This window comes from Sceloporus occidentalis, unplaced genomic scaffold (genome assembly GCF_023333645.1).
Source record: "Sceloporus occidentalis isolate IW3139 unplaced genomic scaffold, rSceOcc1.0.p SCAF_9, whole genome shotgun sequence".
NCBI lineage: Eukaryota > Metazoa > Chordata > Lepidosauria > Squamata > Phrynosomatidae > Sceloporus > Sceloporus occidentalis.
The window spans coordinates 30,139,926-30,199,471 of NW_028316989.1; the positions used below are offsets into that span (position 1 = coordinate 30,139,926).

General features: G+C 42.3%; 2 protein-coding genes and 2 pseudogenes across 5 annotated transcripts; 2 read left to right on the plus strand and 2 right to left on the minus strand.

Moving 5' to 3' along the window:
• The first annotated feature begins 5,563 nt into the window (after nt 1-5,563).
• On the plus strand, nt 5,564-7,636 carry LOC149307154 (uncharacterized; annotated as a pseudogene).
• A 1,110-nt stretch (nt 7,637-8,746) lies between these two features.
• Nucleotides 8,747-16,969, minus strand: LOC149307155 (uncharacterized). Of its 2 annotated transcripts, none has more exons than XM_089538522.1 (7): nt 16,904-16,969; nt 15,171-15,503; nt 13,067-13,168; nt 10,554-10,658; nt 10,424-10,448; nt 10,282-10,316; nt 8,747-9,137 (listed from the first exon to the last, which is right to left on the minus strand). In XM_089538522.1, exons 1-7 carry the CDS (start codon nt 16,944-16,946, stop codon nt 8,956-8,958), a joined length of 825 nt encoding a protein of 274 aa, XP_089394648.1. In that variant the 5' UTR covers nt 16,947-16,969; the 3' UTR covers nt 8,747-8,955. The 2 variants fall into 2 exon arrangements, with proteins under 2 accessions (XP_089394648.1, XP_089394647.1); XM_089538521.1 differs by having other exon boundaries at nt 12,746-13,168.
• A 10,399-nt stretch (nt 16,970-27,368) lies between these two features.
• LOC149307156 (uncharacterized) lies at nt 27,369-32,311 on the plus strand (annotated as a pseudogene).
• Nucleotides 32,312-34,368: 2,057 nt separating this feature from the next.
• Nucleotides 34,369-58,857, minus strand: LOC149307157 (calcium and integrin-binding family member 2-like). 3 transcript variants are annotated; one of them, XM_089537765.1, is made up of 6 exons: nt 58,316-58,857; nt 52,367-52,401; nt 44,904-45,015; nt 41,182-41,329; nt 38,612-38,807; nt 34,369-35,573 (listed from the first exon to the last, which is right to left on the minus strand). In XM_089537765.1, exons 1-6 carry the CDS (start codon nt 58,364-58,366, stop codon nt 35,552-35,554), a joined length of 564 nt encoding a protein of 187 aa, XP_089393891.1. In that variant the 5' UTR covers nt 58,367-58,857; the 3' UTR covers nt 34,369-35,551. The 3 variants fall into 3 exon arrangements, with proteins under 3 accessions (XP_089393891.1, XP_089393890.1, XP_089393892.1); XM_089537764.1 differs by lacking the exon at nt 58,316-58,857 and adding an exon at nt 54,093-54,196; XM_089537766.1 differs by lacking the exons at nt 52,367-52,401; nt 58,316-58,857 and adding an exon at nt 48,520-48,679.
• Nucleotides 58,858-59,546: the final 689 nt, after the last annotated feature.

Below are 59,546 nucleotides of genomic sequence, written 5' to 3' on the forward strand. Positions count from 1 at the left end.
TTCAGACTCAAAGACAGAGCGGATTCACCAACCCACTAACATGGAAATCACCATCTACCTCTGTCTATGGGATAAATCTGCACCATGGACTGTTCAGACTCAAAGACAGAGCGGATTCACCAACCCACTAACATGGAAATCACCATCTACTTCTGTCTATGGGATAAATCTGCACCATGGACTGTTCAGACTCAAAGACAGAGCGGATTCACCAACCCCCTAACATGGAAATCACCATCTACCTCTGTCTATGGGATAAATGGGCACCATTGACAGTTCAGACTCAAAGACAGAGCGGATTCACCAACCCACTAACATTGAAATCACCATCTACCTCTGTCTATGGCATAAATCTGCACCATAAACATTTCAGTCTCAAAGACAGAGTGGATTCACCAACACACTAGCATGGAGATCACCATCTACCTCTGTCTATGGGATAAATGTGCACCATTGACAGTTCAGACTCAAAGACAGTGCGGATTCACCAACCCCCTAACATGGAAATCACCATCTTCCTCTGTCTATGGGATAAATGTGCACCATTGATAGTTCAGGCTGAAAGACAGAACGGATTCACCAACCCACTAACATGGAAATCACCATCTACCTCTGTCTATGGGATACATCTGCACCATTGACATTTCATACTCAAAGACAGAGTGGATTCACCAACCCACTAACATGGAAATCACCATCTACCTCTGTCTATGGGATACATCTGCACCATTGACAGTTCAGACCAAAAGACAAAGCAGATTCACCAACCCCCTAACATGGAGATCACCATCTACCCATGTCTGTGGCATAAATTTGCACCATAAACTTTTCAGTCTCAAAACAAAGCGGATTCACCAAACCACTAACATCGAAATCACCGTCTACCTCTGTCTATGGGATAAATCTGCACCATAGACAGTTCAGACTGAAAGACAGAACGGATTCACCAACCCACTAACATGGAGATCACCATCTACCTCTGTCTATGGCATAAATCTGCACCATTTACAGTTCAGACTCAAAGACAGAGCTGATTCACCAACCCCCTAACATGGAAATCACCATCTACCTCTGTCTATGGCATAAATCTGCAGCATTGGCAATTCAGACTCAAAGACAGAGTGGATTCACCAACCTCCTAACATGGAAATCACCATCTACCTCTGTCTATGGCAGAAATCTGCACCATTGACAGTTCAAACTCAAAGACAGAGCGGATTCACCAGCCCACTAACATGGAAATCACCATCTACCTCTGTCTATGGGATAAATGTGCACCATGGACAGTTCAGACTCAAAGACAGAGCGGATTCACCAACCCACTAACATGGAGATTAGAATCTACCTCTGTCTATGGGATACATCTGCACCATTGACAGTTCAGACCAAAAGACAAAGCGGATTCACCAACCCACTAACATGGAGATCACCATCAACCTCTGTCTATGGCATAATTCTGCACCATTGACAGTTCAGACTCAAAGACAGAGCGGATTCACCAACCCACTAACATGGAGATCACCATCTACCTCTGTCTATGGCATAAATCTGCACCATTGACAGTTCAGACTCAAAGACAGAGCGGATTCACCAACCCACTAACATGGAGATCACCATCTACCTCTGTCTATGGCATAAATCTGCACCATTGACATTTCAGACGCAAAGACAGAGTGGATTCACCAACCCACTAACATGGAGATCACCATCTACCTCTGTCTATGGCATAAATCTGCACCATTGACATTTCAGACGCAAAGACAGAGCAGATTCACCAACCCACTAACATGGGGATGACCATCTACCTCTGTCTATGGGATAAATGTGCACCATGGACAGTTCAGACTCAAAGACAGAGCGGATTCACCAACCCACTAACATGGAGATTAGAATCTACCTCTGTCTATGGGATACATCTGCACCATTGACAGTTCAGACCAAAAGACAAAGCGGATTCACCAACCCACTAACATGGAGATCACCATCAACCTCTGTCTATGGCATAAATCTGCACCATTGACAGTTCAGACTCAAAGACAGAGCGGATTCACCAACCCACTAACATGGAGATCACCATCTACCTCTGTCTATGGCATAAATCTGCACCATTGACATTTCAGACGCAAAGACAGAGCGGATTCACCAACCCACTAACATGGAGATCACCATCTACCTCTGTCTATGGCATAAATCTGCACCATTGACATTTCAGACGCAAAGACAGAGCAGATTCACCAACCCACTAACATGGAGATAATCCTCTACCTCTGTCTATGGAATAAATCTGCACCATAGACAGTTCAGACTGAAAGACAGAACGGATTCACCAACCTCCTAACATGGAAATCACCATCTACCTCTGTCTATGGGATAAATGGGCACCATTGACAGTTCAGACTCAAAGACAGAACGGATTCACCAACCCACTAGCATGGAGATCACCATCTACCTCTGTCTATGGCATAAATCTGCACCATTGACAGTTCAGACTCAAAGACAAAGTGGATTCACCCCCCCCCCCAACATGAAAATCACCATCTACCTCTGTCTATGGGATAAATGTGCACCATTGACAGTTCAGACTCAAAGACAGAGTGGATTCACCAACCCACTAACATGGAGATCACCATCTACCTCTGTCTAGGGCATAAATCTGCACCATTGACAGTTCAGACTCTAAGACAGAGCGGATTCACCAACCCACTAACATGGAGATCATCATCTATCTCTGTCTATGGGGTAAATTGGAATCCATTGACAGTTCAGACTCAAAGACAGAGCGGATTCACCAGCCCCCTAACATGGAAATCACCATCTACCTCTGTCTATGGCATAAATCTGCACCATTGACAGTTCAGACTCAAAGACAGAGTGGATTCACCAACACACTAGCATGGAGATCACCATCTACCTCTGTCTATGGGATAAATGTGCACCATTGACAGTTCAGACTCAAAGACAGTGCGGATTCACCAACCCCCTAACATGGAAATCACCATCTTCCTCTGACTATGGGATAAATGTGCACCATTGATAGTTCAGACTGAAAGACAGAACGGATTCACCAACCCACTAACATGGAAATCACCATCTACCTCTGTCTATGGGATACATCTGCACCATTGACATTTCATACTCAAAGACAGAGTGGATTCACCAACCCACTAACATGGAAATCACCATCTACCTCTGTCTATGGGATACATCTGCACCATTGACAGTTCAGACCAAAAGACAAAGCAGATTCACCAACCCCCTAACATGGAGATCACCATCTACCTCTGTCTGTGGCATAAATTTGCACCATAAACATTTCAGTCTCAAAACAAAGCGGATTCACCAAACCACTAACATCGAAATCACCGTCTACCTCTGTCTATGGGATAAATCTGCACCATAGACAGTTCAGACTGAAAGACAGAACGGATTCACCAACCCACTAACATGGAGATCACCATCTACCTCTGTCTATCTGATAAATCTGCACCATAGACAGTTCAGACTCAAAGACAGAGCAAATTCACCTTACCACTAACATGGAGATCACCATCTACCTCTGTCTATGGCATAAATCTGCACCATTTACAGTTCAGACTCAAAGACAGAGCTGATTCACCAACCCCCTAACATGGAAATCACCATCTACCTCTGTCTATGGCATAAATCTGCAGCATTGGCAATTCAGACTCAAAGACAGAGTGGATTCACCAACCTCCTAACATGGAAATCACCATCTACCTCTGTCTATGGCAGAAATCTGCACCATTGACAGTTCAAACTCAAAGACAGAGCGGATTCACCAGCCCACTAACATGGAAATCACCATCTACCTCTGTCTATGGGATAAATGTGCACCATTGACAGTTCAGACTCAAAGACAGAGCGGATTGACCAACCCCCTAACATGGAAATCACCATCTACCTCTGTCTATGGGATAAATGGGCACCATTGACAGTTCAGACTCAAAGACAGAGCGGATTCACCAACCCACTAACATGGAAATCACCATCTACCTCTGTCTATGGGATAAATCTGCACCATGGACTGTTCAGACTCAAAGACAGAGCGGATTCACCAACCCACTAACATGGAAATCACCATCTACCTCTGTCTATGGGATAAATCTGCACCATGGACTGTTCAGACTCAAAGACAGAGCGGATTCACCAACCCACTAACATGGAAATCACCATCTACCTCTGTCTATGGGATAAATGGGCACCATTGACAGTTCAGACTCAAAGACAGAGCGGATTCACCAACCCACTAACATTGAAATCACCATCTACCTCTGTCTATGGCATAAATCTGCACCATAAACATTTCAGTCTCAAAGACAGAGCGGATTCACCAACCCACTAACATTGAAATCACCATCTACCTCTGTCTATGGCATAAATCTGCACCATTGACAGTTCAGACTCAAAGACAGAGCGGATTCACCAACCCACTAACATGGAGATCACCATCTACCTCTGTCTATGGCATAAATCTGCACCATTGACATTTCAGACGCAAAGACAGAGCAGATTCACCAACCCACTAACATGGAGATAATCCTCTACCTCTGTCTATGGAATAAATCTGCACCATAGACAGTTCAGACTGAAAGACAGAACGGATTCACCAACCTCCTAACATGGAAATCACCATCTACCTCTGTCTATGGGATAAATGGGCACCATTGACAGTTCAGACTCAAAGACAGAGTGGATTCACCAACCCACTAACATGGAGATCACCATCTACCTCTGTCTATCTGATAAATCTGCACCATAGACAGTTCAGACTCAAAGACAGAGCAAATTCACCTTACCACTAACATGGAGATCACCATCTACCTCTGTCTATGGCATAAATCTGCACCATTTACAGTTCAGACTCAAAGACAGAGCTGATTCACCAACCCCCTAACATGGAAATCACCATCTACCTCTGTCTATGGCATAAATCTGCAGCATTGGCAATTCAGACTCAAAGACAGAGTGGATTCACCAACCTCCTAACATGGAAATCACCATCTACCTCTGTCTATGGCAGAAATCTGCACCATTGACAGTTCAAACTCAAAGACAGAGCGGATTCACCAGCCCACTAACATGGAAATCACCATCTACCTCTGTCTATGGGATAAATGTGCACCATTGACAGTTCAGACTCAAAGACAGAGCGGATTGACCAACCCCCTAACATGGAAATCACCATCTACCTCTGTCTATGGGATAAATGGGCACCATTGACAGTTCAGACTCAAAGACAGAGCGGATTCACCAACCCACTAACATGGAAATCACCATCTACCTCTGTCTATGGGATAAATCTGCACCATGGACTGTTCAGACTCAAAGACAGAGCGGATTCACCAACCCACTAACATGGAAATCACCATCTACCTCTGTCTATGGGATAAATCTGCACCATGGACTGTTCAGACTCAAAGACAGAGCGGATTCACCAACCCACTAACATGGAAATCACCATCTACCTCTGTCTATGGGATAAATGGGCACCATTGACAGTTCAGACTCAAAGACAGAGCGGATTCACCAACCCACTAACATTGAAATCACCATCTACCTCTGTCTATGGCATAAATCTGCACCATAAACATTTCAGTCTCAAAGACAGAGCGGATTCACCAACCCACTAACATTGAAATCACCATCTACCTCTATCTATGGCATAAATCTGCACCATGGACAGTTCAGATTCAAAGACCGAGTGGATACTCACTCAAGAAAAAGAAATGATACCATTTGGTACTCAAGCGTTATATCTCCATTTGGTACCAAAAGAGACTGTACTCTGAGACCCAAGTGGAAGGGGTCATGTGTCATATTGAATTATATATGGCCTACCAGTTATTAATTTGAAAAGATGGAAAATTCAAATGGGTCCACCAAAACCAGATAAAAGTATATTGAGTTGAATAATAACAAGTTTGTTTGGTTGTATATTTTCTTTTGTAGGATTAGATCACAGGAATCAACAGATGGAAACACCTCCAAGGGGCAAGTCGGACTTAGTCCCTTCAAGATCCAGAACCTATGTACATATTTTATTTGTATGAAACGTTTAATCAGTTATATGTCAGAAGACGTATATCAAACTGAATGGAGTGAGATGTATCTAGAATGCTCAATGTTTCATGTAAACGGGAGTGTTATGATTGGGTTGGGAAAAGGAAGCATATGTTCTGATTGGCAACCTCAAGACCAAACATATTTTTCTTCTTCGACAAATGGACCACCAATTTTAATCCAGCAGCTATCAATGTGTGGGAGCGGAGTACTTGACTTTTCTAGTCCATGTATATAAGTCTCAGAATCTCCAACCCAGGCAAATGTGGGATACTTATGATGGGACTTTAGGGCCAGATTGTTCTGACACTGTGATCATAGATCACCAATTGTCAGATGGTACATCAATTGGGAGGGCTGTCAAAGGAGCTATCACAGGAATCCTCACTTTAGGGTCATATCCGGGAACAATAGCACAAGAAAATCGAAAAAGCATACTGGGACTTACTTGCAGGTTGGAAAAGTCAATCAATGATACTGGAAAAATAATATGCATGTTTCAGTCTGAAATAGAAGAAATGAATCAAATGATAATGCAGCAGAGATTAGCCTTAGATTGTTTGTTAGAAAGGAGGTTTTTGTAAAATGATAGGGAGCCAATGTGTTGTAAAATTCCATAATTTAAATCGATCAATAGAGGATGAGATGAAAAAGTGAAGGAGATGATCCAACATAATGTTAAAGACACAGGAGGGAATTGGTCCCTTTTTGGATGGTTGAGAGATTTGTGGCCATCTGCTGTTTGGATCAAAGAAGTCATTATGATAATAGCTATGGTTTAGTCATGATTTGTGTGATAACTTTTTTCCCAATTTTGATTCGCATGTGTCAACATAGTATCATTTCAATGATATCTAAGATCAAAGAAGCTGAATTTGAATTATGAACCATGATTGTGTGTTATTTTTTCCTTTCTTTTTTTCTTTTCCCTCTTTTATATTTTTATAATCTTTATGTCACCACTTTATAACACAAACCTTGTGATACTCAATTATGAATTAATTAAGTATCAAGAGGGAGCGTATGTGAGACGAATGAATGAGTTCTGACTTAAACACAGAACTGAAGAACCAAAGAACCAAGGAATATGGCCTTAAACAAGATGGTTCCGTGCAAAGCATCAATGTGAAGGAAGGATTTGTCAGCCGAGGCGGGGAAGCTGAATCAAAATGCTGTTCAGGTGTGATGAACTACAAAGGATGGCCAGGGGAGTGCTGTTCTCCTGAGCTGCGAACTGACCTGACAGGACAATGGACTGCTTTGAACAGCGTGTCTTCTCCAGAAAGAAGAAGTTGAGTAATGGGCTGCAATATTGCAAAACCTCAGCAACTAAAAAGCCAGAGACAAGAAAAGTATAAAGACCCTTGGCTTTCACCCTCAGTTTGTGGGCATCACCCACGGCACCAATGTCATCCCCAGCCTTTGCGGACAACTGATCACTGTTCAGTGGAAGGGAAGTGTGTGAGAGTATTGTATGAATGTGTGGATGAATGAAAGACCTCTTGATACTTAATGTTTGTATTACGTTTGTGATTCAATAAATGTTACATGCATAGTGGCTAAAACCAAATTTGGTGTCTCAGTTATCTGTGCCAGCCCTGCTTTGGTAAAGTCTACAGAAAGAGAAAATTTTCATTACACGATCTCAGGTTAAACAGGTTGCTCTTACCAACTTGGGTGTAACAAGGGTCACCATAAGTCGCAAACAGCTTGAATGCAGACAACAACTCTGACTGTGTGAAGGGCCCTTCTAAGTACCCATTTTGCTTGTAAGAATCTTAATATTTAATGAAATTTCACTGTCGATGAATGGTGAATGGGCCTTTGCCTGCAAGGAGCTACATGGAGACAAGGGCTGCATCTGCGCTGCAGAATTAATGCTGTTTGACTCCGCTTTAACTGCCATTGGTCAGTGTTATGGATTGCTGGGATTGGTAATGAAAATGAATCACAACTTGCTTTCCAGTGCTGAGCATCCCTTGTACCTTAAAAGCAATTGCAGTGGAAGTGGAAGGAGATAGAATTTTCGCCTTCTCTCTTTATTACTTGAGCTTGGGGTCAATAGGTGGAGCTGGGAAATTCGGGACAGACAAAAGCAAAACAAAAATTTAAGAAATAACACAGTCTTATGTTCTCAATGAACATAAGAAATGATTGAATGAATACGAAGGGTGCTATTAAGCAGCCCATCTTGTGATGCCTTCACAAAACAGTAGTAGGTTCTACTGAAAGAAAGGACTTAAAACACTAGACAAGAAGGAGACAAAATGGGAACCCCAAATGCTTGTTGTCTTGAGCTTCCCACCACTTGACCTCAAGAGACCCAGCTCCCACCTTGGCCAAGATTCTCAACTGTTTCCAAGAAAACCAACCAACCAACCACTTTCCATTGCACTTGGTCCCATCTGACCACTTCTGTGAGGTCCAGTTACATGGGTTACATTTCTCTTAACAGGTTGATTTCAACAGCTTTTTGAAATTTCATTCTTTTTACCTGACTCTCTTGGTGAGCTGCCTTGGATCCCACTCAGCATAGAAATGAAATGAAATCATATCAGAAACTGGAAAAGCTGGCTCCCACATCATGAGAGAGGCAGCCTATAAGTGAAATTACGGTTATGTTTATTATTATTTTTTATTATTATTATTATTAGTTGATTCTCCCTTCTCCAAAATGCTTAGGACTAGAATTGTTTGGAATTTCGGGGTCCTTCCGCTTTTGAAACGATTGCTCCAACATAATAAGATAACTTGGAAACGCGGCTTGGAGACCAGGATCGCCACTGGAGGTAGTGGTCACTCCGAGCTGAATAAAGTCCAGTCCTGGGATGTCCATCTCTGAGATTAATATTCTGTCCAGTGCTTTACAAATGCTCAGTTTTTCTTGACCACTGCATAGATTGCTTGCAAATCTTCTCCAGGTTGCCTTCCAGAAGCTGGTTTGTGCTCCAATAAAGATAGGTCTGTGTTTGGGTTTACTCCAGGACTCATTGCGAGCGAATAGATCACTTCATTTCCTCTGGGATCATTGCAGCTGGAGATGGCATATGGAGAACCTGTAAGACCAAGGAATGGGGAGAGAGACAAGCAGATCTTGAAACGTGCTCAAGGGGGGTGGGGGGAATCAACACTTGTCTTAAGCTTTCAAGGGAACGTTGTAATATTTGGTTCTTCATTGTTTTAGAGCTGATCTCAGCAATATCCAGTAAGCCGCCTTGGGAAGGCTATAAGGCAGGATATAAATGAAACAAATAAATTAAATTAAATTAATTGTGAAATGGTCAAAATTGTGTTTTTGAAGTGTAGTGCGAAACCATGAAGAGAAGAAATCTGGATAGATGCGAATATATTGAGTACAATATCTGCACATATGTGATTTTACACAGGAAACAGCATATTCTAAGCAGAAATATTATTTCTTATGAGGAAAATGCTGTTTCCTCTGCAGAAAATGCCATTTCCTCGCAATGAAAATGGTGCAGTGAGGGATTTATTCTTCACAAAAATTGTGTGTGGTTGATTTGCACTGAAAACAATATTTTGTGCACCGAAGAGAGCATTTTCTGTGGAGGGAATGTTGTTTTCTGAGCTGAAAGTGCTGTTTCCTGCACAGAAAAATGCTTTTTTAATGACGTGTGAATTTTGCACAGAAGAAGCCTCGAATTGTGAATAGATGTCCATAATGCAGTGGTTCTTGAACACTTTCTCACAGCAAGAAGGAAAGTGATAAAATTGCAGACTGGTTCCTTTTTTAGGACACTTGCACTTTGGGATTTTATCATGCTCCTCTGATAGACTTTGAGACCAGAGCAGAAACTGGTTAAGCTACAACATTATATGCAGAGATTTTAACAACGTCAGAACAGTCGGCCCTCTGTTACCCATGGATTCAATCATCCAGAGCTTGAAAATATCCCCCCCCCAAAAAAAAACCTACGAAAAGCAAACTTGATTTTTGCCATTTTATATAAGGGACACCATTGTACTGAGCCTTTGTTTATCATGGGACTTGAGCATCCATGGATTTTTGTATTCAAAAAACGCAGCGGGTATCAAGGCCCCACTGTCCACATTTAATGTTCCTTTGCCATTACTTGTGCACTCCATAGTATCTGCCAAGACATTTATGGCACACATTTTCTAAATGTGTTCCTTTATCCGCCACCTCAAATTAAATCAATGCAAAACAGTTATACTTACAATCCTCTCCGTCCATTTCTGTTGCACTCTGATCCCTAAATAAAAGAGATGATTTTTAGAGTCATTCCTTTGGGCTGTAATGGAACAAAACAAAACAAAACAAAAAAAACAGAGTGCTTTATGTTACATTATACATTTGTACCTTTCATGCAATTCCAGTGGTTTTCCTGTAATGAGATACAAATGCATTGTGAAGTTTCAATTATTTCAAATGCTTTTGCAAATCACGCCGTCACCTTTCTGCCCACTTTAAGCTGTTCTTCTTTCATTACCTCTCAATTTCTTCTTCCAGCAAAGAAATAAGATGATCATGCTGAGCAGAAAGAGGCCTCCTATCACTCCCAGGGAAAGCTCTAGCACATTTCTAAATACAGGTGCTGGAAAAAAAACAACACAAGAGATAATACCATATTAGCGATATGAAAAGTAATTTGCCAGCTTTGGGCACAACCGACAAAGCATTGGCCTAAGCCAGGGGTGGGCATCTTTCAGCCCTCCAGATGTTCAACTGTAACTCCCAGCAGTTTTAGTCAGAACAGCCAATGGCGATAAAAGCTGGGATTTCAGTAAAACACCATCTGGAATGACACACAATTCCCGCCTGCGACCAAATTTTGATCCTCAGTCCCAATTGGAATAGATCAGTTGAATCAATAAAACATACACCTATGTTAACTCACCAAGTTTCCATTGTTTCATTGGGTCTATATCGGTGGTTCCCAACCTTTGGGCCTCTGTTTGTTTTGGACTTCAGATCCCAGAAACCCCAACAAACTTGACCAACAGTCAGGAGTTATGGGACCTGAAATCCAAAACATCTGGAGACCCAAAGGTTGGCCCACAGGCAAGATCCTGAAATGTTAAGATAGATCGTGCATTGTGGGTTTTTCGGGGTCTGTGGCCATGTTCTAGAAGAGTTTATTCCTGACGTTTCGCCAACATCTGTGGCTGGCATCTTCAGAGAATGTAGAGAATGCATTCTCTGAAAATGGCAGCCACAGATGCTGGCGAAACACCAGGAATAAACTCTTAGAACATGGCCACACAGCCTGAAAAACCCACAAAACACTACGGATGCCAGCCATGAAAGCCTTTGACTTCACATTAAGATAGATCATTGAATACTAAAATTAGGATAGTCTATGGCAACCTATTTCCCATTTCTATGTATGGCTGTCAAAACTGGGCAGTGAAGTAAGCGGATAGGAAGAAAATGAACTCATTTGAAATACGGAGATGGAGAAAAGTGCTGAAGATACTGCACCTGTCTCCATATTTCAAGTGAGTTGATGCTCTTCCTATCTGCTTTCTTCACTGATATAACTTAACATTTCAGGATTTTGCCTAGTTCCTTCATATAGACTAACGTTTGGTCCTCCAGGTGTTTTCAGGTCCCATAATTCCTGACTGTTGGTCAAGATGAATGAAATGAGGGTGTCCTGCTTTGGCCGTATCATGAGAAGACTTACTAGAAAAGGCGATAATCCTTAGCAAAGTAGAAAGCAGTAGGAAAAGAGGAAGACTACATTGCAGATGGATAGACTTGATCAAGGAAGCCAATGCCCTGTGTCTGCAAGACCTGAGCTGGAGTGTTGAGGATACAGTTAACTTGGAGGTCCTTCATTCATAGGGTCTCCACAAGTCAAAGTCAATATTGGCAGTTAACAAATACTAGTTGGAACCAGCCATTGGGATTTGGACTATTGTTGCCAATTTATTTACACATTTTTAATGTTTCCCTTGTGTCCCACTTTTGGCAGGGCATGCATAAAGATAAGAACCAAGATCTTGCATCAACAGGCATAGAAAAGTAATATAGCTCCATTGTTGTAGCTATGTCTGACAATTCTGCCCCTGAAGAACCTGTTTTTCAAGCCAAGCAGTGCCCCGGCTAAAGGGTTTCTGACGTCTTCCAGATCAGGCCCTGGGAAAATAAGACAGCTCTTCCAGTCATGAGACTGTCATGGGGCCCTGCCACAACTCCTTATATTAGTGTGCCCCATGACAGGGAGAGCATTGCAGGCATCATTTCCCAATGCCCCAACCTTGGGTCTCAAGTTGCATTTCAGAAATAATACAGTCTGGCAACACTTTAGATGCCATGGCTCAGTGCTATGGAGTTCTGGGCTTTGTAGTTTGTTGTGGCACCAGAGCTCTCCGACAGAGAAGACTAAACATCTCACAAAACTACACATCCCAGCATTCCACAGCATGGAGCCATGGCAGTTAAAGTGGTGTCAAACTGCATTAATTCTGCAGCCTCAGGAACCCTTTGCTTGGGCACTGTTTGGGTTACAAGTCAGGTTTTGAGGTTCATGGTTGATCTCTGTAAACATGAATCCCCCAAAGCCACAAGATTGTAAGTTTGCTTACGAACTTGATACTACTGAACAGGACACCAATTCATAAATTATTATTATTAATTTTTTATTATTATACACCTTATAGCCAGTTCTAAACTTACGTGGCAAAGGCTCCTCCTCCACAGTTACAGAAACGTTGGTTACAATCCTCCATTCTTGCTTAGATGCAAAGGCAGTAACTATGCACAAATATTTTCCGCCATCAGAAAGAGTGGCATTGAGAATTGTAATCTCATGGCTTTGATTTTGTCCAACTCTATCCGAAGTTGTATGATGACAGCGCCTCCTATCTTTGATCCCAGCATCCACACAGCAGCTTGTATCATAAGATAAGTTATGATGGTTATAACCACCTTCATTGGAAGCAGAAAAAAGACATGTGCTTCTATCACCTTCCTTAATCCAGTACACAGAAAACGTACCGGTGTTTGGCGTCAGCTTGAATTGGCAGGTAAGACTGAAATTATTTTGTCCAAGAGACACAGCTTTTGCAAGTGGTGCATTTGTACTGGGTGTTTTCGTCTCTGCAGAGCAAAACCACACAAAGTTATAAGCCTGACATATCTGCCAAGACGCCATATCAGGACTGGGTGAGGTAACTCTCCGCATGCCTTGATGCAGTAACTTGCATCAAATGGCAGTGCTGAATGACAGTAAGTGGGCCAACCACGTTCGCTGGGTTTGGGGTGCAGGACCTACGTGAAAGTGGGAAAACTGCAAATAAAAACAGTATTTTTTTAACCTGAGAGAACACCTCTCTAGGAATCTCTGGTCCTCCAGCACAACTCTGTGGTCCACATCTGCCAGAGGTTGACTATAGAGTCATGCTGGAGGGCCTACAAATACCTAAAGAAGTATTTCTCTAGGAATCTCTAGGTCCTCCAGTGTAACTCTAGGGCAGGGGTAGGCAACCTTTTTGAGCCGGGGGCCGGGTTGCTGTCCCTCAGACAACTGGGGAGCCGAAGCCAAAAAATAAATAAGTAAATAATTTTTAAAAAATTTAAATAAATAAATAAACTGGGACAAATGTAGGACAACATTTTCAAATGGTGGACACTTTTTTAAAAAAAATGGAGGACACGTGAAAAAATTTGCTGATTTTTTTTTTAAAAATGTTAATATAAATGCATGTTTCTGAGGCTTCTATAGACAATTGCCCCTGCGCACGAGAGGCCAAAGGCTCCAGCGGCAATCGGCGGCAGGACCGGGCTGGGGCCGGTCCCAAGGCCTCGCCGGGCCACATCCAGCCTGCGGGCCGCAGGTTGCCTACCCCTGCTCTAGGGTCAACATCCAGCAGAGTCACACTGGAAGATCTAGAGATTCCTAGAGAGAACATATTAATCAAATCCATGAATAATCATATCCGCAAAAGCTGCAAATGTGGAGGGTCAGCTGTAGTGCATTCAACATATTCCACATTGCCATGTGTTGAATGGCAGTGTTGCACAATTGAGTGTACAATCAAATCTGCAACCGAATGCACAACCAAATGTGAACCTACACCTCGTGTACATCTCCACAGACATCCATACATGTGTGCACATCTTAAACACCTGCATGTGCATGATGTGCAATGCACTTCCACAGGCTTGAACTGAATATAAGGATTCCACATCAGCCACAAATTCCCCTCTGCTTCCATGGGGGTCTTAGGCATGCATAAGATGCCAACAGAGTTCCGGCCCCTAACTTCCCAGCTGCGTAGCATAAACTTATAGAAGTGGAGCTATGGTTGCAGTACTGGATCACACACAATGCCTCACACAACAGAGGTAGAGCCATATATTCTCTCATTGCACAACAGTCAACCTGGCTCTGTGCCCATCATTCTGTCTGCATCTACAGAAATGGTTCCCAAACTTTGGTCCTATAGATTTCTTCTTTTTTTTGGACTTCAACTCCCAGAAGCCCTAACCAGCTTGGCCAATGGTTAAGAATTATGGGAGCTGAAGTCCCAAAGAGTTAAAGGACCAAAGTTTGGGAACCACTGAGCTACAAAACCTCCTGAACAGTACTCTTAGGCTTATTCAATGGTTTAAATCCATCTCATGGGGCTCTCTGTCCTGAAAGCACCATCTCCACTAGACGGCTGAGATGTCTCCTAAACACATCTCAAAATGTGCTTTAATTTGGTGTCATTTTGGGGAGCCATTCTAGATTACTGGTTGTTAATCTGCTGCTTACTTTGTTTTTTATTGTATATGAATTATTATTATTATTATTATTATTATTATTATTATTATTCCGCTTTTTCACAAAGGAATCAAAGCAGATTCCAACAGTATAAATAAAACATCAAACAATTAAAAATTACAATTTTAAAAATATTTTAGAGACATTTTAACCATGTAATGATGTTGTTTTAGATCGTACGCTGCTTGGCAGGTTTTTATTCTTCTTTTTTTTACTCTTACTATATAAAGCACTGTGCAAATTTTTACAGCACTCTATAAATAAATGATAATAATAATAATAATAATAATAATAATAATAATAATAATATTTAAAAAAATAAAATAATCTCACCTGCTTTGTTTTGTGTTATTGCTACAATAAAGAAGTCAAAATTCTTGCAGTCCTTAGTAAATAGGGGGACTTGGTTAAACGTCTCATTATCTGCTAGGCTTTTGCACGCAACGCTTCCGCCATTTGGAGATTTGAAGACAAGCTCCTTTCCTTCTGTATAACATGGATCCATTTTGTCGTACGTTCCTCCACAAGAAGTATAAGCGTCCGTCGGTTGTCTAAACTGTTGCAAGGAAGTACCTCCAAACCACCAGCCAGTTTTGTTTTGATCGCTTGATGCACTGCAGAGCAGTTTCTGCTCTGAATTGTTGGAATGACGAAAGAAGGTCGCTCCTATAGTAGAAAAGCATACTGGTGAATAAAGGGATATGGCATTTTGGATTTCTCTAGCACAGCTGTTACTTGGCCCTCTAGATGTTGGTGGACTTGAGTTCCCATTATCCATGCCAGTTGGGTCTTTGGGGATGTAAAGGTCACATTAACACCTTGAACAGCTTTTTTAAAAAAGTTGTTAAGATGGATCTCTTCCAGCAGGCCTTTCCCAAATGGAATCATAGAATTATAGAATCATAGAGTTGGAAGAGACTGCAAGGACCATCCTGTCCAACCCCATTCTGCCATGCAGGAACTCTCAATCGAAGCATCCCCATTGACAGATAGCCATTCAGCCTCTATTTGAAGACCTCCAAGGAAGGAGTTTGTTCCACTGTCAAACAGCCCTTACTCTCAGGAAGGTCCTCCAAATGTTGGGCTGGAATCTCTTTTCCTGCAACTTGGATCCATTGCTCCATTGGGTCCTAGTCTCTGGAGCAGCAGAAAACAAGCTTGCTCCCTTCTTAATATGACATCCCTTCAAGTTTTTAAACAGGGCTATCATATCACCCTTAACCTTCTCTTCTCCAGGCTAAACATCCCCAGCTCCCTAAGTCGTTCCTCATAGGACATGGTTTCCAGACCCTTCACCATTTTAGTCGCACTCCTTTGGACACGCTCCAGTTTCTCAATATCCTTTTTGAATTGTGGCGCCCAGAACTGGACACAATATTCCAGGTGAGGCCTGACCAGAGCAGAATATAGTGGCACTATTACTTCCCTTGATCTAGACACTATACTTCTATTGATGCAGCCTAAAATCGCATTGGCCTTGTTAGCTGCCGCATCGCACTGTTGACTCATGTTTAAGTTGAGTCTACTTGGACTCCCAGACCCCTTTCACACATGGTTTCATTCAGCCAGGTGTCCCCCATCCTATATCTGTGCAGTTCATTTTTCCACCCTAAGTGCAGTACCTTACATTTCTCCCTGTTGAAGTTCATTTTGTTAGCTTTGGCCCAGCTTTCTAGTCTATTCAGATAGAATAGATAACTGGCCACCAAAAACAGCTGAATCTATTATTCCTTGTCTTCTGCTATAGCCATTTATCTGTTATTTTAAGGTATGTTTTAATCTATGAATGGTTTAATTTGTATTTTAGGGGGTGGGTTGTTGGGATTTGATTGTATTTTTAACATGTAAGCCACCCCAGAGAGGCAGGGTACAAATAAATATTATTATTATTATTATTATTATTATTATTATTATATTCCCCATGCTGAAAATCTGGAAAACCGCAAGGGTTGGGGTGTTAACCATAAAACAAACACAAAATCCCCAAGAGCTGTGGCAATGAAGGCTAAGAATCCAAAAGCCAAAGGTGGAAGAAAATGGAGAGTTTCCTTTGCAGGACAACCCACCTGTGATTCCTCTGAGAAAAGGCAGGATCAGTACGGCAAACATCCTCCTGAGATGGAAGGACAAAGAAAATGTCACCTTCGGTTCTCTTTACTTGGGGAGGAAGCAGAAGTTGAGTACTTAAGAATACTTAACAGGAAGCAGCTGTTAGGAAACCCAGTTGCTTATCATCAACACTCTTGGTTGCTATTCTGCTCACAAGCATGCGAAAAGTATACTACAGACGATCCTCCATGCACTCCAGTTTATATCCATTCTTTGCTCCTGCTGGAAGGCCCTGGTGTTAAAATGGGCTGATGGCATGATGGGATGACCTTTCTCTCCTAGGACATTCCAGTGCTGTCTTTCCAAAGGAACATACTCCAAAGATGCCAGCCGCAGATGCTGGTGAAACATCAGGAATAAACTCTTCTACATCATGGCCACAGAGCCCAAAAAACCCACAAAAAACTATACTAAGGTCTGCATTTGCGCTGCAGAAATAACCCAGCTTGACACCGCTTTAACTGCCATTGCTCAACGCTGTGGGTTTGTAGTTTTGTGGGACGTTTCCTTTCTCTGCCTGAGAGCTCCGATGCAAATGACAAACCCCAGGGTTCCATAGCATTGAGCCACGGCAGTTAAAGTGGTGTCAAATTGGATTGATTCTGCAGTGTAGATGCAGCTAGGACGCTAGCAGAGATTTTTACCCTTCTGCCTCCTGGTAATACTACAAATTCCAGGACTCCATAGAATGGAGCAATAGCATTGCAAGGGGTCTCAAACTGATGTACAAACCCATTCTTAGTTTGGAAAGTCGAAGGCTTTCATGGCCGGCATCCATAGATTTTTGTAGGTTTTTCGGGCTCTGGGGCCATGTGCTAGAAAAGTATATTCCTGATTTTTTGGCAGCATCTGTGGCTGGCATATTCAAATAATGCATTCTCTGAAGATGCCAGCCACAGATGCCGCCGAAATGTCAGGAATAAACTCTTCTAGAACATGGCCACAGAACCCAAAAATCCCACAAAGAACTGCATTCTTAGTTGTTGTCTGGTCAATTTGCACATCACTTTATGTTCACTGCAGTCCAGCCCAAGAAAGTTTAAGCCCAACAAAACATGTTAGTCTTCAAGATAGCATAGGACTCTGGGTGTGTCTGCACTGTAGAAAGAATGCAGTTTGACACCATTTTAAGAGCTCTAGCTCCATCCTATGGATTTCTTGGGGCTGGTAGTTTTACACGGTCTTTTGCTTTCTCTGCCAAAGAGGGCTGGTGCCCCACCAAACTACAAATCCCAGGATTCTGTAGGATGGGATCATGACAACATGGTGTCAAATTGCATTATTTCTACTATGTAGATGCACCTTAGGTCTTTTTCTTTACTGCAAACCTATACAGCTGCCTCTGCATTCCAGGAACGGTTACTTTCAGTCTCCCTTCACTGCTCCAGATGATTTTAAAAATCACAAATATTACTCTATTATTAATACTATTATCATCATCATTATTAATGTTTGTTTATTTATACAGCGCCATAAATTTGCATGCCACTTTACAGGCATCACCACCAAAACAGCACATAACCTGCCAACAGCATGCAATCCAAAAGTCCTAAAATACGTACTGTACAAAAGTAAGCAAGTTATGCAGTTAAAATAGAAAGTGTAAAAACAACATATCAACGAACATAAAATTATAAAATGATATTAAAACACGGTTCCACATGCTTGAGAGAACAAGAAATGTTTTAATTCAGGTTTAAAATTTACTCAAGAGAGGGACTGCATTATGTTCAGTGTCCGTATATATGACTGTGATAAGCCACTAGATGGTGCAGCAACACTTCCTACTAGTCTTATTATTACAGGCTGCAGAAATAGAACGTATAGCATATGGATAATAGAATTTATATGGAACATATACCAGGAGACAAGGAGAGATGGAAAGAGTCCTACAGATACCATGGAGTGCCAAAAGGACAAATACATTTATTTATTGTGAAGTCGAAGGCTTTCATGGCCGGCATCCAGAGCTTTTTGTTTTCTGAAGATGCCAGCCACAGATGCTGGAGAAACATCAGGCATAAACTCTTCTAGAACATGGCCACGTCGCCTGAAAAACCCACAAAAAGCTATACATTTATTTATTTATTATGTTTTGTGTGTGTTTTTTTAAAAATAGAGATTTGGATTAATTGTGTTTCAACTTTTGTACTAAGAGCTTTTGGGTTGCACGGTGCTTTTGGAAATTTCCACACCGCCTTGGATCCCATGCCGGGAAGAAGGCGGGATATAAATCAGTTAAATTAAATTATATTAATTGAATTAATTAAATGGAGGGTGGCAAAAAAAGCATATTACAGGTGGGTTGACTCTATCAAGGAAGCCACAGATGTCCTGAGTTGCAATGTTGATGTTGGAGGTCTCTGGGTTCATAAACTGGAGCTAACTTGCTGACATTTAACAACAATGACAACATGGGGTCTCCTGTCCATGCATGAACACATACACACTTTCACACACACCCTGCATCTTCCTTTCTTCCATGCTCTGCTCTGGAGGGTTGGAAGATGCCCTGAGAGTTGCCCTGGATTCTTCCTCATCTTCACAGTCTGTTGTGACTCCAGGCTACTGTCTACAAATGTGTTGCCCAGCATCACCACAACTTGCTATCTCCGAGGTCAGAAATGAGGCACACAGCATTGGCACGGGTATAACTACCATGTTTCCCCAAAAATAAGACCCTGTCTTATATTTATTTTTCCTCAAGATGACACACTATGGCTTATTTTCAGGGGGTGTCTTATTTTTAGTACGCATGGTACAACAATCTACATTTCTTCAAACACAGGGACTGAACAGACAAGCCAAAATAAAGCTGCTTCGGGTCACTGTGGAGGTATGCTGTTTAAATGACACAGGCATCTTAAGAGGCCAGAAGCTGCGCCAAAGCTGCCTTCCAGTGCTTAGGACTGGAGCATGTCTTTGGTGTGGCTTATGGCCTCTTGAGGTGCATGTGTCATTTAAACAGCATACCTCCAAAGTGACCTGAAGCAGCTTTATTTTGGCATGTCTGTTTGGGCCCTTAGTTAAGTCGTCTTCTTCTCGAACATCGTCATAACTCTCCAAACCCAGAATTCCAACCTGAATTTCTTGTGACTCCATTTCCTTTAGAACCATTGGCCCCAATCTTTCCGCTCCCTTCCTACTTCCTTGCGTTCCACGCCGGGCCTATTGCTATGTCTTATTTTGGGGATATGGCTTATATTGCGCAAATGCTTAGAAATCCTGCTACAGCTTATTTTATGGGTATGTCTTATTTTGCAGGAAACGGTAGGAGGGTGCAAAGGTGTGGACTGCACTAGGGGACATTTCAGAGGGGTGTCCTCCAGTGCGCTGGTGAGAAGGTGTGCCTTCCATCTATGGCAGCTCTAGTGGCTGGGCAGGAAAGTGAGTCACATCTTTCTCACCAGCAGCAGCTCCATCACACCCAGAAAAAGCTATTGAAGAGAGGAAAGTGGTATTAAACATAATCTGCACCAGGTGTCAAATATACTAACCATGTCACTGATGGCTTTTAACACATAGAAGCATAAGCCACCTGGCATCACTACAGAGTGCTCTGGGTTTTCCTGCAGAATCTGGAGCAAAAGGTGAGTTATTTTAAAGCCCTTTAAGACTGGTCTGATCCAAATTTGGTGCAGAACTGGCCTTCTCTCATGATGACAGTCCATGCTCGAATTGGGGGTTTGGCCTCGCGCTGTGAAAACAAGTCGACATTAAGACATGGGGGAAACCATTTCATTTGGCCTGTCCATGATGTCCATTGTCTGTCCATTTGGGCATATAACTCTTACTTTTAAAAAATGCCCTACGGACATAAGTCATTGCAAAGTCGGCAACATTGGCAGGTTCTTGAAGCAACATATAGGTTGGATCATCCTACTGAAAGAGCATCCAACTGTGAGACAATGAAGTGAGCTATACAGCAGACTTAGACCTGAGACTTTACATATTTTCCAGTGATCTTTGTAGTGTTGTGTATTTTTTTAAAATGTTGGTAACGATGTTGATGACATCTAACCTGGAACGATTTGCATTTTTCCTCTTTGCTGATGCAATTATTTGCGTAATGTTCCATGGTGATGATCTGCTCCAGCAAAACCACCATTCCAGCTCTATGCCCCATTCATTGAAACCTTACTGAATTCCTCATTCGGCTGCAAGGGTTACGTGGGTTTGATGAGTAAAGGCACACAGACTGCAGTACTTTGAAGCATGGACCAAAAACGGCTGGCAGAGAACCAAGTGAAAAGTGAGAAGAGTGAAGGATTTGCATAGCCATGGCACACCCACCGGCTTTCAGTTCCTATTTCTAACAGATTTGCAAACAAAGGAACACAGCGCTGCTGTTAACGCAATGCAAAAATGTAACAGCCTTTAACCAAAGGGTTTGTTTTGTTTTGTTTTCTGTTTCCTTTCAAAGCATGGCTGGGGAAATTGCTTCCCTAGGATCAGATGTGACCCGCCACCAAAGCCATGCTTCTGGCCTCCTGAACCTCCACCACCCCAGTTTCCTGAGACCACCATTTTCCACCAGAAAGAAAAAAGTGCATTGCTTGTGATGGATGCTTCAGGAGTGGTGATTTATTACTCTAACAGGTTACACCTCCTGCTATGCTGGTTACCATCCCAAAAGCCTAGGTTCATAAACCAAAAGTGGACTTTTAGCCACCTCCATTTTGGTTCTTATTTGCTTGTTTGTTTACCTGTTTGTTTCCATATTAGAACCTTCTCCTTCAGCATGATCTGGTGCCAAAACCAACTGCAAATCCCAGGATTTGATGGGATGGAGCAGTCACAGCTAAAGTAAAGGAGTGCCAAACTATTAATATTGCAGAGTGGCAGCAGCATTCAAGTCACTTACAGCTTATGGAGACACCAAGGTTGGCCATTCATAGGATTTTCTTAGCAAAGTTTCTTCTGAGAGGTTTTTTCCATTGTCTTCCTCAGAGGCTGAGAGAGTGTGACTTGCCGCAAGGTCACCCAATAGGGTTCTGTGGCTGTGAGCAGGGATTTGAACCTTGGTCTTCCAGAATCCAACACTCAAAGTACACCACTCTGGGCTCAGATTCCTTGTTTTAGTTCATCTTGTGAGCTTCTCTGGGCCCCCATTCAGGGAAAAGGAAGGAAGGAAGGAAGGAAGGAAGGAAGGAAGGAAGGAAGAAGCAACATTTCAATGAGGGAACTTCCATGTGTGTAAGACACCAACAGGAATGCAAAATGTAAATACCTACTAAGGCTATCTCCATAACATAATTATAGCAGTTTGATGCCACTTTAAATGCCATGGCTCTGTCCTATGGAATCCTGGGATGTGCAGCTTCCAAAAGTTATTATGATTATTAAGCTTTATTTATATAAACTTTATTTATAAAGTGCTGTAGGTTTACACAGCACTGTACATAAAATAAAATAAAATAAAATAAAATGGACCTGCCAGTGGCGTACTTTCTAGAAAATGGATTATGAAGTATTTAGAATCCTCTCAAGGAATTCTAATGCCTCACCAAACTACAAATCCCAGATTCTGTAGGATGAAGCCATGACAGTTAAAGTGATCTCAAACTGGTGCAACTGTGCAATGCAGATGCACCCCTAAGACTGGCTTGAGCAACTCCCGAGAAAAGTTGGCGATGAGAAAGCCTGATTGTCCGACGGATTATTTTAATTTCCCAACGAAGCCAGAGATAAACAAATGAGGCTAAAATACACACACTTCTTTCTCTCTCTCTTTTTGTCCTCACTTCCTTATCAGTTATTTCCATCCCTTCCAGCATGAAGGTAGGATGGAGAATCAACAGAAGCTGTCCTTTCCAGGGAAAGAGTCTATCTTGGATGCAGAAAAGCAGCCCTCGGAGATGCTCAAAGACCTGGTACTGCGGTGGTTTCTGACAACGCAAGTTCCACTTATAGTACAGGATGGAAGTTTGCCGGAGTGGTTCCATGGATTCGTTCCTCGGATGTAAGCTCAAATGCAATGAATGTTTGACCAAATTGTTCTCTGAAATGTTAGCTCCAGGACTGAGCAGGCATTTCTGGCCTGGCAGAAAATTGGCACCAGGTTTCTTAAAAAGGAAACCACTAAACTGTAGAGCCAATGACAGGCTTCATGTGATGTGGAGCGTTGTAAGGTTCCCCTAGTTGGACTACAGCTCCTAGTATCCCCTGGCTAGGAGGAGTCCTGGGCATTGTCATCAAAAAAAGATGAATATTTCCCCCCCAGACTTGGACATGGTGAGCACAGCCAGGAAGGGAAAACTGTGGCCTTCTGGGTGTTGGGGTACAACAACTCCCATCATTCACCAACACCAGATGAGAGTCCCAATAGCAGCTGAAGGGGAATAGGTTTCCTTGCTCCGGGGGGGGGGGGGGAATTTCAAAATAAACCCAAGCCCATGATGCTCACTAACTGACCTTAGATTGATTGATTGATTTCTATCCCATCTTCCTTCCAGTATGGTCTCTGTTTTTCAATCTCCTTCTCAGTCTGGAGTCCTGTTGGGACACTAATATGGTGTATCTCCTGGTTATATCAGCAGCTAAACTTGTTACAATTGCTCCACAATTGCCTATTTGTGGCCATAACACCAATGGCAACTGACCCCAGCCCTGGAAATACAAATAGTGTTATCCTTTTGGCTTCAACCGCTATCTAACCTACCTTACAAGCCTGTTGTGAAGACTGAATGAGGGAGAAGGAAGGAGGCAATTCCTCTGGGGAGAGAAAAGGTAGTACTAGTAATAGGAGAAGTCGTAGTGGTGCTGGTGGTGGTAAAGATGATGATCATGATCATGATGATTCCGCCTTATTTATAGTGGTTGTTTCAATGTTCTGGCTAGTAGTCTACATCAACTTTCCTCATTTGTTGTTGTGTGCCTTCAGTTCATTGCCAACTTGTAGCGGTGTGAGCGTTGGACTGTGAGATCAGGGTTCGATTCCGCTCTCAGCCAATGGAAACCCACTAGAATCATAGAGTTGGAAGAGACCACAAGGGCTATCCAGCCCAACCCCATTTTGTCATGCAGGAACTCTCAATCAAAGCATCCTTGGGTGAGTCACATACTCTCAGCCCCAGAAAACCCCATGATAGGATTGCCTTAGGTTTGCCATAAGTCGGGATCAACTTGAAGGCACACAACAATCCTCCTAGTACCACCAGGTACCTATGTTGATAGGCATTTATGCTCTACATATGTTAAACAGGGCCTCATCCTTGGACTACAACACCCAGAATCCCCCAGCTAGCATGATAATTTTCCCAAGGGTAGACAGAGAGTGGACAAGTGTGGCTAATGCAGCAGATCAAGTCATAACAATCTGGAAAACCCTCTCTTTTTAACAGGCAAGCTGAGGAGCTCCTGAAAGACCGAGATCTTGGCTGTTTTCTTATCAGATTGAACGAAAGATCCTTTGGCTACATTCTCTCCTATCGGTAAGTCTTTAGACTTGACTTCCCTCCCCTCTTGGAGTGCGTCACTGTCTGGGCACATGCCTACAACCATTACTGCACAAGCCATCATTGAGCTATGTTCGTACATCAGGGTTGCTTAACCTAAATATCTGCATGTGCATTTATGCATTGATTGTGCCATGCAGCCCTTACATTGCATGGCACTGTTGCAAGACTGAATGCCCAACTGTGCAAATGAATGCACAGTTGGGTGTGCAACCAAATGTGCAATTGAGTGCGCAACTGAATGTGCAGTTCAATGCCCAACTGTGCAAATGAATGCACAGTTGGGTGTGCAACCAAACATGCAATTGAATGTGCAGTTCAATGCACCATTTCATGCATGAGCAACCAAATATGCATCTGAATGCATATTCAGTTCCATCTGCATACCAGTGCGCCTCTACATGCACAGATGCCTGACCCAATTGACCGCCCTTTTTCTAGAGCTTGGAAAGCAGCCACATGTGCAATTGAGCGTGCAGTTCAATACACCATTTCATGCATGAGCAACCAGATATGCAGCTGAATGCATATTCCGATCTGCAACCCAATACACCTCTGCATGCAAAGATGCCTGACCCAATTGGCCACCCTTTTTCTAGAGCTTGGAAAGCAGTGAAAGGGGCCCTTGGCACTGTGGCAACAAAACATATCTGCTCCCTGGACTCTATGGGAAAAAAGAAGCTACTGGAGCTTGTCAATCAAAGGCCAAGGATGAAATACATGCAAAAACCCAGCTTGGTGATGCATAAAAAGTCCCGAGCGAGTCTCTTTGTGAGAGTCTTCTTGTCACCATGGCGCATTTGTGGTCAGATGCAAAAAAAGAGAGATAAGTGTTTATGATGTATCCACTTCCTTATGATGAGTCCAGTCTCTTCCTTTTTTCCACTTCCGCTGCCATTGCTCCGAACCCAACTCATCTCTGGGGACTGGACATGATTTTGGGTTGCTTCTCACCCAAAAGGTCAGTGGTCTAGATTTCTAGTGCTTCTTGGTTGGAAATAGTGAAATTAAAAGCATGGGGGGGGGGGGAATAGAGCCTGGGAAAGTTACTTTGTAAAACCATGACTATTGATTAGCCCCAATTGAAGTAGAGCCAGTGACTCAATTGTTGAGTGATAGTCATCGCATAGTTAAATGCACATGAATATATGCAAAACGGGCCTGAAAAACATGTTTTTTTCAAAGGTTGAGAAAGATTGAGAAGATGAATCTGGATGAGAACCTTCATAATTTGGAACTTATCCTTCGCAGAACGGTGTTTTGATTTTAATTTTAATGACCATCTTTTCTATTTGAATAAGGTTTTTTTATTATATAGTTTTTCGAATTTATTCGGCTTCTGAATTACTGAGAAAATGGATACAACTGGATGTACAATATTACTTATTACGGTACCTATCGACCCTTGTTCGATGCATCTCCAAGCTTTATTCCTTTTTGCATTTGTATTGTATGCTTGCGTTGTGTTTTTTTTTTCCTATTGGACATTGTATGATACTGTACTGTATTGTATTGTTTTGTGCGGGTCATTGACCGTCAGAAATCTTATTTCATTTCATATTTCATTATCATGTCTGAAATATGCACATGGTTTTTGGAACAGAAAATAGAATTTTCTGTGCGGGGCGCAGAACTCTTGCTACAAAAAGACATTATATATTTTATGCATGAACGTATCATTTCCTGCGCTGAAAATGCTTTAACTGGGGGTTATTCGTGTGCAAAATTTGCACCTGGTTTATTTGTACTAAAAACAGCATTTCCTGCATAGGAAACAGCATTTTATAATGTACTGTAGTTCTTGTCGTTCTGTTTTAATGGTCACACTTTGGGCATACCCTTTTGTCTCTGACTGGCTTGATGGTTTGATTATTTTAATTGTTTTAATTGTTTCTGATATTTTATTATAGTATCGTTGGGAAGGGAAGGGAAGTAATAGAAGGTATTTTTAATATGTTATGTTTTATATTGTATTTTATTTGATATTGTAAGCCGCCTCAATCCTGCAGGAGAGGCGGCATATAAATTATTATTATTATTATTATTATTATTATTATTATTAATGGTTCTAACTTTATTGGTTCTAATTTTAATTTAATTTTTTTATTAATGGTTCTAATTCTAATTTTATTATTATTATTAATGATTCTAATTTTATTGGTTCTAATTTTAACTTAAATTTTATTTCTTAATGGTTCTAATTCTATTATTATTATTATTATTATTATTATTATTATTAATGGTCCTAATTTTTATTCTATTTTAACTCTTGTGCCCTGTGTACTTTTAACTGTATCTGTATCATATTTAGATGATGGTGTGATGATGGCAGAAATTCTATATATGCTACTGAATTGTGCTACTGCCTTATTTGTGTAGCTAACTAGTGACTCCTTGCTCAAACCACTCAAACCTTTCTTACTGGATATCGGCCATCCAGAGAATAAGGAGCCCATTTTACAGGTGCGCACTTCATGCTCACCTCTTTTTCTTTACAAAAGGCCTCTCCTGTGGCCAAAATGGCCCAAGGGGGCAAAAGGTGGAGTGAAATGTTCTCCAATGCTACCTAGAGGTTGTTTGGAAACATATGGGGCAAAAAATTGAAAACAATTTTATTTTCCTCGAAGTTGTAAAAACAGACCTGTAACCCATGGATTGCATTTTGCCCACCTCTGCTTTTAACTTGCCCTGAAATCAGCAGCGATCTTTGGGTATAATACTCTGTCCAGAGATAACTTCAGAATCGTTGCCTCCCGACACATACTTACCATTGGTTGTTGCATTCAAAAGCAGCAGTAGACATTCTTCTCTAGAAAGTCATGAACGTTTCTTGTGGAATCACAGAGCTGGAAGGGCATAGTGTTGCAGGAACCTATTGCCCCAGTGCCCCTGAGAGGAGGCCTTCCAACCTTGGGATCAAGATCTCCAATGAAGGAGAATCTTCACCATCAGGAAGCTTTTCCTAATGTTGTTGGAACCTCCTTTTGTAACTTGTCTCCATTGGGGTGCGTGTGTCTTGACTGCAGGGGAAAAGACCGATGCCGACATTTTGTCATCAGCCACCAGCGGAATGGATACTATGCCATCTCAGGGGACACCCAGACCCATCCCAGCCTGGCTGAGCTGATCAGTTACTACCAAAGGACCGAAATCGAGCCTTTTAGTGAAAAACTTACTGTGGCCTGTTCAAAAGTAAGTCAAAACCCAATTCACCAATATGCTGCTTAAAGAGGTGGGATGTATCTACCCCACATGTCCTGCATGCATTCTGCAAATATATTCCCCAACCTCATGTGATCTGTAGCTGTCCCTAAATTCCCCAGCCCCTCTCCACTTGGCTAAAAAAATTCAGCTCCAAAATGGAGGACTCTGCTACAAGAAGGCTCAAGAGGATGGTATCATTTCATATAAAGGATAGTTCAGGTGGAACACACTTTTGGGGGAGGGCTGAAATTGCTCTCATTACTCCCAGACCCTTCACATTATATACATTATGGCTTGAACCTATTGCTTAGTCCCAGCTAGAGTAGACCCACTGAGTTGCTAACTGAATGGTAAGTCAACATCCCATTGGCTCAAGAGGTGTATCCTAGCAGGGACTGACAATTAGGATTCAAGCCAATATATACATACACACACATATATATATATATATATGAAAGATAGATAGATAGATAGATAGATGATAGATAGATAGATAGATAGATAGATAGATAGATAGATAGATAGGCAGGCCATGATTCCACATCATAGTCTACATTTTGTAACTAGATCAATCCCTAGCTACATCCCTTCTATAAGGTCCCCCCAGGCCCTTCACAATATATTAATTATGGCTTGAACCTGTAACTTAGTCCCAACTAGAGTAGACCCATTGAGTTGCTAACTGAATGGTAAGTCAACATCCCATTGGCTCAAGAGGTGTCAAATTTATACTATATATAGAAGATAGATAGATAGATAGATAGATAGATAGATAGATAGATAGATAGATAGATAGATAGATAGATAGATAGGCCATGATTCCACATCATGGCCTACATTTTATAACTATAGCAATACATAGCTACATCTTTTCTATAAGGGACACCCACCACCAGCCCTATAATGAACAATCTTTCTTACCCCAGAATAAGGGACATCCTTTACAATAAAGGACATCAGGCAAGCCTATGTGCTACTCATGTGAAGTGACTTTTTTGGGCAACGTGGAACAAAAATGTTCAGCCGATGGTGGTGGGAGCAGAGTTCCTTGCAAAGAACCATTGCAGATGTGCAGTGACGCAGCTATAGCTGTGCTCTGCCTCTGCACATTGTGCGTTTACCTTTTCTCATGCGTTGTGCAACGGTGGAATTCAATATAGAAACTGCATGGTGCTAGCACAGCATAACTCCACAAGCTTATATTTATGCTACTCTGAGATGATGTTGGATCTTTGCGTCTATGTGAAATTACTGTTGTTGGAGGTGGTGTTACTTCGTTTGACATTTATGTTTCTTTCCATGCCATTTCCCCCTACCCTTCTGCAGCAAGAGGAAACAAGTGTGTATGACAAAATCTCTTTGGAGCAGCAGACATCTTCCAAGCAGAGTTCCACAGGTGCCCCAATGCTGACCAGGCAGGTATCTGGCAGCTCACCCATTCCAGCAAAGGCGAATACCAGCAACCAGCCCAAAAAACAGGGGAAGAAGCTTCAGGAGCAACAGAAGTCTTTATCAAAAGAGAAGCCAGATCTGAGTCCAGAGGTAGGTTTGGTATGGTGAGAGGAAGAGCTAAGCCAAGGAGGAAGAATATACATCTCTCCAGATGTTAGTGAGCTGCCATCCTCTGTAGATCATTGCTTCTGTTGGCTAAGGGTGATGGGATTTAATGTCCATCAACCTCTAGAGCAACAGTTCTCAACCTGTCGGTCACGACCCCTTGACACTTTCAGAAGGGTTGCCTAAGACCATCAGAAAACACATACTTCTTGGGAACTGAGACGAAAATAATTTTATGGTTGGGGGTCACACAACATGAGGAACTGTATTAAAGGGTCGCAGCATTAGGAAGGTTGAGAACCACTGCTCCAGAGGTTGACCCCTTTCCTGCAAAGCAAATCCCCTTCAACCAATGCTGCAAAATCTATGTATAGTTATAGGGGGATGCCACTTTCAAACACACTGTTCAGAGGAAACAGACAGCTAGATACCACTGTGGCAAACAGGATACCGGACTAGGTGGGACCTTTAGTTAAATCCAGAAGGTTACTTAGAACTCTATTACCACACCCTGATACCTGTATTCAAGAACTAATCAATAAATATATCCTTCTTCCTCTCCTTCTTCCTTTCCTTCTCCTTTTCCCTCTCCTTCTCCTTCTTCCTCTCCTTCTCCATCTCTGTCTCCTTCTTCTTCCTTCCTCCTCTACATTCACTTTTTCCTCTGCCTGTTTCTCTTTATCTTCTTCCTCATCCCTCTCTTTCTTCCTTCCTCTCCTCCTCCTTTTTCCTATTTTTCTCCTCCTCATCTCTTCTCTCTCTTATTTTCCATTTTCCTCTCCTCCTCCTCATCATCATCCTACTCCCCATTCATCATCTTCCTCCTCCTCTTTCTCCATTCTCAACTTCCTCCTCGTCATCTTCTTCCCCCTTCTCCTCTTTCTTCTTTCTGCTCCTCTTTCTCCTCCTGCTTTCTGTTCATCTTCATCATCATCTTCCTTGCCCTTCTTCCTTCTTTCTACCTTTCCCTCCCTTCTCATAACAGGACCCTGATGATGCCCCACCAGTTCCAGCCAGGAGCAACCTGCTGCTCTCGGAGTCCTTTGAGGATGACTTCGTAAGTGGTGAAGGGAATGTTTTCTGTGCAGAACTCAAGATACACCAACAAGACAACAGAAGCCCAGAGGTGCCAGAAAAACCATACAAAGGTATCATAGATGGTCCACAGAGACCTGACGGACCAGAGCAAGGTACCTCCTCATCTTGCAGAAAGAAAACAACCACCCTGTTTACAACAGCTAAGCAATCCGATAGATTTTACAGTAAAAAAATCAATCTCAGAGAAACCGTTCACTTAGAAACAATTTATTCTGAAATTGACCTGGACCAAGAGAAGAGCGTCTGGATGCTTCCTGAGCCCTTGAGCGGACAGTTCTCTATCACTCCACCAAAGAAGACAACACTAAGTTCTCCCTCTTCAACTCCTCCAAAGCTATCTCCTAAGTTACCGAATAAACCAAATACCTCCATGGAGCCGCAAGGGTCACAGCCGCTGTCTGCCGCATACGCCACCTCTCTTGCGATTGACAAAGATCCTCCAAAGCCAAACCATCCAAAAACTTTGCCTGATTCACCGAGGGAGACCATGTATGGCCAGATCAACAAGATGAAGTCCCATTATGCGACAGTGTCTACCTGTGACAAGACAAGCAATATGTACGAACAGGTCTCTTTCGGGCGGCTGAAGGGCGTCACCCATGAGCACGATTCAGAAAAGCTTTCCAAGGCCTTGCCAACAAAACCCAAACAGAGTTATGACTGGGTTTCTCCAAAGAGTGGGAGACCGTCAATGATGCAGCCTTGTCCTGAGAATCCATGCAGAAAGGTCCCTGATCATGTCACCAAAATCTCGCCATTGAGAAAGCATGTTCCTACCATGGAGAACACCTATGAACAAATTCCCTTCAGCCCTGCAAAAGGGACCGAGGCCAAGCCAAGCCAAAAGGTATCAGAAAGCCAAATCCTTATTTTCCTTGAGAAAGTTAAAACAAATATCTGTCCACTCCCCAACCCCAACCCAATTCCCTTTTGTTTCTCAACCACTAATCTAGTTCTCAGGAGCACTTGGAAATGTAACTACTAATGCTGAAAATACTAGGAAAACTTCACTACATCCACACTGCAGAATTAATGCAGTTTGACACCGCTTTAACTGCCAAGGCTATGGAATCCTGGGATGTGTAGTCTTTGGGGCGCCGGAGCTCTCAGAGAGAGAAGGCCAACCATCTCACAAAACTACCAGTCCCAGAAGTCCATTGCATTGAGCCATGGCAGTTAAAGAAGTTTCAAAGTGCATTAATTCTGCAGTATAGATGCAGCCTCTTGGGTTGCTAACCTTGCAGATCCCTAGCAAAGCCCAGAAGCAACACCTGGCATCCTGTTAGTGACCTACGAAGGAGTAAGTCCAGCTTATTTCTGCTTTGCTCACATTTTGGTGGTTGCAGAAGTTGCAATTCTCTACCAACTGCCCAATGACCAAATGCCCTGAAAAACCTTCATTTAAGCTGCTGCAGCTGTTTGCTAGATAGGATAAATTGGGCAAGATTGGTTCTGAAAGAGAGTTGGAAGTGCTCAAAGTTGCCCAGTGGGTTTCCATGGCTGAGCAGGGATTTGAACCTTAGTCTCTTGAGTCATTGTCCAACACTTAAACCAATCTGCCACATCGACTCTCACCAGTTATTTCCTTTGCCCAGAGGCTCTGGATCTCAATTTGTAATCTCAGGCCCAAATCACACTGAAGAAATAATCAAGTTTGAGACCGCTTTAACTGCTCTGGCTCCAATCAGGGAATCCTGGGAACTGGTTTTATGAGACATTTAGCCTTCTCGCTCAGAGACGTCTGGTGCCACAATAAACGACAATTCCCAGGATTCCCTGTCTCAAACTGGATTATTTCTGCAGTGTGTTTTGGACCTCCGTATTTCACAATCTTTTCTCTCTCATTGCCTTCAATTCTGCTGGAATTCCAGGATTGGCACATCAGTCATCTAAGCTTACTGTTGTTGTTACTATTATTCAGAACCGCTTCTCTTTTATCCCCATACAAAATGCTATTGTGCTTAATTCTCCCGGCAGATTGACAAACCCAGAAGGTTCTTCTTTACGGACAAGAAGACTAAATTCTGAATGCGGCCATCGAAAAAGTTGCGTTGAGCCCACAGCTGCCCTGAAGATCGCCAGTGAGAATCAGCGACCGCTGGAGTCATAAGAAATGCCTCCTTCCATGTCCGAAGGTGTTATACCTATGATGTTATAAAGTGTCATAGTATGTGAAGTAGGTTAGTCTTTCTCACACATGGGGTGCCTGTTTTTCATGGGAATGTTCCATGCCCTCTTCTAAGCACTTACACATAAAGCTCTCAGCTTTATGGTTTTCAAGGTGCTTCTTTGCAAAGTATCAGCATTAACAACCATACTGTGCTTAACAGCAGGAACATGGAATTGGGAAGGGGCAAAGTTTTGGACTATAGCTCCCAGCATCAGTTACCACCAGCCATTCTGAGAGTTATAGTCCAAAACATCTAGGGAGCCAAAGGTTCGCCGCACTTGCTTAACCAGCTGCTGCTATACTCTTTCCTCGCTTCCAAGGAGTTTATCACACTGGGGCTAATTTTGGCATTAAAGAGAGATTAAAGCTCATTTAAAGCATCCCACAAATAAAGCGAACATGGCGAGTAATTGCACGATTGATGATCACATGTGATATCGGAAATGCATTGTCGCTGAAATCCCGAAAGTTAAAAGGGGAGTGTTGATGCTTCCCTGTGACCACTTTAATGGTGGGTTTTGTGCGACGTCATGTAAAATTGTTTCGTGTAATTACACAATTTTTCCGGGATGTTCACAGGATAAACTCCCAATCTCCTTCATGTTATACTAGTGCAAGTTAGATTGAAACTATCCAGAGGTTTCATTCCTCTCTAAATTAAAATATTATCCGTAGCTTTACCTCCTCTTCTCCCCTGTGCTTCGGTTTCAGCTCCAACAATGACTTTTTAAACAAGGAAAAAAATAACCCTTCTGAGGTTGACTATCTCAGCAGTCTCAGGGTTTATTATAAGTCCTTTGCAAAGGCAGAATAAATCTGAGGATGGCAGCTTAAAGTTTGCCCTTGACTCCAGTCTGCCCTTTCCAGTTTGCCCTGCGACTCTGGCTCCCGTGTGACATCAAATGGAGATGAATTAGAAGCAGACAGGAGGGAAAAAGAACCCATTCAAGAAGAGCCACTTATGTTTTTCTTAATGGCTTGATTCATTTTGCCAGCTGCAGGGCAGGCAGGAGAAACCAAGAGGTCCTTCCCCATTTTTTCCTACCCTTTCTGCAAAAAAGAAACCCTAAACGCCTCCATTTCTTGGTAGCAGGCTGTCATTCTCAACATCCAGCAGCAGCTGGTGGGCTTCCATGTCAGTGGGATGCTGAATTCACTGTGGGTTTTTATTTATCCCTGGCTTTAATGGAGCTGTCCAGAATACTGAACCCTGGCTGCATTGTGTTCAATATCTTGGATAGTTCCTTTGAAGCTTAGAGTAAAAATCAGAGATTTGTTGGACCCCTGACATGGAAGCCGACAGTCCTTCCAAGGATGAGCAAAGTACTGCCCTTGGGCTACCAAAGGCCCCTTTTAGACTCACTTTTGTGAATCTAAACCCTTTCCAACATCAACATTTGTCCTGATTTTCAAGCATTGTTTTTCACCTCCAAAACCAGCCAAATCTGGATGGAGATGCAAGCAGCTCAGTCCCTCCACTATCCAATCCCCAACTCCAAATTTTCCAAAATTGCTCCAACAACTTTGGGCCAGTCAATCCTTCTCCTTCTCTGTCTCAACCTGGTCTATCACACAGGGCTGTTGTGAAGATAAAAGCAGGCAGAAAATAGTAGGTGCTGGTGGCTCCAATATCTGTTCTGTGTGTTTTAGTCCAAACTTTAAGAGAGCTGTCTAAGGTCCTGATCCTATTCTGAGATAGGATCTCAAAATAGTTCCTTCAAAGTTTGGACTACAAGCCAGATCAGATTCAGCATCCTTTTGACAATGGACACAGGAAGAAGAGAAGTACCATCCACACTGTCTGGAGTGCATACTACCAATAAATACATCAGAATGAAGTATAAAACGTGTTCGTTTCCATCAGTTAGGTTCGAGTCCCAAATCTCTGGCTGCTGTTCGAGCCAAAAACCCACCAGGTATCATAAAATCAGTGGACATTTTAATCACGGATGCCTTGGATACAGAAGCCACAAATATGTAGTATCAGAGCCCTTCTAGAAGAACTGTTTGAGAACAGTAGTTCATGTGTGATTGTCACCATGCCCCAGTTTTCAACCAAGACCAGACTGAAATAAAGTAAGTAAAGAGTCTGGTTTTTGAGAGAGGGAAACGGGTGCAAAGACGGAGCATGGGTATCATGCATTTGAGAAGGAAGTTTGCATAGCTGGCTTTCTCCGATAAGCAAGAGGGTTTTTTTGGACTAGTGATAAGTTTCCTGGGTTTAGTCCTGGGTTTGCCTTACTTTACTTTTTTTGCAATCCGTCTGGATAATTCCTTTACAGGAATATGTGTGTGTTCATGGTTTGGTCTTGACTTTTTGTCCTGGGTTTTGTGTTTTGTTTTGGATTTTTTTGCAATCTGTTTTTTGCAATAATTGAATCAGGATATGAGAAGAAACATGACCTTCCTTGGATGCTGAAGAAGCAACCCCAAAGAGTCCATTTAGAGGAGAAATGAATCATTAATGTACATGATGTTGGTTGTTATAGTTGTTTTCTTTTCAAGGAAAATGTTTCAAGTATCATTAAGGATATGAACATTCCACCAGTTGTTTAAACAACTAAGACAGTCTGGTGGCACATTCGGCAGACATGTCCTTTTCCACCTTTTCCAACAGCGATACAGAAACCCATCCCATTTCCCTGCTGCAAACAGACCTTTTGCTGTGCTCTGCAACCATTGAGATATCTTCCTTTAAGGCAAGGGATTGTTCTTGTTTGGAATCCATCCATGTCTTGGACAGTACATGTATTTTCTTGCTCACTCTTCCTTTTTTGCCTGGAGGGACAACATTATCAAATCTTTACAAATATAAAAATCACAGGGAGGCAAATCCATGGAAGAGCGTCCAATTGATTTGTTCCTTGAAGGAGGACCTAATGGCCATTCAGCTCCCAACATTGCTGGCCAACGGTAATGAGTTTCAAACACATACCCACAGACAAAACTGACAACACTTCCACAGGTATCCCAAAGATCATGGAAAACGGTGATGCTCCATCACTGTGATGGTCCAAGATGACATTAGTCCTTTGATGGAAGAATTCAGAGGCCTCCATGGTGCCTGAGGTGCTAAGAAGATGGACGAATGTTCAGTCCAGTTGTTCAGCCCACAGAATTCAGATTCGTATATGGAAGGTGCTGTGGAGAGATTTAAAAAATGAAAAGGAGAGATGAGAAAAAAGAAGAGTGGAAGCCCAGCTTTACCAAACCCAACCAAAGGTTCATCCAGTTCAGCGTTATGGATTAAATCATTTGTTACTTCACCATCTCTGGTCTAATCCGTACTGCAGAATTAATGCAGTTTGACACCGCTTCATCTGCCATGGTGCAGTGCTATGGGATTCTGGGGTTTGCAGTTCTGTGAGATATTTAGCCTTCTCTGTTGGAGAACTCTGGTGCCACAACTTACTACAAATCCCAGAATCCCATAGCATGGAGCCATAGCAGTTAAAGTGGTGTCAAACTGCATTAATTCTGCAGGTCAGATGCAGCCAAAGTGGTGTCAAACTACATTATTTTTACAATGTCGATGCACCCTGTGTGTTAAGCATTTTGTACATCTTTGGAGAGGTCCAAACTCTCAGGTTGCACACTCTGTCATATCTTGAGCATGAATGTGAAAATTTACCCAAAACCAGAAACCAAAAGTCCTTTGCGCACTTTGGTCTTCATATGCTATCAGGAGAGGTTGCTGGCTGATTCTCCATGCAACACATAGCAGTAGTCAAGCATCTGATGTTAACATGGCAGCCATGACATCCAAGACACTATGTCTCTCTCTCTCTCTCTCTCTGAAATTGCTTGCTCTTCCATCTGCACGAAACTGTACAGATCTGCAAGGTTTTGTGTGTGTGTGTTTTAGCAAAACACACACAGAAAAAGCGTTTCGGCTTCCACAATGATTTATATAAAACAATTTCCTGTGGGAAACGTAGCCAGTCTTGTAGAACAGAACACTTAGCCACCGCCAGCTCTGAGTGCTAATGGTTCCATTAAAATATAAGCAGCCTCAAAATGATAACATTTTTTTTTTCAAAAGTGGAAAAATCCTGCAGGGATCGGATTTTTCTGAACCAGCAATTGCCTCCGTCATTTACAGCTTATCCATTTTCTGGGACTCAGTCCAGCAGGGACAATTTCCTCTGCCCCGATCAACTATGAAAGCAGATGGATTGAGGTTTTTTGATCCCCTTTGAAAAAGCTTTGAATATATATATTCCCTTCAACAACAGAGTGTCAGAAAACAGTCTATGGCCAAGGTCCTACACTGTGTTCACGTAACATAAATCTCTGCATGTAGAGTTGTGCATCGACTGTGCAACCCAACCCTTGTGTTGCATTGTTTGTGTTGCTCAACTCAATCTACAACCCAATGTGCAACTCAGTGCATGGACCTAGATGCACAACAGCGCTGCATGCACAACTCCACTTTTCTACCTTTGAACTGAACAGCAACACTGTCTCTTTGACAAAAATATCCAGCCATTCCCATAGGGATTCTGACCTATGTCTCTTTGTATCGGGGATAAAAACTACCATAAAGGATATCAATGGGTGAAAAGTATCAAAAGTGTAACCGAGGGCCCATACAGACAGGCCAAAATAAAGCTGCTTCGGGTCACTTTGGAGGTATGCTGTTTAAATAATGCATGCGTCCTAAGAGTCCGGAAGCCACGCCAAAGCCCTGATCCAGTCCTTATGCTATCATTTAAATAGCATACCTCCAAAGTGACCTGAAGCAGCTTTATTTTGGCCTGTCTGTACGGAGCCCAAGGGTACAGAGAGGAAATGAAGATCCGATGCATTCCCTGTGAGATATAAACAGGGACAGCTGAAATGCATCGAGTTGGAGCTGTCTGATATTACAAGGAGTAATGAAAGTAACAGTATACAGAACCAGCGGGACAGTAATTCAAAGAAGGCCAAGTCGCTCTGGCGCCAGCTCTCCCTCTTTTATGGAGTAAATGAAACCATGCATCTCATAGATTGCAAGAGGAGGAGGAGAGCGCCAGCCCTGTATTTTGGATGAAGAAGAAGACCAGGAATTGTTTCTGGGGAAAAAGAACTGTTTGTGATATATGCTTCATCCACACTGCGGTAATAATCCAGGTTGACACCACTTTCACTGCCATGGCTCAATGCTATAGAATTCTGGGATTTGTAGTTTTGTGAGACATTTAGCCTTCTCCATCGGAGAGCTCTGGTGCCACAACAAGCTACAACTCCCACGATTCCATGGCACTGAGCCATGGCAGTTAAAGTGGTGTCAAACTAGATTGTTTCTGCAGTGTGGATGCAGCCTTGGTCAAGGATGGTTGCAGCAAAATGCAACAAAACCCCAAATCCACCCAAATACAGAAAAGGCATCATTCAGGTTTTCGAAGTCTCACTGGCTTCTTCATCAGGCAAAGCTGTAAAAATAAATCACAAAGGAGAAGAAAAGTGACAATGCTAATCTGTAAAAAGAAAACTGACTTTAACATTGTCCCTTTTCTTTTGCCTTTTTCCCAAAAATGGGACTCGGTGTCAAAAGCCTTTTAAAAAATTATCAGTCTGCAAGAGTGATCTGTCCTTTCCTTAGCAGCCAAGTAGACAGAGAAGAAGATGGAGGGAAGAGAAAGAAATGGAGGAGAGAAAGAAGAGGGTGACAGAAAGTAAGAAAAAGAGAAGGCAAGGACTCACCTAATTCTGCCTCTTGCCTTGTCCATCAGTGGCCTTAGCCCCAAGCACCATCTATGTAAGATGGTCAGTTACACACAAAAGAAAGTGACCCTTGTCAGAAACAAAAAGGTGACCCACCCCATTTTATGAATACTGATGTCTTGCAGTTTTGGCTTATCCAAATGCCATTTCTGTTCATGCCTCGTTCTTTCCTTCCCCCCATCTGCAAGACAATGCAATAGTGCCAAAATTCAAAGACATAGCCATGTTAGTCTGGAAAACCAGTATGCAAGGGATCTTGTAGCACCTTTGAGACTAACTGAAAGAAAGAAGCTGGTAGCATGAGATGCATCCAAGGAAGTAGACTCAAGTCTACACAAGTTCAGGTTACCAGTCTTTCAGTGAGTCTCAAAGGTGCTACAAGATCCCTTTGCACACCAATGGTACCAATGCTCTCATGCATCAGACACAGAAGAGTTTTTTGGCAAAGAGGGAGACATGCCAATTCCTCTAACCTGAGAAAATCTGGAGCTTTGGAAATCATGTTTTCAAAATCGGAATAGCCAAGCTTGCCGTCAGCATCCATGTCGGCTTCTTCAATGACCTTCTCGCAAACCAAGGTGACTTCTTCTTCCGTGAGGTCCTCCTTTGTCAGCTTGTTGAGGGTTTGCTCCAGATCAGATTTGCAGATGAAGTTGTCGCAGTTAAAATCTAAACATGAAAAGATTGGGGGAGAGAGTATTTGTTAATCGGAATACCTTCTCCTCCAGTGTCATCCTAAACTAAAAGAGCCTCTTTTTCCAATATTGTGCTATTCGCATTCTGGCCGCTGATATTAAATATAGTAAGACTCATCAATATTTCTTTTCTTGAATGGTTACTAAGACTCTTGGAAACAACAGAAATGGATAAATTAACTTCTTATTGAAATCATACAGATGTAGAGTAGATATAATTGAGAGAGAATGGTTTCAAATTATGGAATATTGCAAAACAAGGTGGCTGTAAGATGCGGGAACTTGTATAATGGTTTATACAGTATACGAGCAAATAAATTAAATTGCAAGATAGAAAATGTTCTAAGAGGACTGTGTTAAATATAACATAAGTTATATTTAAAATCAGGAATAGACAAGATGAGTAGGATTAGGTGCAAGATAGTGGAGAAGGAAGCCATTTACTAGAAACTTCTTAAGAGGGGTGTTATATTTTGTATGTGTATAATATATAATCGCCTGTTAACTATCTGATGAATATGCTTTTTATAAATTTGTAAAATTATAATAAATAAAATTCCAAAAGAAAAAGAGCCACTTTTTGATGCTGGAATGACACACAACAGAAAACAAATATATCTGTCTGTCTATCTATCCATCCATCCAGCGTTGCAAAACAGCAGGAAAAGATGGCATTTCCCCATCTCCCATATCAAGGGCTTGGTGCACAATCCTACAAACCTTTAATAGGATGGTGATTAAAAGGCCATTGGAAGCATTTATTTTATTGTCCTTGGCCCAATAAACAGGATTAGCATGGGCTCTATTGAATTATAAAGCTGCAGGATGACATTTAGCAGCTTGGGTAATAGGCAGTAAAGCCGTCAATGTGGATTGATTTGCAAAAATTCAGGCGCCCCGTCATTCTGTAATAAGGAAACTGTGTTGGGGTCTTAAAAGAAAAACAGATTTGGGGAACTGGCATGCCCCCTCCCCACTCACAAAAACAAGAACAACAACATTTTAATGGGCTTTGAAAGCCATTGGTGATGCTAGATCAGTTCTACATTCAGTACTTCTTTTGCTGATGGCTTTTTATGGCACCAGTCAAGAGCTTCCAAGAAGCAACCATGCTGCAGAAATAATGCAGTTTGACACCACATTAATTTTCATGACTCAATGCTATGGACCTCTGGGATTTGTACTCTTCTGAGATATTTAGCCTTCTCCGTAGAGAACCAATGGGGCATAGTGGTCTGAGCATTGGGCTACGACTCTAGACAAAGGTTCTATTTCCAGCTGGGCCATGAAACCCACTGAGTGACCTTAGGCAAGTCACACTCTCTCAGCCTCAGGGGAAGGCAATGGCAAACCTCTGAACAAAGTTGGCCAAGAAAATCCCATGATAGCTTCATCTTAGGGTCACCATAAGTTGGAAACTACTTGAAGGCACACTGCAGCAGCAACAGTCAGAGAGCTCTGGTACCACAAGAAACTGCAAATCCCAGGATTCCATAGGATGGAGTCAAGGCAGTTGAAGTGGTGCCAAACTGCATTAATTCTGCAGTGTGGCAACAGCCTGAGCTTTATTTATTTTTTAAAAAATCATTTGCTGCATAATGCTGGCATGGGCCTAAGATATACCTGGATCTACTGACAGATCCCTGGTTGATCTGGAATACAGTGATCCAGTCTTCGGTTGTCTAACAATAACCCAAGTTGTCTCAAGACATTTTCTTCCTTGAGGGAAAGAACCAATTGGCACTCACATTTCATGGGCAAAAGCCAACTGGAGAGAAAGTTGAATGTTATTTCAAGACTGATCATGGGAAAAAGTCTTTTATTGTTCATTAATTTGAGTTATATCCCACTTTTCAACCAATATGGACCCAAGGCAGCTTACAACTTCGATAAGCGCTTGTATTGCACCTTAACTCTTGCCTTTACATACTTTTCGATATGTGCATTTTTTAGACCCACCTATTGCCTTCCACATACATCTCACAGCCATCATTTACTATAGTTCCTTCCTCATCCATTCAGCCTTTAGGGTGAGCAAAAACAGTTATGCCTCCCAGACTATTTTACGTTTTTGGGCATCATTTTCCCTTGCTTTGGCCTTTGCATCCGTTGTTACATGCCCCTACGTTTTACCCTCAACTTTTCCATGGGTCATATCAACGTCCATAACTTTGGCCCTAAAACCTGCCCTCAACTTGTCTATGAGATCAGCTTATACAGTAGTTGTGTGTATAGATATGCTGGATTGGACACAACAGAGCATTTTGCAATGCTCTGGTTGTCATCCTTGTTTTTTATTACAACAACGCTGGCCACTTTTCACAGCAGATGCCATTCCAAGCCCTTACCATAGACCTTAAAGGCATAGGTTGCTTTGAGCTCTCGGGGAGCTGTTTCGCTGAGCGCGGAGAACATGTCGACAAAATCGTTGAAGCTCAGGCTCCCATCTTCAACCTCCGAAAAAGAGTGGACGATCCTTTCCCGGAAGGGATTTTCCTGCAGAAAAGCAGACAATGAAGACATTGAAACAATAATTCAAGATTTGCCATGCCTTGGTTCATTCCTTAGTCAGAATGGAGGCTGCAATCAAGAACTAAGCAAGATCCTCAAGGGTTGAGATGCTAAAGTTAGGATGGTCCATGTCACTGAATTAAATTTCCATTTTTCTAGGTATGGTGTGAAAGCTGGACAGTGAAGAAAGTGGATAGGAAGAGCATCAATTCATTTCAGATGTGGGGCTGGAGAAGAGTCCTGCAGATACTGCGGCTTGCTAAAAAGACTATTCTTTATATTCTAGATCCATGTTCATCATCTTTTAGACAACACAACTGATGGGGCTAGGCTGGTGTGAAATGACTGAACCTTGGGAAAGTTGCTTTTTTCCAAGCTACTGTTCTGAGAGTCTCTCAGACATCATAGCCACCAGATCCTGGGAATCATACTCCAAGACAGTAACTTTCCAATCTCGGGAAACAGTGCATGCAGCTTCCATTGCTGGGGAATGGAGAAGAGAGTTTGGTTTCTCCCACTTTGCCCAGATGAGAACATGGACTGAAGCTACCTGAAGAGTTGTAATGTGTGTGCAGAGGCACAGCGTTCAAAGAGCAGGCTCACCGTGGCTCCGACAGTCTCTCCTCTTTCTATATTGCGCACTGATATCAACTGGTTTCCCTTACAAGAGAGTACATTACCACTGGATCCAGTTACTGTGACAGCGGTTTGCAAACTGATGAATTCAGGACACTTAAAAGCAGGTAATGAATCTGGTCCGCATGTGAGTACTGTGTAAAATTTTCCAACCGTTGAACCTTAGTAGTATTTTTTAAAAAAACCAAGAAATTAAACATCACTCTTTTTAAAGCAAGGTGGAATGTCTGCTTAAGAAGTCCACCATTTTATTTGGAAGGAAGCCAGATTTGTTTCCAAGAGTTGGAACACTGCATCATTTGAGGATTTGGGGATGCACTGCTTTCTGTTTTATGGCTACTTTATGGGTCATACTTCTGGGAAGACTAGCATGGTGCTATTGAGTATTGTGTGTTGTTATGAACCTGGGAGTCAGATGCTTCTACCATGGAGGACAACACCATGGAGACAGTATGATGGGAAGGAAATTACCCTTCAAATAGCACCATCTACCAGTTCCCATGTCAGTGGGGCAGTGAATCTACTCCAGAGCTTAGTCCAAACTTTAAGGGAGTTTTTCAAGGTCCAGAAGAACTCTGGTTTCATATAGAGACACCAGCCACATCCCCACATCCCCACAGTGACATGGCACTTGAGCAGATCATTTCATGAGCTGCATTTTGAGATGTATCTATGCTACAAAGTTGTGACAAGGCTAAAAATCTACACATATATACCACCAATGATCTGTTGGCACCATTCCCATACCAGTGTGATCCCTAATCGACCCCAGTGCAAAGTCAAGGCCTCCTTTCATCCCCAACCTTCTCACAAAACCCAACACTAAAATTAACTCATTGGTTGTCTGTCTCAACTGTTGACTGAATCAAGGAATCTAGACTCCTGCATACTGTCCTGAGATGCTCATCGCCCTGGGAATATATGAAGTTACAAGGCCATAGATAGGATGTAAAGTAATCCTCAGGGTTGTGAGGAGGTCAGAGTAACCAGGCTCCAATGACTTGATGGGACGCTATGGACAAAGGTAAGGTTAAGCCTTTCATCACTATGGAAGAGGGAAGGGAAAATGGGGCAAAGGAGAGACATGGGGTACCCATGTTGCAAAAGAGGCAATGGCATCAAATGACCTAACAGAAAAATCCTGGGAACTCAAAAAATAGCTAGATATTGTAAACTAGAGTTTAGGGATGAGGTGAGACTCCTAATGGTCTTGGGTTCCACTTTCTAGCATTCCTCGCCATTGGCTACACTGACTGAATGGGACAAATTAACGTTTCTGTGTTACATCTCAATAGGTTTTTTTTTTAAATGAAAGTCTCATTGTGGAAGAATAATCATCCTTGGTATATCACTCAAAGGTTTATAGATTAGTAGTAAACCTTTCACTGCCCTCAATTTGTTTCCTGTTCCATTCTTCACACATTCAGCATGGCTCAGGGGCAAAAGGTCTGATGAGTTTTGAAGATCCACTGGACCCTTTTGTATCAAAGCAAATCACATCTCACTTTCCAACACTCAGTGAAGTATTAAAGCTAAAACCTTGAGCAAGCTATGTGCTATGATCTGCACAACTACTTTTTGTGGCTAATTCCAGTAAGAAGAGAGCTTCGAAGTCCAATTCCATTATTCTTATTGACGTTCAATTACAGCTGGCTCTCCACATTTGCAGCGTTGACTTTTGCGGGCTTGATTATTTGCGGATATAATTGATACGTTCTCTCTAGGGATCTCTAGGTCCTCCCGCATGACTCTGTTGGAAGTTGACCATGCACTTCTCTGGGCATTTGTAGGTCCTCCAGTGTTATTCTATGGCCATCCTCTGGTGGATGTTGAGCACAGAATTGCACTGGAGGACCTAGAGATTCCTAGAGATGTCTTCTCTCAGGTAAAAAACAAAAACAGTGCAGCTTAACACCGCTTTAACCATGTACTGTATTCTGCCATCCATGGACTCGATCCAACTGGAGCAGACCCACTGAACCAATTGGGATTTGGTTGACTTACCAAATTCCCATTGACTCAATGGATCTACTCTACTTGGAGCTAAGAGTTGGAATTAGCCTCAATTCTCCAGTATTATCCATACTATGAAGAGGGGATGGAAAATCTACAGCAGCGGTGAGGATCATGCAGCTGTTGCTGGATTGCAATTCCTAATCCATGGTGAGGAATGCTGGGGATCGCAGTCCAACAATCTCCAAAGGACCACATGATTCCCAACTCTGCTCTACAGACAGATGCCAAGGGAACAACTATGATCAAAGACGGAGTAGAGAATCCTTTGCTTTGTTGTTGTGCATCTTAATCCTCAATCTCACCCTCTGGAAAAGCAAATGAAGTTGTCACATCCTGGGGATGTTGTTCTTCACTGAGTTCATTTTCGAAGGAAGCAGTGGGTCATTTTAGCAACCTTCGTCCTGCACTGAGAAAGCCTTCATAAACTATGCAGTGCTTGGAGACTATTCGCAGTTCAGGACTTTTTCTGTGCAAAATTCACATGCTGCTATTTTTTGCACAAAGAAACAAAACAATTTTTTTTTTTGCAAGGCTGTGTTCATAAAACCAAGAGTAATTTTCCCACTCATTCCACAAACACAGCAGAAATATTCCTGCACAGAAAATGTTGTAATTGGAGACCAAGTGAGTGCAAGATTCACACGAGGGTTTTTTGGAAGAGCAAATAGTATTGCAAAGAATCAATTCTGGACTGTGAAAATCCTCATCACGCCAGGCTCTTCTCCACAACAGGATTTCTAAACTTTTATGACAAATGTATTTTTGACCATTTATGGAAGGATTTCAAACATTCTTCCCAAACCTACTACACTCTCATGGCCAAACAGAGTTCTGCCATCAAGGATTTTATGGTAGAGGGCCTACCAAGGAAGAACATATGGGTTCTTCTCATTTGGAAATGCATTACCTTTAGCTCTGGCATGTTTATTATCAGCTGCATAGGTACTCTAACATCTGGGTTCCTGGTATAGTCCATGGGTACTACGTGGGGTGCCAGTTCGTGGTAACGCCCGTGCAACCTGGAAATAAGCACACAACAGTCTGTAAGTAATGCTTTGCATTCATCAGTGAAGACAGATTTAGGAAGATTTGTCATTCTGAACTACTGTGGTTTTGATTGCCTGCATGTTGCAAAGGCTACTACTATGGTTTCAAAGGCTACTAGAGATAGTAGAAAAGAAAGAAGAATCTTGCCCTTCCCAATAGATTCCGACAAAAGCAAACCTCTGCAGACTTTCAAAGCTTGTCTGCTCTTCCTCATTGCAGGCTGAGTCTTCCTGATCCAAAATCTTTGGGACCAGATGTGTTTTGGATTTTGGAGTTGGTTGCATTTTGGAATATTTGCATTTACACAATGAGGTATCTCAGAGATGGGGACCCATTGCTAAACACGACATTCATTTATGTTTCAAACACATCTTTTATACACAATATTTTAAATAATGTTGTGCATGAAACGAAGTGTGTGTACACTAAACCATTAGAAAACAAAGGTGTCACTCTCTCAGCCACCCATGTGGACAGTTTTAGATTTTGGGATATTTGGGGTTTGGGAATTAAGGGTAAGGGAGACGCAATCTCTATTAACTTTTGCCATCTGATGTCGCTGGCCACACATGTCCCAGTGTTCATCTTTGAAATGTTGCAGGTATGGATTTTAATCCGTGGTTTGTATATTTTTGTTGAATGAGATTGTGGATTAATTTTGTATTATATTCCATTTTCTAGAATGTACGCCACTCGCAGGTCCATTTTATTTTATTCTATTTTATGTATGGCGCTGTGTAAACCTACAGCGCTTTATAAATAAAGTTTAATAATAATAATAATAACAACAATAAACAAATCTTGCCAAGAAAAATCCATGATAGGTTTGCCTTAGGATCCCCATAAGTTGGGAACGACTTGAAGGCACACAACAACTACAAATGGGACCCAAAACATCTTTTCTCCTCTGAGTCACATACTTGGGGGGCTCTGGGGCCAAAGGTCAGTTGTGTGATCTACTTAACTACACTTTTATTCCATCCAAGGTGTGCAATGTCCCTTTTGGGCATCTGCCGAACCATTCCACAGCAGCTCTAAGCAGACAAAATGGTTTCCAAACTTTCTTGTCTTTGCCTCTTTTGCCGCATCCATTGTGCTTCAGGGCTAGGTTTCTCATTTGTCCTCAGCGACTCTTCTTCTTTCTCTTTTCAGCATAAAATTGATGCCCTTCCGCTTTTCTCTCAGATACTTATTTGATTCCCTGCCTCGTTCCTCTCCGATATTCATTTTTGCCTAGCATTGATCTCCAGACCAGCCAAATGAGAAGCAAGGCCCTTTCAAAAGGAGCGGAATTGAATTTCTTGCTCGGATTCCTGTAAAATGGAGCTGGAGAACGTGGCGGGGTTGTTTTTTCTTCTCAGCCTTTCTCTTCCTCTCTTTTCCTCTTGGTCCATTGGAGCAATTCTATATATCAACAGTGATATGGGAGCCACAAGTCTGCAGAGATATAGGAACCACAAATCCTGACCAGGAAGCTGGAACAAATATTGGGCACACTGCAAAATTAATACAGCTTGATATCGCTTTAACTTGTCATGGCCCCAACTTAAAGAATCCTGGGATTTGTAGCTTCTTGGGGAACCAGAGCTCTCTGACAGAGGAGGTTAAATGTCTCCCAAAACTACAGATCTCACCGTTCCATGGCATTGAGCCATGGCAGCTAAAGTGGTGTCAAACTGCATTTATTCTGCAGTGTAGCTGCAACCTCCGTTTGGAACTGACCTGCCATTTTCTTCAGCCACATTTTGTACAAAAGGGAGAATTTTTGCATTCATAGACTTAAGACCTTATCATCACTTGGCCACAGTCTCTAAAGGATAATACCACCATCTACTGAAGAATATAGAAAACAGTATTTTAATCATGGCTCAGTGCTATGAAACTGTAGGATTTGCAGTTTTGTGTGCTATTAAACTACCTCCTTGGATTCAGCTCAGTTTCGTCTTTGGCACCTGAAGGAGGCAAAAGCTGAAACATGTTGCTAATTTTTCAGTTCTAGTTCTGTTTGTTGATCACAACCGTACAGACATGCACCAGTGACCATTATTGTACACAGAGCTTGGAAAAGTTACTTTACTGAAGTTAAAAAGCCAGACGTGCCATGGGATTCGGGGAGCTTTAGAAGGAGTCTTCCTCTCCTCACATGTGTGCCTGGTAAAAATATTGAGAGGGTCTTCTTGGTGGCTGTTCCCAAGCTTTGGCATTCACTTCCTCGCTGTCTTTTTGTCAGCAAGTGAAGATTCCTTTCCTCTTGGAAGCTTTGGAGAACTGGACCTTTATAAGGAACGGTGTGTGAATCACACCCTGCGCTCTTTGCATTGCAAAAGATGGTAATGCTCATTGATTTCTGCCAAGCTGCAGAACCACATTCCACCCAACGGAACAAGAGATGCACCGTCACTGAATTGAGAACAGCAAAGAGGAAGGTAGGCTGCTGCTGAGAAGAAGAGATAAGAGCTGCTAATGGCTCATTGATTAGGAAGGCCTGAGTGGCCATTAGACCTCAAGCTGCATTAAACAGTGCATTAACTCTTCCCCTCCATGCCCACAATAACGCCAGTCGATTGTGGTGTGCCAAAAAGAGATTTCAACCCATTCGCCTTTGAATGCACCTTCTTTTCACATATCTGTGGGACAGTGCAGGGAGCGAGCTTTCCTGTCATTTATAAATACGGTACATGCCCTGGATCTGTTGGGGGATACATTCCCAGACTTATCACGGATCATGAAAATAATCGATAACCACAAAGCCTACATTTCAGGCAGAATTTGACCATGGAGTCACACTGGAAGACCTCCTGATGCCTAAAGAGGCACCTAGATGTCCTCTAGAGTCAACTTGTGCAAGAAAAGGATTTCAACCCATTCACTTTGGAATGCATCTTCCTTTTCAGATATTGGTGGGGTGGCCAGGGATTGTGAAATACATTTCTAAATACATTTCTAAATGTCATTTCTAAATAGAGCATACCAAACACACACAGAGGCCCTTGGGGTCTCTTCCAACTCTATGATTCTATTAGTCTAGCTCTTAGGTCCCTTCCGTCTGTCTCTCACCTGCCAGCTCTCACAATCCCAAACTAAAGCTTTGCTTGTGCAGAGCAGGAAGATTTGCAGAGCTGGGTGTGTGCAGAAGCTGGGCAGCCCTCCAGGAGAAATATCCCATTTGTCCAATGGATGGATGGATGGGCTGGCCTTGCTAAACGGCAGCCTCACTCAGCAGTTTGCAAGCCAAGCCATGCATCGTTTTCATTGGCGACATCTCTGCAAGAAGATGATAAGCATTCCTGATATCTGGAGCTGAGGTTTGGTCTCCAAGCTGGTATCAGTCTAGAGGGAGAAATAAACTCCGATGGGCTGGCAAATGGAGAAGCGTTGTGAATAAAAGTGGGAGAACTTACACGACGGAAAGGTACTGAATTAAACAAATCAAAACTGCAGATTTCAACACTGCAACAAGCCAAGTTAACACTTACATTTATTCAGTTTAGCATGATCACAGAGCTTGGGAACATGATTTTATTTTAGATTACAGATCCCAGAATCCCCATGGTCCTCTTGTCTAGGAGATTCCGGAAGCTGGAATCAAAAAAAGCAAGAGCTGCAAGTTCTGGTTTGGGGACATTTGCATTAGAGCTCTTTACCTTAAATGATTGTAATGTTTTCCCATTGCTGCCAGGAAAGTGATAAGGTGCTGATAAAAATTTCTGAAATAACTTGGCCAGCAAAGGGTGGGATGCACCCTTTGCTGGCCAAGGGATTTGGAAAAGATATAAAGGGTTCCATTCCCAGCTTAGCCATGAAACCCACTCGTTGACCTTGGGCAGGTCACACTCTCTCAGCCTCTGTGGAAAGCGATGGCAAACCTCCTCTGAACAAATCTTGCCAAGAAAACCCTATGATAGGGTCGCCTTAGAGTGGCCATAAGACAGAAACATACAACATACAAATTTAAATGAATAAAGGAAATAATAAATGAATAAATTGCATTCAGTGATATATAGGAATTACTATTTATGTGTGACATTGGTACAGAAAAAAACCCTTACTTACTCTATTCTATTAGTCTATCTCTTGGGTCTCTTCTTTCTGTCTCTCACCTGCAAGCTCTCACAAAATGTCTGTATGGTTTGGTACAGGAGGTCAATGGGAGTGACACAATTCACCATACCAGATGATTCCATTCCTTTATTGGGGTCCTAGACATTTATGGGTCCTTACAATTGTCCTTAGAAATCTAAGGCAAAATCTTCCTTCTGCGGGGAGAAGATGTACCTCTTCCAAAAGAGCAAAGAATAGGACCAAATCCAGAGCACCTCATTGCCACATCACATGGCTCTTTTGTTTTGCAGCATCCTCTCTCACATAGCCATGCTCTCAAGCTGATGTCTGCTAAGCTTTCCTGGTCATCTGCTTTTTGTCTCCATCCATTATCCATGGCCCTTTCGACATGGCTAATGTGATATTCAATTCCATTAATTTTCTGTGCTGAAGATGAGCATCAGTCATCATTCTCCCCACTCCCTTTCGAGTTTTCTTGAAATTACTACCAACATGGGAAACGAGACAGGCAGATTGCCATTAAATTGATTAGCTTGGATAAGGCTGTCCAGATGTGAGCCTTTCACAGTTGTCCTGGGCATTTTTTTTAGTATGGACAGGGTGCGACGGTAAGAACCGAACAAGCTGCCATGGGTTCTTGTTGAAAAGATGGAGCAAAAAATGCAAGGCTATATACAACATGATGGCTACAGGCATCCTACAGGTCCAATGGCTGTCATCCTCTTGACTACTATGAAACCACAGTGTGAGAGGTTGCATTTGTAAACACACAGTGCAAGGGTTCCTTTGTAGCAGCCTTCCTCTTGGAAATCACTCCCAAAGGACGTCAGGCTGGTTCCACAGATCAAACTCCATGATACATTTAGCACATTTCCAACTTATGGTGACCCTAAGGTCACCATAATTCAAGAAAACTAAGGTGGAGTTTTCTTGGCAAGATTTGTTTAGAGGAGGTTTGCTATTACCTTCCGCTGTGGATGAGAGCATGTGACTTGCCCATGGACGCCCAATAGGTTTCATGGCCAAGCTGGGATTTGAACCCTGGTCTCCAGAGTCATAGTTAAACCACTATGCCATACTGGACCCTATTATTCCAGCAAAGCTGGATGCAAAGCAGAGTAGAAGGTGAGCCCTGACTCCACTCTGAAAAGTCTTTATCCATTCACTGGAAGGAAAGAGGATGCTAACTGAATAAATATATATAGACCTCCTGGCAATTGTATGGAAGTTGTGGGGTTTTGTGGGTTTTTCGGTCTATGTGGCCATGTTCTAGAAGAGTTTATTCCTGATGTTTTGCCAGCATCTGTGGCTGGCATCGTCAGAGAATGCATTTCTCTGAAGATGCCATCCACAAATGCTGGTGAAACGTCAGGAAGAAACTCTTCTAAAACATGGCCACATAGACCGAAAAACCCACAAAAAACTATGGATGCCAGCCATGAAAGCCTTCGACTCCACAAATCAATGAAGCCTTGCCAATTGGAGCAAGCTGCTACACTACCAGCTGGGTTGAGAGTTTGCAAAGAGCCCTTTCCTCTCGCTTGGAGTTGTACCCACCAAAACTGGGAAATGTGTACCCTCATCTCCTGCTTGGAAATAATTCACAAAAACCAGAGACAGGCTCTGAAGTCTGGCAAGCTTAAACATGGGTTTTTCATAAGGAAGGCATTTGCTAGGGCCTGAGCATGCAGGGCATCAATGAAGCACTATGAAACGTCTCTGTCCATTTACTCCGTTTCCCGTTCCACCCTCCATTGCCCCCGTGACACATTTTGTTCTCCTGCAGAGATACGTTCTTGGATGGAACTGAAAGTCCTGCAGCCTTGGCTGGACAAAGAGTGATGGTTCACTTTTGTTTTACCTTTTGGGTACACTGCACACCGAAGCGGCACTTTTGTGTGTGTCTGAAATCAAAACTTACCATTTCCCAAGGAAGAATTCTGTATGATCAAAGCAGCGTACCATGCTTTTAAATGAATTCTCACGCTGCCTGATGAACTGAGGGAGATATTTTGTATTATTATCATGATTATTAAATATATTTGAATGATCTTAACCATACATTAGAGTAATATTTGAAAAAGTGTGTTCTGCATTTTGTGAAGGGAGGGAGTTGTATGGCCATGTAAACCCAGAGGATGGCAAGGTCAAACCCGCTCTGAAGAAACTTGTCAAGAAAACCCTGTGATAAAACGCCTTTGGGTCGCCATAAATTATTATTATTATTATTATTATTATTATTATTATTATTATTTCATAAAGCGCTGTAGGTTTACACAGCGCGGTACATAAAATAGAATAAAATGAAATGGACCTGCCAGTGGCGTACGTTCCAGAAAATGGAAACATAATACAAAATTAATACACAATATTATTCAACAAAAATATACGAACGGATTAAAATCAGAAATGGCTTGAAGGCACACAACACAGATACACATTTTTAATTACGCGTCAAACTGTATTTTTAAACTGTTTTAATAGATGCGTCTTCAATAGAATCGACGGTAAATTGGAGAGTGTGTTTTTTAACTTTTGCAATAGCATGTTTTTAGCTAAACCTTTCTTTTTAACTTTGTAAGCCCCCTTGGGTCCCTTGGCAGGAGAAAGGTGACATATAAATTTAATCAATCAATCAATCAAATAACCCATGGATTATCTAGTGGCTATGAACCAAAAGGAACCTGAATAGCCTTGAGGCACTGTTTGTTCTTAGAGACTAAGCAGGGTCAGTCTTGGTTAGTACTTGGAGGGGAGGCTGCCAATAAAGACCCGGTGCTGTAGGCTATATTTCAGAAGAAGGACCTCTAAGTACTCTTTGTCTATGAAATCTCCTGCCATGGATAATGGCATTAGTAAGATTTGGCCCATCCAATACAAGGAAGAATGGAGTCAGTGGAGTTAGTAGGGGGGTGCGGACTGCACCAGGTGACACCTTTAAAAACATCACATTTTCACCAGATCTTCACTATGTCTATGTAACTACATTTATAGGCTGCACATATGCTATTGAAATTTGAAGGTCGTAATTTTAATTTTGCTAATCGTTTAACGTCACGACTATGAGCGTTACATTCAGTGGCCTATGGGAATTATGATTTATGGGGAACATTAGGGCAAATAAAATTAAAAAGCATCACTAAGGGTTCTGTACAGTGTGAAATGGGAGGAGGCCAATGGTGGGTGGGATGGCACTGTGAGCGACCACACCAGGCAACACCAACCCTGGGGAAGCCACTGAACGGAGGGTGGTCTGCTTACCGGAGAATTTCCTTTCGCGTGAAGAAGCTGCAATCCTGTCAACAAAAGAAAACACCAATAGAAAATGAGATTTTACACTGGACTATTTGGGCAGATAAGTGGCTCGAGAGTGTGATCCTTCTGCAAGAGCATCCCTCTCTTTGAACATGACAAAGGTCTCACGGCTTTTATTTCAGAGGAGGTGTGCCTTTGCCCAAAGACACCCAATGAGTTTCCATGGCCAAGCTGGGATCTGAACTTTGGTCTCCTAGTATCCACGTCCAACATGCAAACCATACTGGCTCTCAAATCTAACTACTAAATAAATTGAGGAATGATACCTGAACACTAATATAAGTTTCATTGCTTCAATAGGTTGACTCAAGTTCAGACTAGCGATTGGGTTTTGATCTCTACCCCACTGGGTCATTTTTATTTCACTCATTGGCAGTGGCTTGTCAATATCAAGAAAGATATCTACAAGCTGGAATGTATCCGGAGAAGGGAAACCAAGATGACCAAAGGTCTGGAAACTAAACCTTACGAGGCACAACTCAGGGACCTATATACGTTTACTGAGAAGTGACCCAATAGCCATCTCTGAATTTCAGAAGGGAGATCATGTAAATAGAAGAGGGAGCGATCTTGTTTTCTGCTGCTCCAGAGGCTAAAACATGAACCGATGGATTCAAATTGCAAGACAAAAGATTCCACCTAAACATTAGGAAGACCTTTTTCATTGCGAGAGCCGTTCAACAGTGGAACAGACAGCTTCAGAAGGTGGTGGGCTCTCCGCCTTTAGAGATCTTCTCATAAACAGAGATTGGGTAGGCATCTTCCAACTGCTTTAAATTGTGTCTTCCTGCATGGCAGGGGGTTGGATTGGATGGCCTTTGTGGTCCTGTCCAGTTTTAATCATCATCATCATCATCATCTTCTTTATTTATATCCCACCTCTCCAATTGGATCGAAGCGGCTTACAACATTAAAATAGCATTTAAATACATTAAGATACCAAATAATTATATAATTCTATGAGGCTTCTGCACCAGTGTTAATATTAATATTGTAATATTGCAAACCAGTCAAGGAGATGGTGACCAGGAGGTGCATCTACTCTGTAAAAAATAGTGCAGTTTGACTTCACTGTAACTGCTGTGGCTCCATCCTACGAACTCTTGGGATTTATAGTTTTGTGAGGCATCAGCACTCTTGGGCAGAGAAGATCGAGGACCTTGAAAAACTGTAAGTATCCAACCTGGCACTTTCTGCCCAAAACCGTGTTCTGCCCCAGGATCCCACAGGATGGAACTTCAGCATTTAAAATGGTGTCCAAATGCATTCTTTCTAGAGCCAGCATTGGACTAGGACTTTGGAGACCAGGGTTTGAATCCCAGCTCAACCATGGAATCCCACTGGTTGCTTGTTTCTGAAAGCCTTGATATTTCACACTTTACAAGATCAATAATGGTTGAGTAGAGCATCAATAGTCAGAGCCAGCATAGTGTAGTGGTTTGAGTGTTGGACTACTACTTTTGAGATTGGGGTTTGATTCCCCGCTCAACCATTAAAACAATGATAACACTGGGTAACTTCGGGCAAGTCACACTCTCTCAGCCTCAGGGGAAGGCAATGGCAAAGCTCCTCTGAACAAATCATGCCAGGAAAGCCCCATGATAGGTTCACCTTAGGGTCTCTATAAATCAGAAATGACTTGTAGGTGCACAACCACCATAAGAAGAATCACCTTAGCCATCTGGGTGCATTGCACTATGGCTCCCATCATCCTCAACAATGCCATCTGGGGACAATGGGGATTGCGGTCCACCAAATGGCCTAGGACTGATGCACCCTGCTGTCCGGTGTGGGTTTCAAGGTCCTTTGGTGTGCATCACTTGAGCATCAATTATTAAGCCCACCTCTTCTCCTTCCACCGACGAAGGGACAGGAGTGCAAGACTCTCCTCCTTAGGTGTATTGTGTAGTCGAATAGGGTTACAGGGACGCAAGGCAGGGGGTGGATTCGGGAGCTGTGGCCGGACAGTAATTTCACCTGAAAGGCCACAAAGGGAAACAAGAGCTTGCCGGTTAAGTCTGCATTGGTTTCCGGCACAGGTAGACACCTTACTTATTTTTCCTCTTTGCCGAAGCAATCACTTAAAGAGTGTTCTACTTACCAATGAAAGATCTGGTGCAGAGTAACAAAGAAGAGGAGGTTAACTCTCACGATTGCAAGGGCAAGCTGCCCTGTAACTATATCAGCCTGGATAGGAGCATCCAAGGCAGCCGTTACTTAACAAGAAAGCTGACAATGGAGAGTGGAAGGGAATCAAAACGTCCAATTTGCAAGGAAGAAGGGGAGAGAAGGGGAAATAGCGTTATCTTAAAAATAATCCTACAGCGGGCCCTTGGTATCCGCTGGGGTTTGGTTCCAGGACCACCGTGGATACCAAAATCCGTGGATGCTCAAGTCCCATTAAATGCAATGGAATAGCAAAATGGTGTCCCTTACATAAAGGGGGCAAAATCCAGGTTCGCTTTTTGTGAATTTATACTTCTTTCTGAATATTTTAAAGCTGTGGACTCTTGAATCCATGGATACAGTAAGCCAGGTGTAATAATAATAATACATGCATCTAAGGAAGTAGACTTTTTAGTCTAGGAAAGCTCAGGCCGCCAACTACTTTCTTTCAGCGACTCCCAAAGGTGCTACAAGAGCTCTCTAGATACCAATTCTACAGACTCACATGGCTGTATCTTTGTAATAACAACAATAATTTAATTCATTTTAAAATTCTAAGGGGAACCCAGGGGTCAAGACATGCCAGAATCGAACCGAGGACCTCTTGTAAGCAAAGCTTGTGGTCTTTTATCATTAAGCAATGGCTCCTCAAAAACATTTTCCGGGCCATCAATCCCTCCATCTGCTTAATGAAAATCCCTCCATAATTGTCAAGCCACAGCCTGAAACCATTTGATAGGAGACATTTATTTTGTCATAGTCCATTTTCCTTTATAAGCCGTCAGCACACATGTTAAATAACTAAAATGCACATTGTACACGTTGCAAGCTCCACATGATGAAAAATCCAGCGGAGCTTTGGAAGCTTGCAACATGGCTAATGTGCATTTGGTTTGTCCCCATAAAGGTATCATGGTTTGGGGGGATTTTGGAAGATGCTGCATTTTGCTCTGACCAACACGGCCACCCCTGGATATGTTAAATAACTAGATAAAGATGATACTTAGAAAATGCTTTGCCCCAGCTTTAAAATAAAAAATAGTTTGGCAAAAGGAAAGCCAAACTTGCTTCTCATCCATTTATTTGCTTTATCGCAGCAGCTACAGCTCTGGCAATCAAATTCCAATTTAATTAAAATGCTTTTGGCCCGGAGAAATATGGAGAAGATGAATCACTCCCAGTCTGTTCGGGCAATTTCACGAAGAGAGAAAATTGCAAGGATGTCTTAACAGACACATCAGAATTTATTCCTCTATGACACAAACGTTGGGTGAACATAAAACATACGGTTTAGCCATGATGGGAGATAATAATAATAATAATAATAATAATAATAATAATAATATTTATTTATACTCTGCTCTTCAGCCAAGGCTATCAGAGCAGCTGAAGTTAAGGTTCCCATGTCAGGAAGGAGATGGACCCACTCCATGTTTTTAATCTAAACTCTTTTAAGGGTCTATGTTTTCTATTTTTATAAAGCTTTCTCTCTGCTGTGGGCTCAGCCCCACAGACTACTGCTGGCTAAAACCTAGGGTGCATCCACACTGTCGAAATAATGCAGTTTGACGCCACTTTAAGTGCCGTAGCTCCATCCTATGGAAAAGTGGGATTTTGACAAGGTCTTTAACCATCTCCATCGAAGAGTGCTGGTGCCTTCTGAAACTAGAAATCCCGGTAGGATGGAGCTATGGAAGTTAAAATGGTGCCAAATTGCATTATTTCTACAATACAGATGCACCCCTAGAGTAGATTCGTCACCAGTCACACTACCAACAGGGAAAGGTTGATTATTTCTTTTGAATTTTGGACTGCGACTCTGGAGACCAGGGTTCGATTCCCAGCTCAGCCATGAAACCCAGTGGGTGACAGTGGGCAAGTCACACTCTCTCAGCCTCAGAAGAAGGCAAGGGCAAATCTCCCCTGAACAAATCTTGCCAAGGAAACCCCATGATAGGGTTTCCTAGGGTTTCCATAAGTTGGAAAGGACTTAAAGGCACACAACAACAACACAACAAAGATCAAGGTCCCAGTAGGTATACATCAGCTGAGAGACATAAAAAGAGTGTTTTCAAATGCTAATTTCATTTTGCATTATGCATTGAGTTGCAAAAGTGGAGCCAGATGCACTATGCTTCCCTCAACACCCAGAAGCAACCGCCAAATGTTTGCAACCTTTATGGGGTATTCTACCCCAAAACAACCATCCATTTGTATTGAGCTGTGCATCACCTATTCCAATTTTCTTCTATTGTGAAATGCAGTAAACATTTCATCTTCCATTTTTCTCAGTGACCTCCTTTAAGGCTTTTCTGCAGTTCCCAGGGTCTAGAACCTAGATCTAAAATCCAAAGGATCGCGCTGGAGTGGTATTGTCCTTTAAATTAAGATCGTCCAGTATAAACATTTTCAAATCTGTAGATTAATTCATTGATTCCGAACCACGATGCTTTTGATCAATACTAGCCTTCAACACATTTTATTAGCTTCAGATTCTATATAGGACCTTTTATGAGATCCAGGATCTATCTGAAATCAGTGCTGCTAGCTACTTTTTCTCAACATAAATATAGGCTGCGTCTAAAGCGTAGAAATAGCCATTTGACGGTGCTTTAAGTGCCATGGCTCCATCCTACAGGATCCTGGGATTTGTAGTTTGGCAAGGCACCAGCCCTCTTGGCCAGGGAAGGCCAAAGACCTTGCAAAACTACAGTTCCCAGGATCCTATAGGACTGTCTTGTTCTCAGAAGCATTTGGAAGTGTATTCGATTTGAATTTTACATTGGATTGCATGTATTTGGATTCTGCACCCACAAACACACCTCTAAATCTGGGGGCATTTTTATACCCTGAAATATATCATTAGTCTTATTCAAGCGAGGAAAGGTCAGGTTAAGGCACTTCCTAGAGATTTCAATCTGCTACGGAGATTTTTAAACAATCTAAACCCAAATTTTATATTATTATTATTATTATTATTATTATTATTATTATTAAATTTATATCCTGCCCTGTCCACAAAACTGGGACACTTGCAAGAGTCTTACAAGATTAAAAACAGTACAATTAAAGAAGGAGAAAAGTGTTACATTAAAACAGAATTAAATCACCCCAACATTAAAACAGACAAAAGAATAACACACAAAAGAATAAAATTAGTTAAAAATAGAAAGGTTGTTCGAAATTGTTTTTGGTGGGTTTTGGTGGGCTCTGTGGCCACGTTCTGGAAGAGTTTATTCCTGACGTTTCGGCAGCATCTGTGGCTTTGGCATCTTCTCTGAAAGCCTTTGACTTCATTGTTTAAAATGCTTTAAAGGAATACAACACCCAGCTGGGTCCAATGAGAAAACACAGAGCGCCATTTCAGGACAGGAGTTGGATTTGATGCTGAAGTGTAAAATGATTTAGTTTCCACGGCTGCATCTACACTGAAGGATGAATGCAGTTTGACACCGCTTTAACCTCCCTGGCTCAGTGCTAAGGACTCCTGGGCATTGCAATTTTGTAAGAGCTTTAGCCTTTTCTGTCTAAGAGCTCAGGTGCCACTATGAATCCTATGAATCCATTACAGCTGAAGTGATGTCAGACTGCATTATTTCTGTGTTTCGCATTCCATCTGGATCTTCTGGAATACCTTGGACAGCATCTGCATGAGTCTCATAAACCGGGTGCCACAAATGTATAGAGATGTGCACTTTTAATGCCCCTGCTAACCCAAGCACCACTTACCTGGTAAGCGTCTAACTGTTCGTCTGTAAAGATTGTCTGCTTGTTACCCATCTTAAAAGAGGCGACCTCTCAGCGTGCAAAGGCATATCCTCCCAAGGCTCAGGGGCTCTCTGTCCTGCAGGAATTTAAAGAGCATCCACGCAACATCCAAAAACCCACGCCTGGATCCCAATGCTGCTTTTTCTGCCTGGACCAGAACCAACCTGGCAAAGTCAGAAATCAAAGGTTTAAAATCCCAGAGAAATTTCACACCCAGACGTTCCTCCTTCTGCTGTCGGGTGCATCCCTCGGATGCAAGGAAACGGTTTCTTTGGCATCCAGAAAGCCCAGGAAAGCGCATCCCACGTCTGGAGGAACCATGGCTGTGTCTGCTGCCTCTGATCTCCAAGGCAGGCAAGAGGCATCTATTGAATGCTAACCCTCCTTTTTGCGCCTGTCATCAGCATCAAGATGCAAGGAAGCTTCTCAGCCGCTAGCTGGCAGTGCATCACCCGCTTTTTAAGGAAAGCTCAAGGAGGAGGCTCACATGCCTTTATTTGTTAGCAAGGCATCACCTATGTCCTAAGGAAAGCTCAAGATACCTTTATTTATTAGCAATGCATCACCTATTTCTTAAGGAAAGCTCAAGAACCAGGCTCACATACCTTTAAACATTAATATCAACAAAAGGGGAAATTGCTCAATGGATCGCATTGATATGCTTGCTTTCGGCTTGCCTGGGACCCAACATAACAAAATTCACTTAACAACAGGAGATTACCGAAAAGTCTTTGAGTTCGTTTAGATGGTGATTTTAGATGTCTGTGGATTGTCGCGTTTGCTTGATGCGTCGCGTTTTTTGCTTTTCATTTAGGGAACAATGTTTTCTAATAAAAAGAATTAAAACCCAATTAAAAAATTGCCCCTTAAAAGAAAATAAACCATAAATTAACACAACGCAAAATGATTTTTTAAAAAGAATGCGTGGTTGTCGTGTGCCGTCAGGTTGTTTCCAGCTTATCGCAATCCTAAGGCGAATCTGTCACGGGACTTTAACCGTCATGGCTCAGTGCTATGGAATTCTGGGATTTGTAGTTCTGTGAGACATTTAGCCTTCTGTGTCAAGAGAGCTCTGGTGCCATGACAAATCCAGGATTCCCCAGCATTGAGCCATGGCAGTTAAAGCGGCGTCAAACTGGATTATTTCTGCAGTGCGGAGGCGGCCGTTGTGTCATGATATGTCCAAACTAGA

Coding starts and splice junctions, on each gene's coding strand:
- LOC149307155 (XM_089538521.1), bottom strand. CDS start 16,946: ATGTTTGCCGTACTGATCCTGCCTTTTCTCAGAGGAATCACAG. Junction 15,504..16,903: donor TTTTCTCAGAGGAATCACAG/GTGGGTTGTCCT, acceptor TTTCTACTATAG/GAGCGACCTTCTTTCGTCAT. Junction 10,659..12,745: donor GGAGGAGGAGCCTTTGCCAC/GTAAGTTTAGAA, acceptor TTTTTTTTCCAG/CACCTGTATTTAGAAATGTG.
- LOC149307157 (XM_089537764.1), bottom strand. CDS start 54,146: ATGGCATTGTTGAGGATGATGGGAGCCATAGTGCAATGCACCCAGATG. Junction 52,402..54,092: donor AATGCACCCAGATGGCTAAG/GTGATTCTTCTT, acceptor TTTTGTTGACAG/GATTGCAGCTTCTTCACGCG. Junction 45,016..52,366: donor ACGCGAAAGGAAATTCTCCG/GTAAGCAGACCA, acceptor GCTTATTTCCAG/GTTGCACGGGCGTTACCACG.